Source organism: Henckelia pumila, chromosome 1 (assembly GCF_033568475.1).
Source record: "Henckelia pumila isolate YLH828 chromosome 1, ASM3356847v2, whole genome shotgun sequence".
NCBI lineage: Eukaryota > Viridiplantae > Streptophyta > Magnoliopsida > Lamiales > Gesneriaceae > Henckelia > Henckelia pumila.
This window is the reverse complement of record NC_133120.1, coordinates 81,308,155-81,380,243: the sequence shown is the minus strand read 5'-3', so window position 1 is coordinate 81,380,243 and position 72,089 is coordinate 81,308,155. Positions and strand designations below refer to the sequence as shown.

At 34.7% G+C, this 72,089-nt stretch overlaps 4 protein-coding genes across 5 annotated transcripts; 1 reads left to right on the top strand and 3 right to left on the bottom strand.

Moving 5' to 3' along the window:
• Window positions 1–36,942: 36,942 nt before the first annotated feature.
• LOC140875163 (ubiquitin-fold modifier 1) lies at window positions 36,943–38,859 on the bottom strand. Its single transcript, XM_073278729.1, has 4 exons — window positions 38,711–38,859; window positions 38,539–38,636; window positions 38,146–38,178; window positions 36,943–37,188 (listed from the first exon to the last, which is right to left on the bottom strand). Exons 1-4 carry the CDS (start codon window positions 38,791–38,793, stop codon window positions 37,124–37,126), a joined length of 279 nt encoding a protein of 92 aa, XP_073134830.1. The 5' UTR covers window positions 38,794–38,859; the 3' UTR covers window positions 36,943–37,123.
• A 1,574-nt stretch (window positions 38,860–40,433) lies between these two features.
• Window positions 40,434–56,446, bottom strand: LOC140861472 (protein PIR). Of its 2 annotated transcripts, XM_073264518.1 has the most exons (30): window positions 56,195–56,446; window positions 56,046–56,118; window positions 54,149–54,213; window positions 53,950–54,027; window positions 53,590–53,709; window positions 53,435–53,505; window positions 52,779–52,871; window positions 51,625–51,694; window positions 51,442–51,506; window positions 50,993–51,188; window positions 50,714–50,865; window positions 50,433–50,526; window positions 49,917–50,132; window positions 49,472–49,683; window positions 49,073–49,220; window positions 48,266–48,434; window positions 47,317–47,393; window positions 46,953–47,123; window positions 46,597–46,673; window positions 46,401–46,503; window positions 45,775–45,894; window positions 45,557–45,700; window positions 44,853–45,002; window positions 44,081–44,224; window positions 42,603–42,690; window positions 42,097–42,227; window positions 41,600–41,807; window positions 41,275–41,447; window positions 40,940–41,146; window positions 40,434–40,796 (listed from the first exon to the last, which is right to left on the bottom strand). In XM_073264518.1, exons 1-30 carry the CDS (start codon window positions 56,246–56,248, stop codon window positions 40,602–40,604), a joined length of 3,864 nt encoding a protein of 1,287 aa, XP_073120619.1. In that variant the 5' UTR covers window positions 56,249–56,446; the 3' UTR covers window positions 40,434–40,601. The 2 variants fall into 2 exon arrangements, with proteins under 2 accessions (XP_073120619.1, XP_073120664.1); XM_073264563.1 differs by lacking the exons at window positions 51,442–51,506; window positions 51,625–51,694; window positions 52,779–52,871; ... (4 more) ...; window positions 56,046–56,118; window positions 56,195–56,446 and adding an exon at window positions 51,326–51,358 and having other exon boundaries at window positions 50,993–51,214.
• Window positions 56,447–57,554: 1,108 nt separating this feature from the next.
• LOC140876936 (chaperone protein dnaJ A6, chloroplastic-like) lies at window positions 57,555–63,809 on the top strand. Its single transcript, XM_073280527.1, has 8 exons — window positions 57,555–57,664; window positions 58,273–58,379; window positions 59,003–59,126; window positions 59,684–59,741; window positions 60,917–60,959; window positions 62,360–62,408; window positions 62,509–62,589; window positions 62,774–63,809. The coding sequence occupies exons 2-8, from the start codon at window positions 58,273–58,275 to the stop codon at window positions 63,614–63,616; spliced, it is 1,305 nt and encodes a 434-aa protein (XP_073136628.1). The 5' UTR covers window positions 57,555–57,664; the 3' UTR covers window positions 63,617–63,809.
• Window positions 63,692–64,939, bottom strand: LOC140876952 (pathogenesis-related thaumatin-like protein 3.5). The gene is made up of 3 exons (XM_073280530.1): window positions 64,865–64,939; window positions 64,088–64,751; window positions 63,692–64,001 (listed from the first exon to the last, which is right to left on the bottom strand). The coding sequence occupies exons 1-3, from the start codon at window positions 64,929–64,931 to the stop codon at window positions 63,866–63,868; spliced, it is 867 nt and encodes a 288-aa protein (XP_073136631.1). The 5' UTR covers window positions 64,932–64,939; the 3' UTR covers window positions 63,692–63,865.
• Between the last annotated feature and the right edge of the window lie 7,150 nt (window positions 64,940–72,089).

Here is a 72,089-nt window from a genome sequence, read left to right as displayed (position 1 = left end):
CAGTTTAGAACATACAGTGACTATAAGATGTATTTCATGATAGACATCCCCATGTTCTACCACATCTTACATACACTATAGTATATTCAAGGTCTTTATCAAAACAACAATAGTATATCATAATATAACAATATGAAGAAAGATAAAGTCATTGCCATTAATAAAATGTAAATTATATTAAACAAAAGATCGTTTGTACAAAGAGTCATCAAAGCCCATAGCCACAAGTTGGCTCACTGGGCACCCACTCTTTCAATGTCGAGAAGCATAGGCAATAACATGTCCATGCTGTGTCAACACACATCCCAACCCCTGACCAGAGGCATCAGTATAGACAACATAACCTCCTGATCCAGAAGGTAGAGCTAACACAGGTGCAGTAGTAAGACGTCTACGCAGCTCGTGAAATGACTCCTCACAATCCGAGGACCAAATGAAGGCAACATCTTTCCGTGTAAGCTGAGCCAAAGGCCTTGCCAACTGTGAAAAATTCTCGATGAACCGACGGTAATATCCAGCTAGACCCAAGAAACTACGAATCTCAGCAACCGTCGTCGGACGAGACCAGTTCAACACTGCCTCTATCTTACTAGGATCAACAGATATCCCTTCATTAGAAATCACATGACCGAGAAATACTACCCGATCAAGCCAGAATTCACACTTGCTTAATTTCGCATACAGCTGCTTTTCTCGTAACGTCTGTAGAACAATTCTCAAATGTTGTGCATGCTCATCCTTGTCATGAGAATAGACAAGAATATCATCTATGAAGACGATGACAAATCTATCCAGATAATCTCGAAATACCTGATTCATCAGATTCATAAAGACTGCCGGTGCATTCGTCAAACCGAATGGCATCACCAGAAACTCATAATGCCCGTATCTGGTCCTGAAAGCAGTCGTAGATATATCTGAGTCTCGTACCCGCATCTGATGGTATCCAGATCTCAGATCTATCTTCGAATAAACAGAAGTACCCTGTAGTTGATCGAACAGATCATCAATCCGCGGCAAAGGATACTTATTCTTGATGGTGACACGATTCAACTGCCTGTAATCAATACATAATCGCATCGATCCATCCTTCTTCTTGACAAACAAAACAGGTGCTCCCCACGGAGAAACACTCGGACGAATATATCCCTTATCAAGCAGATCTTGCAACTGCTGTTTCAATTCCCTCATCTCTGACGGTGCCAGACGATAAGGTGCTCGGGATATAGGCGTAGTTCCTAGTACTAGATCAATACCAAATTCAACCTCTCGAACCGGAGGAAAACCAGGAATCTCATCAGGGAATACGTCAGGAAACTCGTTGACAACCGGTAGCTGATCAATACCCGTACTACTCATGGACATATCAACTGCATAGATGAGGTAGCCCTCCCCACCTGACTCCAAGACATGACATGCCTTCAGAGCCGAAACAAGTGGCATCGGAGGTCGCGCACCCTCACCATAAAAGTACCAACTATCACCCTCAATGGGATGAAACTGTACCAGACGCTGATAACAATCCACAGTAGCGTGATACAAAGTCAGCATATCTATTCCCAAAATACAATCAAAATCCGTCATCGCTAATATCATCAAATTAGCCGATAACACATTACCCTCAAATTCCAGAAGGCAACCCATCACTAGACGCTTAGTTACTACTTCCTGCTCCAACGGAGTAGATACAACTAAATCCATATCTAATGATACATATGGTAATCTATGTCTCTTAACGAAGCGACTAGAAATAAAGGAATGCGATGCTCCAGTATCAATTAATACAAGTGCAGGAATACCACATAACAAGAAGTTACCTGCCAACATGCGATCGCTTTCCTCAGTAGCCTGCTCCTGAGACAGAGCAAACACTTGCCCTTGAGTCTGGGGACGATAACCAGAAGAACTCTGTGGTGCTGGCTGTTGACGTGGAAAAATAGAAGCTTGAGATCCAACCTGGGATCCCGATCCACTAGCAGAACCCATACGCTGAGGACAATCTCTCCGCAGATGTCCCTGCTGACCACAAATATAACACGCCCCAGTAGCTCTCCGACATGAAGCTGCAGGATGCTTCCCTCCACAATGGCTACAAAACTCCTCCTTCTTCTTCTTCTTCCCAAAGCGGAAAGTACCTTGCGAACCACGAGAACCAGACGAAGTAGTAGGAGTAGAAGAAGACGTAGGTACAGATGGCACAACAGATTGAGCTCGAGGCTCAACAAATCCACTAGGCTGTGCTGGCATCATCAACTGTCCACGCCTGTTGCTGGTCTCCACAAGACGGCAACGGTTCACCAAAGTCTCATAAGACACCGGGTCATCACAGACGACAACCTGAGAGTAGATATCTTGGTTCAGGCCTTGCAGAAAGATATCATACTTTGACGCATCACTCACATTGATATGAGGACTGAAAGGTAGCAGATCAAGAAATCGCTGCTGATACTGATCAATAGTCATTGATCCTTGCCTCAAAGTAAGCAACTCCATAGATCGTGCTTGGCGAACAGCCGGAGGAAAATATAATTTCTGAAACTCCCGACAGAAATCCCCCCAAGTCACCTGTCCTCTCTCAGTACGTGCCTGAGCAACCTTGGCATCCCACCAAAAACGTGCTCTATCCTCTAGAACGAATTCTAGAACTTCCAGTTTCTGCTCCTCAGTACACTCGAAAGCTCGGAACGTGCTCTCAAGTTTAGACATCCAGCTTCTAGCTTGTTCAGGATTCTCGCCTCCCACTAAGGGTTTCGGTCCTACCTGCATGAACTTATTGATAGAGTAGCGACGTCTACCCTCATGATGACGATGTTGATCATCATGATGGCGGTGACGATGATGATGACCACCTCCCTGGCCAACACTACCGTGACTCTCGTCAGCTATATCCTGAAAAGAATTGCACATTAAAATCCCAAATGCGCAAGAATTACTCAAGACTAAACTAAATCCCAAGTACTAATCCCAAAATCTATGCATGCTCTGATACCAAAAATGTAGTGACCCTGCATGGAAGCACCTACTAACTGGCAACTAATAGCATGCATTAAACTTAATACATCAAAATACTTAACAGAGTAACAACGTGCGGAAACTTAACCATAAATTATATATTAGTTTAGTAATATAATTCAGGCTTAATACTGTAATGATACAACCAAATCGAAATCTTAAACAGTAAACATTATACAGCTATATCGAATCCTGCTGTATAATAAAATCCTCAAGGCTCCTGCTCCCTAGTCCTGCCTTGAACTACCAGCTCCGTCCATCCTGCGACCTGCCCCATGGAATAGGGTGTCCAAGATAACAACTAGGACGTGAGCGCTACGCCCAGTACATAGACATGAGTAAACATATGTATATAATGCATGCAACATGATGACTGGTACAGGGTCATCTGAAAAGTCATGCTCAGAACCGGCGCCATATGAGTGCTGCCACCGCACGGATCAATCTCTGGGTGCAACCACACTCGTCCAGTACACCAGAGTAGACAGACATAAATGCCCCCGCCGTCGCGGTACTCTCAGTGACAGACTATCGAGTATAGAGCTGAGCGGCTCTATAATCAGGTATAACAAGGTATAGGCTCAACGTGTATATGCACATGACATATGGATATAGAAAGTGGTAAATCATATATCATGCCATATAATAATGCCAAATAAATGCAACATATAAACATGTATACTCGCTGGCAATCTCAGTCAATGTGTACGTACCTCTAGGCTAGTTCAAGTATAATAGATCCTAGGTTCCAAGCCTATATTCAAAAGTTCACCGTATCACTACATAAATTCTATAAGCCTTAACTAAGCTAATAAGTACTCCCAAAACTTAAATAGATTCCCGGACCATACCTTCGTCCGTAGTTAGCCCTTTGGAGTCGCTAGTCCCGGATGACTATAACCACACCTTGGTTATTCCAGAACCTCTATTATAACCGATAGGGCCCTCAAGTGTATAACTCACACTATATAACTGAAGAAGGAAACTCGGGAATTCGTATTTCAAAACTGAAGCAAATGAGCCCTATTTATAGTCAAAATCTCGGCAATGATCGGAACCACCGATCTCGGGATCGGAGCTTCCGATTCCAGCTCATTCTGTGCATGTCCGACACGTCGGGATCGGAACCACCGTTCCGGGATCGGAACTTCCGATCGAACCCCCGATCAACACTTGTCAAAACTCACGGCTGAGTCATCGAGTATTGCTGGCTGGCTGAGATCGGAACCTCCGTTCCTGATCGGAACGTCCGATCCCCGTGCATCCGATCTGCTTCCGAAGTGGTCAGGATCGGAGCTTCCGATCTGGCCCAAAGTCAAAAGCCCAAATTCCTCTTCCGAAGTCCAATAACACTCCAAAATAGATCAATTACCAACCCTTAATCATGTTTAACATATTATTATCTTAAAATGAGTTCCGGGTTACTACATTCTCCCCACCTTTAGATATTTCGTCCGCGAAATAACATCTAAAGACAATAAAGATAACAATATGAAACATCAAACCATGTCTTATTACAACAACGGTAATTACATCTTACATGGTAATCAAAAATACAAAGCAAACAACTCAGGATATTCTGCTCGCATACGACTCTCAGTTTCCCAAGTTGCTTCTTCAACGCCTCGGCGCTGCCACTGTACCATCACAAGTGGTATAGTCTTGTTCCGAAGAACTTTCTCCTTCCTGTCTAGGATACGAATTGGTCGTTCAACAAAAGACAGATCTGGCTCTAGCTGAATATCAGTAGACTGAATCACATGAGATTCATCAGCTATGTACTGTCGAAGCAACGACACATGAAAAACATTGTGTATACTGGAAAGAGATGGCGATAAAGCCAAACGATAAGCAACATCTCCGATTTTCTCCAGTATCTGGAAAGGCCCAATGTAACGAGGAGACAACTTGCCTTTCACACCAAATCTCATCACCTTCCTGAAAGGTGATACTCGCAGAAAAACATATTCACCAGGCTCAAACTGAAGTGGCCTGCGGCGAATATTCGCATAACTGGCTTGTCTATCTTGAGCAACTTTGATCCTATGCTTGATCAAATCCACCTTGTCTACAATCTGCTGCACCAATTCAGGACCCTCGACTTGCCGTTCCCCGACTTCATCCCAGAATAACGGAGTACGACACCGTCGACCATACAATGCCTCGAAAGGTGCCATATCAATACTACGATGATAACTGTTATTGTAGGCAAATTCAATCAAAGGTAACTGATCCTGCCAAGATAAACCAAAATCCATGACAGAAGAACGTAGCATATCCTCCAGCGTACGAATAGTGCGCTCTGACTGCCCGTCAGTCTCCGGATGATACGCCGTGCTCAAACTCAGAGTGGTACCCAACGCTTCCTGAAAACTACCCCAAAAACGGGAGGTAAATCGCGGATCTCTATCACTGACAATGCTTACAGGAATCCCATGTAATCGCACTATCTCCTGGATGTATAAGCGTGCCATGCGATCATAAGAATACTCCCGGTTATAAGGAATAAAGTGTGCTGATTTCGTCAAACGGTCAACAACGACCCAGATAGCATCACACTGACGTGAAGTCATAGGCAAGTGGGTGACAAAATCCATAGTCACGTGCTCCCACTTCCATTCGGGAATCTCAAGATTCTGCAGTAATCCACCTGGTCGTCGATGTTCAGCCTTGACCTGTTGACAAACCAAACATCTCAAAACAAACTGATAAACACTTCGCTTCATTCCCTTCCACCAGAATCTAGTTCGCAAGTCCTTATACATTTTCATACTTCCAGGATGAACTGATAATCGACTCCTGTGAGCTTGAGATAGAATATCATTCCTGAGCTCCGCAACATTAGGTACAACCACTCTATTGGATAGGCACAATAAACCATCTGCCTGAAAATGGAATCCAGATGTATTAACTCCATTGGCTAGACGTGCCAATCGCTGAGTCTTAACATCAGATATCTGAGCATCTCTGATCCGAGAATACAATGCTGGCTCAGATAGAATAGTATACAAACGAATCCCATTCCTCCCTTTCTTGTGCTTGAGCGTAAAACTCAATGAACAGCACTCTTGAATCATATGAGATATTTCATTAGTCTGAAGTGCAGACAGTCTCACCTGCCGACTCAAGGCATCAGCAGTAAGATTAGCAGAACCTGGATGATATTTGATTTCACAATCATAATCCTTTAGGAGATCCATCCAACGTCTCTGTCGCATATTCAACTCTGCCTGAGTGAATAAATACTTCAAACTCTTGTGATCCGTAAATATCTCAAATTTCTCGCCATAAAGATAATGTCTCCAAATCTTGAGCGCAAATACAATGGCGGCTAACTCGAGATCATGCACTGGATAGTTATTCTCATGCGTCTTCAACTGTCGAGAAGCATAGGCAATAACATGTCCATGCTGTGTCAACACACATCCCAACCCCTGACCAGAGGCATCAGTATAGACAACATAACCTCCTGATCCAGAAGGTAGAGCTAACACAGGTGCAGTAGTAAGACGTCTACGCAGCTCGTGAAATGACTCCTCACAATCCGAGGACCAAATGAAGGCAACATCTTTCCGTGTAAGCTGAGCCAAAGGCCTTGCCAACTGTGAAAAATTCTCGATGAACCGACGGTAATATCCAGCTAGACCCAAGAAACTACGAATCTCAGCAACCGTCGTCGGACGAGACCAGTTCAACACTGCCTCTATCTTACTAGGATCAACAGATATCCCTTCATTAGAAATCACATGACCGAGAAATACTACCCGATCAAGCCAGAATTCACACTTGCTTAATTTCGCATACAGCTGCTTTTCTCGTAACGTCTGTAGAACAATTCTCAAATGTTGTGCATGCTCATCCTTGTCATGAGAATAGACAAGAATATCATCTATGAAGACGATGACAAATCTATCCAGATAATCTCGAAATACCTGATTCATCAGATTCATAAAGACTGCCGGTGCATTCGTCAAACCGAATGGCATCACCAGAAACTCATAATGCCCGTATCTGGTCCTGAAAGCAGTCGTAGATATATCTGAGTCTCGTACCCGCATCTGATGGTATCCAGATCTCAGATCTATCTTCGAATAAACAGAAGTACCCTGTAGTTGATCGAACAGATCATCAATCCGCGGCAAAGGATACTTATTCTTGATGGTGACACGATTCAACTGCCTGTAATCAATACATAATCGCATCGATCCATCCTTCTTCTTGACAAACAAAACAGGTGCTCCCCACGGAAAAACACTCGGACGAATATATCCCTTATCAAGCAGATCTTGCAACTGCTGTTTCAATTCCCTCATCTCTGACGGTGCCAGACGATAAGGTGCTCGGGATATAGGCGTAGTTCTTGGTACTAGATCAATACCAAATTCAACCTCTCGAACCGGAGGAAAACCAGGAATCTCATCAGGGAATACGTCAGGAAACTCGCTGACAACCGGTAGCTGATCAATACCCGTACTACTCATGGACATATCAACTGCATAGATGAGGTAGCCCTCCCCACCTGACTCCAAGACATGACATGCCTTCAGAGCCGAAACAAGTGGCATCGGAGGTCGCGCACCCTCACCATAAAAGTACCAACTATCACCCTCAATGGGATGAAACTGTACCAGACGCTGATAACAATCCACAGTAGCGTGATACAAAGTCAGCATATCTATTCCCAAAATACAATCAAAATCCGTCATCGCTAATATCATCAAATTAGCCGATAACACATTACCCTCAAATTCCAGAAGGCAACCCATCACTAGACGCTTAGTTACTACTTCCTGCTCCAACGGAGTAGATACAACTAAATCCATATCTAATGATACATATGGTAATCTATGTCTCTTAACGAAGCGACTAGAAATAAAGGAATGCGATGCTCCAGTATCAATTAATACAAGTGCAGGAATACCACATAACAAGAAGTTACCTGCCAACATGCGATCGCTTTCCTCAGTAGCCTGCTCCTGAGACAGAGCAAACACTTGCCCTTGAGTCTGGGGACGATAACCAGAAGAACTCTGTGGTGCTGGCTGCTGACGTGGAAAAATAGAAGCTTGAGATCCAACCTGGGATCCCGATCCACTAGCAGAACCCATACGCTGAGGACAATCTCTCCGCAGATGTCCCTGCTGACCACAAATATAACACGCCCCAGTAGCTCTCCGACATGAAGCTGCAGGATGCTTCCCTCCACAATGGCTACAAAAATCCTCCTTCTTCTTCTTCTTCCCAAAGAGGAAAGTACCTTGCGAACCACGAGAACCAGACGAAGTAGTAGGAGTAGAAGAAGACGTAGGTACAGATGGCACAACAGATTGAGCTCGAGGCTCAACAAATCCACTAGGCTGTGCTGGCATCATCAACTGTCCACGCCTGTTGCTGGTCTCCACAAGACGGCAACGGTTCACCAAAGTCTCATAAGACACCGGGTCATCACAGACGACAACCTGAGAGTAGATATCTTGGTTCAGGCCTTGCAGAAAGATATCATACTTTGACGCATCACTCACATTGATATGAGGACTGAAAGGTAGCAGATCAAGAAATCGCTGCTGATACTGATCAATAGTCATTGATCCTTGCCTCAAAGTAAGCAACTCCATAGATCGTGCTTGGCGAACAGCCGGAGGAAAATATAATTTCTGAAACTCCCGACAGAAATCCCCCCAAGTCACCTGTCCTCTCTCAGTACGTGCCTGAGCAACCTTGGCATCCCACCAAAAACGTGCTCTATCCTCTAGAACGAATTCTAGAACTTCCAGTTTCTGCTCCTCAGTACACTCGAAAGCTCGGAACGTGCTCTCAAGTTTAGACGTCCAGCTTCTAGCTTGTTCAGGATTCTCGCCTCCCACTAAGGGTTTCGGTCCTACCTGCATGAACTTATTGATAGAGTAGCGACATCTACCCTCATGATGACGATGTTGATCATCATGATGGCGGTGACGATGATGATGACCACCTCCCTGGCCAACACTACCGTGACTCTCGTCAGCTATATCCTGAAAAGAATTGCACATTAAAATCCCAAATGCGCAAGAATTACTCAAGACTAAACTAAATCCCAAGTACTAATCCCAAAATCTATGCATGCTCTGATACCAAAAATGTAGTGACCCTGCATGGAAGCACCTACTAACTGGCAACTAATAGCATGCATTAAACTTAATACATCAAAATACTTAACAGAGTAACAACGTGCGGAAACTTAACCATAAATTATATATTAGTTTAGTAATATAATTCAGGCTTAATACTGTAATGATACAACCAAATCGAAATCTTAAACAGTAAACATTATACAGCTATATCGAATCCTGCTGTATAATAAAATCCTCAAGGCTCCTGCTCCCTAGTCCTGCCTTGAACTACCAGCTCCGTCCATCCTGCGACCTGCCCCATGGAATAGGGTGTCCAAGATAACAACTAGGACGTGAGCGCTACGCCCAGTACATAGACATGAGTAAACATATGTATATAATGCATGCAACATGATGACTGGTACAGGGTCATCTGAAAAGTCATGCTCAGAACCGGCGCCATATGAGTGCTGCCACCGCACGGATCAACCTCTGGGTGCAACCACACTCGTCCAGTACACCAGAGTAGACAGACATAAATGCCCCCGCCGTCGCGGTACTTTCAGTGACAGACTATCGAGTATAGAGCTGAGCGGCTCTATAATCAGGTATAACAAGGTATAGGCTCAACGTGTATATGCACATGACATATGGATATAGAAAGCGGTAAATCATATATCATGCCATATAATAATGCCAAATAAATGCAACATATAAACATGTATACTCGCTGGCAATCTCAGTCAATGTGTACGTACCTCTAGGCTAGTTCAAGTATAATAGATCCTAGGTTCCAAGCCTATATTCAAAAGTTCACCGTATCACTACATAAATTCTATAAGCCTTAACTAAGCTAATAAGTACTCCCAAAACTTAAATAGATTCCCGGACCATACCTTCGTCCGTAGTTAGCCCTTTGGAGTCGCTAGTCCCGGATGACTATAACCACACCTTGGTTATTCCAGAACCTCTATTATAACCGATAGGGCCCTCAAGTGTATAACTCACACTATATAACTGAAGAAGGAAACTCGGGAATTCGTATTTCAAAACTGAAGCAAATGAGCCCTATTTATAGCCAAAATCTCGGCAACGATCGGAACCACCGATCTCGGGATCGGAGCTTCCGATTCCAGCTCATTCTGTGCATGTCCGACACGTCGGGATCGGAACCACCGTTCCAGGATCGGAACTTCCGATCGAACCCCCGATCAACACTTGTCGAAACTCACGGCTGAGTCATCGAGTATTGCTGGCTGGCTGAGATCGGAACCTCCGTTCCTGATCGGAACGTCCGATCCCCGTGCATCCGATCTGCTTCCGAAGTGGTCAGGATCGGAGCTTCCGAACTGGGATCGGAGCTTCCGAACTGGCCCAAAGTCAAAAGCCCAAATTCCTCTTCCGAAGTCCAATAACACTCCAAAATAGATCAATTACCAACCCTTAATCATGTTTAACATATTATTATCTTAAAATAAGTTCCGGGTTACTACATATATATATTAGAAAATGTATACGTGCGTTGCACGTGGAGAACATACGATACGATGAAGTAATTAAAATTCAAAACAAAACTAAAACAAAAACTCCAATAAGACATTTTCACGAGTCAACTTTGTGAGATTGATTCCTTATTTAGGTCACTCATGAAAAAATATTAATTTTTATGTCAAAAGTATTATTTTTATTTGTAAATATGAGCAATCCATGAGATCGTCTCACTAGAGATCTACGCTAAAATTAATTAACTCAACAAAATATAACTAAAATTCAACAATTCATGTTAATTACTCATATTAACCAAAAAAAATATGTCCTTTTTATAATTTTTTAAAGATTTGAATTACTACATTCTTTCAAATATCTGTTTTTATTTTATCATTTTTTTTTGTCATATTCTTATCGTAATGATATTTTATCATGTTTTATTAAGATAATTTATAAATGTAAATCACAAAAAAACATTGGTTGAAAAAAATGATTACAAATTAGAAAATTAGAAACTCTAAACAATCATATCAAATCGATATTTTATTGTGTTTTATTTACGTAATTTAAAGAAGAAAATCACAACAAAATGTTTGTTGCAAATTTTTTTTATTTAAACACATAAGTTAAAATAGACATGAGATTCTCATGCATAAGTACATACAACAGAGTATCCTGAGTTATCCAGTCTATATTTGAGTGTTTCTAGCCATATTATTGAGGGCTAGCAAGGAGTACGTAGTGTGCTACTGAGATCATATTAAAATTGTGCTCAATTGCAGGGCTCTCGAATTCTACGGATTAACGACATATGAAAGATAATCTCGAATACTTAATAGTTATTGGGAGTATATATTGACTGAGACATCCAACTGAGTATGCATTTTATATGTTGTAGTATTATATGTCATATTATGCATGATTATCATGTAATGTATATATGAACATGTACTAATAACGTTTTTCCTGATATCAGTTGAGATAGTCAGTTGAGTAGGGTCGCTCAGCTCTTGTTTTTCCCTTTTTCGATTGGTTTTCTTTCATCTTTCTTTGGATTTGGACATTCTGCTATGAAATGTCCAATTTTTTCACAGCTAAAACATGTTCTTGGTTCCTCAGCTGATAAACATGTTCTTGGTTCCTCAGCTGATTCCATTTTTTGGAAATTTCTTCTATAAAACCCTTCATGGTTTTTCCTCATAAACTTTCCAAATTTTCTTACAAATAGTGACATAGCATCACTACTCAACTGTTCAGCTGTTTTTTTTTTGTTGTTGAAATTGGAGATTCCACTTTGACTGCTGCTAAATTGGTCAGCTGAGATGTAGACTGGCCTTCTTCCCTTGTTAATTTTTAGCTCAAACTCATATGCTTTGAGATTAGCAAATAAGTCGTGAAGTTTGAGTTTGTTCAAGTGTTTAGATTCTCTCATAGTCATGGTATTACATCCCATTCTTTTGGGAGGCCTCGAATAAATTTCAATATGATTTCATGATTTGGGTAGGTTTTTTCCAGAGCATTTAGTTCAATCACAATATTGCTGACTCTCTCGTCAAATTCTGACATGGATTGACCTTGCTTCATTTTAATGTTATCAAACTTCTGTGTTGCTACAGATAGTTTGTTTTTCTTTGTCTACTCATTTCGAGGTTTCTACACTCTAAGCATGAGTTTTAATATTTTTAATATCGGTTGACCAAAGTGGAAAAGTAGTCATGCTTTATGCATTGCTCCATTCAAATCCTTGCTTATATCATGGACACCACATTTGGTGGTGCAACTTGCAAGTTGTTCAGGAGATGAATCAATGTTCAATTAATTATCAGGACCTAGGAGCATAGGACATCGTTTGTTTTAATTAAATATATTTCTATTTTTTATTTTACTTCGATTGAGTTGTATAATTAATTCTCAAGTTTTTTGCTATATTCAGCTATTTATATTTTAATATTTAATTAAGTTCATTACTTCTTTATCGAGTGATTATTAGTGGATCCCGGACGTGAGGAACATACGTTTGAGTAATTAAAATTTGAAAGAAAATTAAAAACAACTCCTGTAAGACGATCTGACAAGTCAATTTTATGAGATCTATTTCTTATTTAGGACACATGAAAAATTATTAATTTTTATGTCAAAATTATTATTTTATTTGTCAATATGAACATGGTTGACTCGTCTTAAGAATAAAAATCTGTGAGACAATTTCACAAAATACCTACCCAAAAATTAATTAACTCAACAGAAGATAATGAAATAGTATTAAATTTCAAAAATTAATTCATGTTAATTACTCATATGTGACTAAATTGAAAAAAAAACTTAAAAAAAATTAAAAAATTGGAATAATCAATTTTTTCTCATATCTGATTTTATCGTATAAATTTTTGTCATATTTTTATCGCAATGATCTTTTACCATGTTTTATTAAAATAATTTATAAATGTAATCCACAAAAAAACGTTGTTTGGAAAAAAATATTTCAATTTATAAAATTAGAAATTCTAAAAAAACATATCAAAATGATATTTTATTTTTTTTTATTTATGTAATTTATAAATAAAAATCACAAAAAATTTTAGCTGCAAAAAACTTTAATTTAAACACATAAGTTTAAATAGACGCGAGATTCTCATTCCTAAGTGCAAGTCAGTTTAAATTTAAGTATTTCTAACCATACTATCGAGGGCTAGCAAGGAGCAATGTGCTACCGAGGTCGTAGCAAAAATGTGATTATGAGTTGAGGTGCTCTCGACTTCTGCGGACTAACGATAGATGAAATTATTTTCTCGAATCCTTAATAGTTATTTGTAGTATCTATTGGATTAGAAGATACTTCTAGGTACCGTTTGGTGCACCATATTATTGATTCATGTATAAGTTATCTCTCGCCATATTATTTATCAATATATTAATTATTAATTTTACATCAATCAAACCATTGAATTTAAATTACTTTATTACCCCTTATAAATAATATTATTTATATTTTATTTAATGTTAAAAACAAAATGGTCATTTAGCTTTTTTATATAAAATTTAATCTACCAAATCAAATAAATTATAATCTATCCATCAATCCAATATTATATTAACTATCATTTCTTATTTATTTTTTTATTATATTATATTACTTATCTATATATTATTTATCTCATCTCTCAACCAAACGGTACCCTAGATTAAAAAAATATTGATATGATGTTCACTTATCTTTAGGTTGAGACTTTAGACTTTGTGATCGTAAACCAATTTTTTAGAGGTACATAGGTATTGACATATATATCTAGCTAAGTATGCATGTTTATGTATTGCATATTATCTATCATATGATGTATTTTTATCCTGTCATGTTATGTATGAACATGTGATAATCACGTTGAGTTTGATATCCCTTGACATAGACAGTTTTGTTGAGTCGCTCAGCTCTTGTTTCTTGTAATCATGTGACAACCACTGGCCGGATCAATAAAACAACGTGTGCGGTTACTCCGAACAATGTTTGTCCAAGATCATTATCACTATTTGAGGACATCACATTCGAATGGGCAACTTACAAGTTGTTCAGGAGGTGAATCATTGTTTAGTTAGTTATTTCAGTATTTGAGGACACCACATTCGAAGGGAAAACTTACAAGTTGTTCAGGATGTGAATCATTGTTTAGTTAGTTATCAGGTTCTAGGATCATAGACCAGAGGGTACTGTTGGTTTTAATTTAAGAAAATTTCTATCCTTTATTATAATTCGAATATGTTATATAATTAATTCTCAAGTTTTCTGTTATCTTCAGTTATTTATGAGTTAATGTTGTAATTAAGTTAATTATATGGTTATCAAATTATTGGTAGTGAATCTCGATAGGGTAACAAGTAGAAATAATTTAGAAATTAAAAATTTAAACAAAAAAATATCACATTAATTTTTTTAACCATATTTTATTTAATTAGTTTCAAAATACAAACCTTAAAATAAAAAAATAAATTAGATATCAAAAATCAAGCAACATGATATAGTTGATATTATCATTTAAATATATAATTTATTGATATAATTTGATTATTGACCACATATAAAATAAAAATCAGCGTTAAAAATTTAAAACTGTGAAAAAAAATACATATAACTTTTATATTTGCACATATAATTTTGGGCTAATTGCTACAAGTAAAATCAAGAGATTATAGAATTATAAAATAAAAAAAAATTGTATCACAATGATATTTTATCATATTTTATTAAGTAAATGATAAATATAATTAAAATATTTTTGTTGCATAGTTTTTTTTTTTATAAAAAAAACATATTAGTTGTAGTCAACGCCACAAAGTAATGGTTGCAACGAAATTAATTTAAGCACATGAGTTCTAACTTTATTTTTAAAATAATCAATGGACATAAAGATAAAGTGTGATAAAAAAACCAAACAAACAATGACAAAAAAAATAATTAATGAGAAAATGAAAACAAAAAAATTAATTCTAGCCTTATTTTAAAAATAATCAATAGACTTGTTAAAGATAAAATATTATTAAAAATAAATAAATAAACAATGCACAAAACAATTAATGAGGAAATAAAAAACAATTAAATTAATTTGTAAATTTAAACTAAAAAATATTGGTTTCAAAAAATTTTTTATTTGAAAATAAGTTCTATCTAACAACCACAGCTAAAGAGATAAAAAAGAGAAAACTGTTATTTCGATCCTTTGTTTTTGTCACTTTGCGATTTCGGTCCTCTACGTTTTCATATTTCAGTTAGTCCTACATATTCCGTTTTTTTTGCAATTACAATATTTTTTTCTTAAAAAATGCTTACGTGGCACTATATTATTTTGTAATATTAGTAGATAAACAATGTGTAAAAAACATAGACATTTAAGTATGTAGTACATTATACAATTTTTTATTTAAATATTCATATAATATATTGTAAAATTTATAGAAAAATAGTGCATGAAAAATAAAAATATTTAATTAAACTCATAATTAGAACTCAAACGGTGATTAAAAAAAGAATATATAAATTGATTATATTTCGTAATAGTAATTAATATATAATTGATAATAACTAATATATTAAAAGAAAAAATAATGTGTAAAAAATAAATTACATTGTGTACATTTTTATATTTTAAGTATATATCCATATGTTCTTATTATTATTATTATTATTATTATTATTATTATTATTATTATTATTATTATTATTATTATTATTATTATTATTATTATTATTATTATTATTATTATTATTATTATTATTATTATTGTAAGATTAATAGAAAAATAATTTGCATTAAATAAGTTAAATATATTTGTAGGACTATGTAACTTTTTTTTTTTTTTTTTTTTTGTTTTAAGTACTCATATACTATCTTGTAAGATTAATAGGAAAATAGTTTAGATTAAATAAATTAAATATATTTTGAAAGAAAAACTCAAATAATAAAATGAGAAAATAATAAATAGTATATACACAAAATATGAAAGTGGAAAAAATAAAATATTGTGTAAAAAATATTTAAGTTAATTCATAATTGTTATTTATATATTTATAATCGTAATAGAATAGACCATCGACAGATTAATAGAAAAAATAAATTAAATTTTATATGTTAAGTATTCATAAAATATCTTGTAAGATCTAGAAAAATAGTGTGAATTAAATAAGTTAAATACATTTTGTAGGAAAAACTCAAATTAGAAAATGAACCAATAATAAATAGTAGATGTATAAAATATAAAAGTGAACTTCAAAAAATTAGTGTGTAAAAAAATATTTAAGTTAATCATAATTCTTACTCTCCTATACTCATAATAGTAATAGAATAGATAAAAGATAAATTAATATGAAAAATAAAGTACGATATGTATTTTTTATTTAAGTATATATATAATATCTTGTAAGATACCAAAATTTATTATTATTATTAGTATTTCATGTGTTGGTTCATCTGTAAAGTAAATAATCGAATACGATAAATTAGAAATTAAAGTAAAATATTTTTTTAAAAACTTTTATTTGAAAGAGTACATAGTGTAATTTTTAAACAAATAATTTAATTGAAAAGTCACATGAATAAATAATTGAGAAAAAAAATTTCATTAGGTAATAAGAAAAACGGTAGTCACGTAAATTCACAATGAAAATCACATATTCATAATAAAAAAATATTTTAAAAATATTAATTGCATTTTAATTTTTTTATTTGAAAGAGTTTATATCATAATGCTTAAATAAATAATTTAATTGAAGAGTCAAGTGTTAAACTCACATATTTATATATATATTTTTAAAAATACTAACAGTATTTTAATTTTTTATTTGAAAGAGTTCATAGTATAATTTTTAAGTAAATAAGTTAATTGAAGAGTCACACGAATAAATAAATGAAGAAAAAACATATTAATCTTATATAATAATGAAAAGATAACCAGGAAAATTCACAATGAAACTCACATATTTATAATAGTAACTCAAATAAGAAAATGAGCAAATAATAAATAGTATATACAAAAAATATGAAAGTGGAAAAAATTAAATAGTGTGTAAAAAAATATTTAAGTTAATTCATAATTGTTATTTATATATTTATTATCGTAATAGAATAGACCATCGACAGATTTATAGAAAAAATAAAATACACGATGTAAATTTTCTATTTTAAGTATTCATAAAATATCTTGTAAGTTGTAAGATCTGGAAAAATAGTGTGAATTAAATAAGTTAAATACATTTTGTAAGAAAAACTCAAATAAGAAAATGAGCAAATAATAAATAGTAGATGTATAAAATATAAAAGTGAACTTCAAAAATTAGTGTTTAAAAAAATATTTAAGTTAATCATAATTCTTAATCTCCTATAAGAAAATGAGCAAATAATAAATAGTAGATGTATAAAATATAAAAGTGAACTTCAGAAAATTAGTGTTTAAAAAAATATTTAAGTTAATCATAATTCTTACTCTCCTATACTCATAATAGTAATAAAATAGATAAAAGATAGATTAATATGAAAAATAAAGTACGATATTGATTTTTTTTTATTTAAGTATACATATAATATCTTGTAAGATACCAAAATTTATTATTATTATTAGTATTTCATGTGTTAGTTCATCTGTGAAGTAAAATATTTTTAAAAAAATTTATTTGAAAGAGTACATAGTATAATTTTTAAACAAATAATTTAATTGAAGAGCCACATGAATAAATAATTGAGAAAAAAAATATTCATTAGATAATAAGAAAAACGATAATCACGTAAATTCACAATGAAAATCACATATTCATATTGAAAAAAATATTTTAAAAATATTAATTGCATTTTAATTTTTTTATTTGAAAGAGTTTTGTTGAATCCGACATTTTGGTGATAACAAACAACAACTCATTGTATAGGAATGTGCTGCCAATCTTTTGTATTTCAGGAATCTACTACAACTTCTACCGCAACCGTCTAAACCCTTCAAGTTATCTACCGGAAGCTTGTCAACCGCCTTTGTCTCTCGACCGGTTGCAGTCACAAGCCTATCGACTGGTTATTCAAACCAGCAGAGGATAAATCTATCTACCGGTAGAATGTCAACTGCTTATCAAGATATCTCAAGACAAATACTTGAGACAAGGCGTTCATTGCAAGATCTTTTATCAAAAGAAGAACCGGCGTATCAGAAGATCTGTTGACTCTTGCATCGAGACAACAGGTTGCACTAAAATGGCAAAAACGCAGAATGGCTACAGATAAAGCATTCGACCGTTTATACCAGTTTTGGACCCTGGAAGTTGTCTGCATTTAAAGAAGTGTACGATCTTCATGCAGAATCATCAATGCATTTATGAAGCATTAAATGTGCATTCAATGCAGCATCAGAACGTTCAAAATAAAGACGTTGATGATTGACCTATATAAAGGAAAGATTGCTCAAGAAGTGAGAAGAAGACAAGCAACACGAAAAATCTCAATCAACTCAATCACTTGAATACTATCAGAAGTCCTCATCTGATATACTGAAGCAATACTTGAGCACACTTACAAGATCATTCACTTGCTGCTCAAATAAACCCTCGCCTACAGTTTACATATCTGATCTTCAAGGATCATCCTAGGGTTTCCAAGCCTCTCGACCGCTCTGCAGTTTGAGAAGCTCAACCAGACTGTATTCATTATTGAAGAGACTTGAAGCTACTCTGAAAGCTTCCACCAGTCTGATAAGAACTGAGAATCTTATCCGTGTAAATCTAGGAGTTTCGGATTAGGCATTGGATAAGTCCTAAGTCTGAAGTGGGTGTATTGCAAGACGTTGTAATAACCAAAGTCTTCTAGTGAATTCCTTCCTAAGTGGAAGAAGGGGAGACGTAGAAGGATTAAGCCTTCGAACTTCCATAAATCGTGCCTTAGTCTTTACTGCATATTTATCTTATATATTGCTCATACATCGTGTTATAACTTGCCTTTGCATCACTAAAACCTCTGAACTATTTCCGCACTATTTAAGTTGTTCAAACCGTTTTAGAAGTTGAGAAAACAGATTAAGTGAACTAAACTTCACTTGATCATTTTGAAAAGAAAAAAAATAAGTTTCAGAGTGTATTCACCCCCCCTCTACCCTCTGAACCGATCCCAACAAGTGGTATCAAAGCGTGTTCCTTTCTCAACTGCTGATCTTAAGTTTTAAAATCATGACTTCTTTCAACAAAATTCCTATGTTTTCTAAAGAAGATTATGATGACTGGAAAATTCGCATGCAGGCACATCTTGCAGCACAGGACGATGACATGCTATATGTCATAACAGACGGTCCTATCAAAATCATGAAGGTCAACCCAGCTCTAACCGTTGGTGCATGACAAATGATTGAGAAACCAAGAGCTGAGTGGACTACTGAGGACAAAAAGAAGGCCAATCTTGACAATGTGGCCCGGGACATCCTATACAAAACACTGGACAAGAACATGTTCAGCAAAATCAAGTCATGCTCCACAACAAAGGAGATTTGGGAGAAGCTCACTCAGCTGTGTGAAGGAAATGACCAGACCAAGGAAAACAAGCTCACCATGGCCATTCAAAAATATGATAATGCCAAAATGAAGCCAGGGGAAACCATGGCTGAATTTGATGAACAGTTCAGTAGTATCATTTGTGATCTTATTGCTTTAGGAAAAACTTATACTAACCGTGAAATTGCTGTGAAGGTTATGAGAGCTTTGCCCAAAGAATGGGAGATCAAGACAGTGGCCATGAGGGAGTCAAAAGACTTAAGCAAGGTTGAACTGCATGATCTCTTTGCAGATCTCAAAGCCTACGAGTTCGAGCTCAACATGAGGACAGAAGATGAACCATCTACCTCTCAACCAACCAAGGCCTTAACCTCAACGGTGATGCGTCCACCGGTCGAGGAAGCTCCAAAGAGATCAGCTGAGCAAATCAGCAACGAAGCCATGACACTTTTTGTCAAGAAATTTGGTAGATTTATGCGTAAAAACAATTCTAAATTTAAAAATTATCATAAATCGGACCATACAGACGACGGCCCTACTTGTTTTAACTGTGGCAAGCCAGACCACTTCATTGCAGATTGCACCAAGCCTAAGAGCAATGATCAGAAGCAATTCTTCGAAAGAAGAAGGGGCAAGGAGGACAAGAGGACATTTAGAAAAGGAAGAGACCAAAGGGTTCTAGTAGCAGACGAAAGCAAAAACAAGTGGGCTGAGTCTGACTCTGACAACCCCAATACCGGAAGCTCTTCAGATGACAGCGATGATGAAAAGGTGGAATGCCTTATGGCTGACATCGAAGAAGAAGCTGAGGAGGTATTTGACTTTGGTTCACCTGAATTTACTCACAGTGATCTAGTTACTGCTTTACACGAAATGTCTAATGAATACAAAGCATTATCCAAGGAATTCGAGGAGGTAAAGGCAGAAAGAGCTGACCTAAAAGATAAGTCAAGCGAATCAAGCTGCATGCAGCGAAAAGAGCTTGATGGTCTTAAGGTCAAGCTAAGTCTGCTGGCTACTGAGAATGACACCTTGAAAAGAGTATTCCAAGCAACCTTGACTGAGAACAAAAAACTACTTGAAACAATTAAGGCTTGGAATCAATCTTCTGTAACCATTGACAAGATTCAAGAAATCCAAAGACCGGCACATGACAAAACCGGTCTAGGGTTTGGAACAAATGAACAGTCTATGGAATCTTGTATTTAGTCAAGCCTGGACAAAGGCAATCTTAACAAAATAAGATTTGTCAGGTCCAGCACGATATATGAACATGATGAGTGCAGCTTTGACAAAAATCAGAAAGTATCTAACGAACGAAGCTCTAAGCATAGAGGGCTGGGATATGTGGATCCCCAGATCTCTAATCAAAGAGGAACTTGGATTAAACCAAAACCTAATGAAAGAAGAAAGGGAAACCAATCTAATTTTAAAAGGCCATGGAATGAGTCTAACTACTCTAAGAGAAGATGGTCAAAGGAGAAGCCTTACCAGTACTTTAATTGCAGGCCAGTTCAAAAGAGGTACAGGCTAACTGATAAAGATCAAAAAGGCAAGCAGCACACAGCAACCTCACAAGCACACACATTTACTGCTTATCGACCGCACAGATTTCTGGACACACACACGGGCAAACCTGTAAGGGTGTTCCAGATGTGGGTCCCGAAAGGGCTAATCCGACCTGGACCCTACTAGATATGGGTACCAAAAGTTCTTCACTTTTTGCAGGTACTAAAAGTCCAAACGGGCGAGAAGACCACTTCTATCAAGGACACTACCTGGTACTTAGATAGTGGTTGCTCACGGCACATGACAGGGAATCCAGAACTTCTAACAGAAGTTGTGCTGTGCAAAGGACCAAAGATCAGCTTTGGAGACAACTCCAAAGGTAAAACCGTGGGTAAGGGTAAGATTATCCATGGTAACATCATTATTAAAGATGTGTTGCTTGTTGACAAACTGTGCTATAATTTGATAAGTATTAGTCAACTATGTGACAATGATCATTCGGTCGAGTTTCACAAACACACTTGCATCATCAAAAATGACAAAGGTGAGACTCTTATGACCGGTGTAAGAGACCTAAACACCTACAAGGTAAACTGGTCTTGCTCACATATTTCTTCACCTACTTGTCTTACTGCTCATCATGATAAACATTGGTTGTGGCATAAGCGGTTAAATCATCTAAATTTTAAGTCCATTTCTAACTTGAGGAAGCATGATTTGGTTTCTGGTATGCCTGAAGGAGATTTTATAAAAGACAAAGTTTGTCCTGCTTGTCAACTAGGAAAGCAGGTGAGAGCAACCTTTAAAAATAAAGGGTGTATGTCTTCTTCCAAATGCTTAGATTTACTTCACATGGACCTATTTGGTCCTATACCAGTAAGAAGCATAGGGGGAATGAGATATGCTCTTGTTGTTATAGATGAATTTTCTCGATTTACTTGGGTCATCTTTCTCTCTTCAAAAGATCAAACTGCACCTCACCTGATTAAGCTTTTTAAACGCTTGCAAAATGAACAATCTACTGTGATAGATAGAATCAGGAGTGATAGAGGGACTGAATTTTTAAACACCACTCTTATGACCTATCTAGATGATCAGGGAATCAAGCATGAGTTGTCAGCTGCTAGATCCCCACAACAAAATGGGGTGGCTGAAAGAAGGAACCGTACTTTAAAAGAAGCAGCCAGAACTATGATTGCTGATTCAAATGTTTCTCAAAGGCTTTGGGCAGAAGCAGTTAACACAGCTTGCTATACTCAAAACAGATCTATGATTAATAAACGATTTAACAAAACTCCATATAAGATCTGGAATGGCACAAAACCTGATATTTCATACTTCAAAATTTTTGGGTGCAAATGCTTTATCCACAACAATGGCAAAAATCATTTGAAAGCCTTCGATGCCAAAGCAGACGAAGGAACTTTTATTGGTTACTCAGCCGTTAGCAGAGCTTATCGAGTGTTCAATCAAAGATCACTAACGGTCGAGGAAACCATTCATGTTGTTTTTGATGAATCTACTCTTTGTACAGAACAAACTCAAGGGAGCATAAATGATCTGAGTCATAGACTGGAAAACACAAATCTACAGGAAGAGAGTGACAGTGATCCATATCCTCCAAAGAAGGATGATCCAGTTCCCTCTACCGTGTGTGATCAAACAAGGCCAGAAAAGGATCCACCGGTTGATAACGATCCTCCTGCCAATGATGATCCAGTAAATGAGGACGTTCGTCAACCAATTGATGACAACCCTTTAGGGAATTATTTTAGGTGGAACAAAGATCATCCACCTGGGTTGGTCATAGGTGACCCTTCTGCTCCTCGAAAAACACGTGGTCAAATGATTAATGAATTCTTGCATGCAGCTTTCATATCTCAGGTAGAGCCCAAGAAGATAGATGAAGCTCTATCAGATGCCAGCTGGATTGAAGCTATGCAAGAAGAGTTGAATCAATTCACCCGCAACAATGTTTGGCATCTAGTTCCTCGATCGGAAAATCAAAATGTGATTGGAACTAGATGGGTGTTTCGTAACAAGCTCGATGAACATGGCACTGTTGTGCGTAACAAAGCTCGGCTTGTTGCACAAGGATTCAGACAAGAAGAAGGCATAGACTTTGAGGAATCCTTCGCGCCAGTTGCAAGACTAGAAGAAATCCGCATATTTCTTGCCTATGCAGCTTTCAAGGACTTTAAAGTTTATCAAATGGATGTCAAGTCTGCATTCCTCAATGGTCTACTTTAAGAAGAGGTGTACGTTGAACAACCACCAGGTTTTGTCAATCCTACTCATCCTCAATATATCTATAAACTTGACAAAGCCCTCTATGGATTAAAACAAGCACCGCGTGCATGGTATGATATATTACTAAAATTTTTACTGGAACATGATTTCCAAATTGGAACGGTCGATAAGACCTTGTTTAAATTTGTAAAAGGTGATCATGTGTTACTAGTACAAATTTATGTTGATGACATTATATTTGGGTCAACTAACCCCAAGTTGTGCTCAAAGTTCTCTAAGATGATGCAGGAGAAATTTGAAATGAGCATGATGGGCGAGCTAAATTTCTTTCTTGGATTGCAAGTGAAGCAACTTGAAACTGGAATATTTATCAATCAATCCAAGTATGCCAAGGAATTGGTAAAGAAGTTTGGAATGGAACAATGCTCAACTGTATCTACCCCCATGAGTGCATCAATCAAGCTTGATAAAGATGAAGGGGGAATCCCGGTCGAGGTAACAATGTATCAAGGCCTTATTGGCTCATTGCTTTATTTGACTGCCAGTCGACCGGATATCATGTATTCAGTTTGTTTATGTGCTAGATTTCAAGCAGCACCTAAGCAATCTAATTTCATTGCCGCCAAACGAATAATTAAATATATTAAAGGAACTACTAATGTGGGTCTTTGGTATCCCAAAGATTCAAATCTTAATCTTATTGGCTATTCAGATGCAGATTATGCAGGTTGTAGAATTGATCGCAAAAGTACAAGTGGCACATGTCAACTCCTTGGAGATAGACTAATTTCGTGGTCAATTAAGAAGCAGACATCAATTGCTACCTCGACCGCCGAAGCAGAATACCTTGCTGCTGGCAGCTGTTGTGCTCAAATACTCTGGATTCAACAGCAGCTTAATGATTATGGAATCCGGTCGAGTGAAACTCCAATCTACTGTGACAATACAAGTGCCATAGCCATCACTCACAATCCAGTGATGCACTCTAGGACAAAGCACATTGATGTCAGGCATCACTTTATCCGAGATCATGTCTTAAAGAAGGAAATCAGGCTGGAATACATCTCTACCGATCAGCAAGCAGCAAACATATTCACCAAGCCTTTACCGGATGCTAAGTTTTCATATTTTCGAAATATTCTTGGCTTAGTAGATCTAAGTTAGTATGCATGCTTTTAGGGGGAATGATTGCTAGTATGACTTTAATAGCTTAGCTGTTACATTGCCATAAATGTTGGCATATCATCCGCCTTTAGCTAGTCTCTGACAGGCTCCGTACTAGCAGCTTTGTGCTTTGAACCAAATGACATTGATTGGATGCGGTGATTATACTCTTCAAAACTTTTTGAATTTCAAAAATACTTTTCATGACATCACCATATGGCCCATAGGTTCCTATATATACTTCTTTACACTCAACTCACTGAGATCGTCCTTCGACTCAACCAAGGTGATGCCAAAAAGGGGAAAGAAGAGCAACGAAGAGTAGCAGAGGCAAGAAGACGTGAAGAAGAATCCAGAAGAAAGGAAGAAGCCGACAGAAGAAGAAGAGAAGGCAATAGGTCAGGAGGAGCCAGTTGGTTCAAAAGATGAACAACTTGTCTCTTCTTTACTTATCGCAGCTGTATCTCATTTTGTTTTTCTTCAATAGGTGTAATAAGAATGCTTATTGTAATTAATGAAATTCATTCTCTCAATGAAGTTCATTTTAATGCTTTCATATTTTTTTCGGAGCACTTAAGTTTTGTCATCACCAAAAAAGGGGAAATTGTTGAATCCGACATTTTGGTGATAACAAACAACAACTCATTGTATAGGAATGTGCTGCCAATCTTTTGTATTTCAGGAATCTACTACAACTTCTACCGCAACCGTCTAAACCCTTCAAGTTATCTACCGAAAGCTTGTCAACCGCCTTTGTCTCTCGACCGGTTGCAGTCACAAGCCTATCGACTGGTTATTCAAACCAGCAGAGGATAAATCTATCTACCGGTAGAATGCCAACTGCTTATCAAGATATCTCAAGACAAATACTTGAGACAAGACGTTCATTGCAAGATCTTTTATCAAAAGAAGAACCGGCATATCAGAAGATCTGTTGACTCTTGCATCGAGACAACAGGTTGCACTAAAATGGCAAAAACGCAGAATGGCTACAGATAAAGCATTCGACCGTTTATACCAGTTTTGGACCCTGGAAGTTGTCTGCATTTAAAGAAGTGTACGATCTTCATGCAGAATCATCAATGCATTTATGAAGCATTAAATGTGCATTCAATGCAGCATCAGAACGTTCAAAATAAAAACGTTGATGATTGACCTATATAAAGGGAAGATTGCTCAAGAAGTGAGAAGAAGACAAGCAACACGAAAAATCTCAATCAACTCAATCACTTGAATACTATCAGAAGTCCTCATCTGATATACTGAAGCAATACTTGAGCACACTTACAAGATCATTCACTTGCTGCTCAAATAAACCCTCGCCTACAGTTTACATATCTGATCTTCAAGGATCATCCTAGGGTTTCCAAGCCTCTCGACCGCTCTGCAGTTTGAGAAGCTCAACCGGACTGTATTCATTATTGAAGAGACTTGAAGCTACTCTGAAAGCTTCCACCAGTCTGATAAGAACTGAGAATCTTATCTGTGTAAATCTAGGAGTTTCGGATTAGGCATTGGATAAGTCCTAAGTCTGAAGTGGGTGTATTGCAAGACGTTGTAATAACCAAAGTCTTCTAGTGAATTCCTTCCTAAGTGGAAGAAGGGAAGACGTAGAAGGATTAAGCCTTCGAACTTTCATAAATCGTGCCTTAGTCTTTACTGCATATTTATCTTATATATTGCTCATACATCGTGTTATAACTTGCCTTTGCATCACTAAAACCTCTGAACTATTTCCGCACTATTTAAGTTGTTCAAACCGTTTTAGAAGTTGAGAAAACAGATTAAGTGAACTAAACTTCACTTGATCATTTTGAAAAGAAAGAAAATAAGTTTCAGAGTGTATTCACCCCCCCTCTACCCTCTGAACCGATCCCAACAAGTTTATATCATAATGCTTAAATAAATAATTTAATTGAAGAGTCAAGTGTTAAACTCACATATTTATATATATATTTTTAAAAATACTAACAATATTTTAATTTTTTATTTGAAAGAGTTCATAGTATAATTTTTAAGTAAATAAGTTAATTGAAGATTCACACGAATGAATAAATAAAGAAAAAACATATTAATCTTATATAATAATGAAAGAATAACCAGGAAAATTCACAATGAAACTCACATATTTATAATAGTAACTCAAATAAGAAAATGAGCAAATAATAAATAGTATATACACAAAATATGAAAGTGGAAAAAATAAAATAGTGTGTACAAAAATATTTAAGCTAATTCATAATTGTTATTTATATATTTATAATCGTAATAGAATAGACCATTGACAGATTAATAGAAAAAATAAATTACACGATGTAAATTTCTATTTTAAGAATTCATAAAATATCTTGTAAGATCTAGAAAAATAGTGTGAATTAAATAAGTTAAATACATTTTGTAGGAAAAACTCAAATAAAAAAATGAGCAAATAATAAATAGTAGATGTATAAAATATAAAAGTGAACTTCAGAAAATCAGTGTGTAAAAAAATATTTAAATTAATCATAATTCTTATTCTCATATACTCATAATAGTAATAGAATAGATAAAAGATATATTAATATGAAAAATAAAATACGATATGGATTTTTTTATTTAAGTATACATATAATATCTTGTAAGATACCAAAATTTATTATTATTATTAGTATTCCATGTGTTGGTTCATCTGTGAAGTTAATAATCAAATACGATAAATTAAAAATCAAAGTAAAATATTTTTTTAAAAAAATTTATTTGAAAGAGTACATAGTATAATTTTTAAACAAATAATTTAATTGAAGAGTCACATGAATAAATAATTGAGAAAAAATATTCATTAGGTAATAAGAAAAACGGTAGTCACGTAAATTCACAATGAAAATCACATATTCATAGTGAAAAAAATATTTTAAAAATATTAATTGCATTTTAATTTTTTATTTGAAAGAGTTTATAGCATAATGCTTAAATAAATAATTTAACTGAAGAGTCATGTGTTAAACTCACATATTTATATGTATTTTTAAAAATACTAACAATATTTTAATTTTTTATTTGAAATAGTTCATAGTATAATTTTTAAGTAAATAAGTTAATTGAAGAGTCACACGAATAAATAAATAAAGAAAAAACACATTAATCTTATATAATAATGAAATGGTAACCATGTAGATTCACAATGAAACACACATATTTATAATAGTAATAGATTTTTTATTTGAAATAGTTTATAGCATAATGCTTAAATAAATAATTTAATTGAAGAGTCAAGTGTTAAACTCACATATTTATATATATTTTTAAAAATACTAACAGTATTTTAATTTTTTATTTGAAAGAGTTCATAGTATAATTTTTAAGTAAATAAGTTAATTGAAGAGTCACACGAATAAATAAATGAAGAAAAAAACACATTAATCTTATATATTAATAAAAGGGTAACCATGTTAATTCATAATGAAACTCACATATTTATAATAGTAATAGATAATAGATATATATATATTCAGTTTATATAATTAATTTCCACTGAAAAACTTGGTATTACATTACAGATATATTTATATAGCATGAAGAAGCTAGCTAGGCGGATGGGATGGTGTAATAATAGTCGGAATTAAGTGTACTGTTTGTACAGATCATGAAAAAAGTTTTTATGTCAACTATTATAGCATTATAAATTCTCTTCTAGCTAGCTTCGATTCATTGGATGGTTTTTATATCAACAGTAGTCTCTTAGTTCAAACTTTTATCCGTTTAACTCGTAATTTTGTGTTTTGTTCAACTAAGTTTTCAAAAGTTTGTTTTGGTATACAAACTTTTAATTTTCGACTATTTTGATCTAATTGGTGACGTAACACCTGACAATTATGTTATTAGAATGTACTCCGAATTCTGAAAAATTTGTACAACAACAGCAACAAAAGCAACAACTAGTTATGGCGAGAGAATCTCTCTATCCGCAATAAATAGAAATAAACAATAAATAATGGGATACTATATTATTATTTATTATAAAACAAAATTTTTCATGTGAAAAAAAAATCATTTAAACCACAAAACTTTACTTTTTTAAAAAAAAAATATTTTTCATGAAAAAACAAAACATTAATAATATCGACTTTACAAAAGTACATAAAGTTATTTCCTACAGCATAGATTAAATACTCAGCAACTAAAATAATTCAAGATAACATAAAATGTTGTCTTTAATCTCAAATAATAAATTTTTTTGACTAGTAATTTTCATAAAACGATGGTTAATTCCAATTTTGAAAGACGATGATATCTTCTTAAAATGCACAAAACCAAAATTTGTGATCCCGAATTAAAGAAAATCATTCCATAAAATCGAATATCTCACTTTGGGAAAAAAAAATTAAACCCTAATCTATATCTATATAAAACAGTAACAAAAATGAACACGTACGACACAATCGATATATCCCTAGCTAGCTAGCACGAATATTACATATAATGAAGAAGATTTGGATCCTGTATGTGTTTGTAATTGTATTTGCATCAGTCGAGGGCAGAACAAAAACGACGACGCGTGGCCCCGGCAAGTGTACGTTTATGTTTCCGAGTCCCTGCGAGAAACATGGAATGAAAATATGCATACCTGAATGCTTGAGAATAGCTGGGCCAGATCTCTATGGTGTTCGTTGTGACACAACTACATTGATTTCACGATGCGCTTGTTACTTTAATAATTGTAGTCCCTAGCTACCTTCATATATAAATTAACTTTCATATATATATATATATATATATATATATATTTGATTGTGATCATGAGATTGTATGGATTATTAATGTCCATACGAGATTTTCTTATTGGATAATTAAACGATGTACTTATGGAATTATTAATAATGAAGTATACATGTTCTTTTTAATTTTATTTTTTTAATAATAATTTTCAATATTGCAAAAGGTAGGATGATTGTTATATATAAATTCTCGATGATCGATATTGTTTACAGTAGATTAAAATTTTAAATTTAGATGATTGTAAATGTATTGGGTTAGCTAGCTCACCCTTCTATGGGTTCGAAAGTGAAAAGCCACTGCTAGGACTTACAAATCCGCATGTGCTGCTACTCTACTGATTGCTCATGGAACCATGCTTTTCCAATGGGTCTAAAGAAGTTATATCTACATGGTGTCCCTTTTCCTTGGGAAAATATGAACATAATCGGGTCGCTCCCGGATCTTCAAGTGCTCCACATGACGGCTATTAGAATCAATAAAGCTTCCGAATGGAGATCAACAGAGGAAGGCCAATTTCTTCAACTCAAATATTTCCATTTTTCCTTGAATCATGTGGTGAAGTGGGAAATGGAAAAAGAGCACTTCCCATCCCTCGAAAGCTTGATACTCGATGGTGCCGTTCGTTTGGATAAGTTTCCTAGTGGCGTGGAAGAAATAGATTCGCTTCAATACATGGAGTTGAGGAAATGTAATAAATCATTGGCGGACTCAGCCAAGCAAATTCAAAAGCATCAACATGAAAATGGGAACTATGCTTTTCGTGTTCGTGTCACTGATCGCAAAAAGGAGAAGATGTTTTGTTTTGAACGATTGTTATGCCAGTATTTGAAATAGATTATTGTAAGAATTAATTTGTGTTTGTTTCAACGAAAGATTAATTTTCTATCTTGTCTCGATTCAAACAGCAACATTACTGGTTCATTTTACTAATCACTGGTTCAAATATTATGATTCCATATAAATTAATGTTTACTGATGTTACATTATAATAGGATTGGATTAATATAAATAATTTAAAATTACATTATAAAATAAAATTATTTTAAAATAATTAAATCTTACATGCATATAAATATATCAATTCCAAGTTCATTTACTTCTTTATATATTATTAGTATCAATTTCATTTAAGTTAGTAATTAATGTCTCTCTATTTACTTTAAATTAATTAATGTCCCTATACTATTTTTCACGTGCAATGCACGTGTGACCGACAATTTCAGTTGACAATTCTAACAAGTACTAGATCAAATGATAGTAAATGGATAATGAGTACAAGTATTGATTTCACATAAACTAGTATCTAAATACTAGGATATAAGTTATTTAATTTAATGTAGGCTAAATCAAAGAAGAAATTTTTGTGAATAATTAAACTAATTAAAATAAACTAAATCTATTATAAATCTAAGAACACAATAAAATTAAAATGATGGACTAAGCTCGACAAATTCGAATTTCAAAAATATGACCAGGAACACACAACGGTCCGAACATCAATTATTATCACGTATCAAATTTAATCAAACAAGAATTATTTAAAGTCACGATGAAATTTCATATGTCTAATTATTTTTAATTGAATTGAATTAAACAAAAAGCGCATTCAACAACTATGAAATTTTAATTTTTTTTTGCCTAAACTCGCACACGCATGGAACCGAATATTGTTGATCAATATTTTTGAATGCTAACTATGTGTTGATCAATATTTTTGAACCTATTTTCAATCTATTATATTTCGAGTCAAGATCAAATAACAAACATGTAATTGATTGACCAGATTAAATGCAAGAGATCTACGCAAATATCAATCAAATACATAAAATAATTCAAAACATTAATCAATCCGATAAGCAAATAAATATCAAAAGTTTGGCCATATCGTAGTTCCAATCAAAAGATCATAAAAACAAAACTAGACAAAAATCTAATGTTTGAGTACATCATGATTTCTATCTTAATTGATCATTTACATCTCTCGAATATATAATCGTAATGATCATCAATTTTCGACGGTTTTAGCCATCTCTTTTGGTCATGTACGATCACCCCGACGACCAAGCCTAGGGGTTGGGAGACTTTGGATGAAAATGGCCAACCGAAGTATGTAAAGTCAACTCAACCGGCTAATATATCATTCATACTAGTACACTAAACACATGTAATTCTATGTGCACATAATATAATTTTATAAAAATAATAATTAAAAATTAAGATAGTAGGATAGTGTGTATAAGATGTGGAAGTTTTTTTAATTTTAAATTACATTTTTTACATTTTAATCATTGAATATATTTGAAAAAATTATATGGATAAATTTGGAAATCTATTAAAATGACCAAAGTTAGTTACTCTAATGGGTTTATCAATTATAGTAAAGATATAGCCTTCTATATATATGAATATATCTAATGTCAAGCTTTATTTAATTAATAAATTTCACATTGATTGCAACAATTCCCATCTAATTAATATTATTTTATATGTATATAGTTTACTTTTGGCTTGCTTGACTTACAAGCTATAACATGCAATATTGATCAGAACGATTTTCTTGGAATAATAATTCTTCTGCCGGCCTTCAATTAATTCTTCACATACACAAAAGAAAACAAGAAAATCAAACTCATGAATATTCTTGATTAATTCCTCATGATAACATGTTTAAAAAACTCCCTGGATTCAGTATATATGCACAGAAACTCAAAAATAATAACTCATTAAAACAGTACCGGCATTAATTAATTTCTCACATGCATGCAGAAGCAAATATTTACAGGTTCCCCCACAATTTTAATTTCTTTTTTACTTTCCTAGCTAGCTCTCTTGGAATATTACTGAGAAATGGAACACATGCACAAAAAAAACATGAATTATATAAAAGTCAACCAAGACTTGCAAGACTTTCAGCCAAAAGCAATTCGTCGAGCATCACCTTGTCTCCGAACCTGCAAGAAAACCTGATCCCACCCTGGGAATTAACGCACCCTTTCTGCACGGGGAGGTTGAGGATGCAGCTCCCACCCAGAGGCTTGGAGAACTCGAAAAGCTCTTTCATGGGAGTGTGTATTTCCCCGACGTATCTGTCTCCCAGCTTCCTGTGGCAGTAGAGCTTGATGACGAGCATGGTGTTGTAGTGCTGTATCATGGATTCACGTATGGTGTACTTCATGCTGAAGTTCCACGTCGGGTTCGTCTCCCCGTGCCGGTCCGTTGGGGTCCGTTTCTCCGCATCCGGGTTGCTCGACCCGATGGAAACCCGGGCGTGGACCTTCATCTTCCCCAGTATGCGCACGTTTTCCAGGTCATGTGCTGATATTAAAGTTATCTCGAATTTCCTGCACTCCATTGGATATATATATATATATAGATATTTAATTAATCTTTGTGTGAGGTATTATATAGAGATATATATATATATATATATGTATATATATATATATATGCATGCCAAGAATCAAGATTTATATGTCTGTGTGTAATAAATAGTTGGCAAGTGGAGAAGAAGAAGAAGAAGAAGACTGGAAGGAGTGGGTTTTTTTGTAAACATGTAAAATTTCATCGAAGCTGCCAAGCGGAGGAAACGTAACTATATATATTTGCAAGATTCAACTTGTGACTTTTTTAAACAATGCAAATTATATTGGTCGTTAACAAATTTTGTTTATAATATATATATATATGTAATTTAATATTATTCAAATAATTTAAGCATTTAGATTTTAAAATTAAACAAAGGGGAAGGTACGTAGTGAGTGAGAGGACAAAAGTACTAAATAAAATAAACATGAATTAATTTGGCTGAATCATGAGTTGAGCATGACATCGGAAAACTCCCTTGCAATTTCGTCATTAATTGATTAAGTAGGGCCGCAATCAAAGACTTGTCAATTTTTTTTAAAAATATTTTTGGATCCGAAAATATATCAACTCACTTTAATTCATGACTCCTTATTCTAATTAATTTTGATAAAGGATAAATTAATTTCATTTTTATTTTTGAAGGAAGATATATACATTTCATTTTTACTGGCGAAGATTATTTCATCCATTAAAAGTTTTGAATAATGCTAAAGGTACAACCAATATATCGTACAACAACGATATATACAACAATTACGTCGTGATATTTTGCTATTATCTCGTGAGATTTTGATATGATATCGTGAGATTTTGCATTCAATGTATAGTGAGATTTGATAAATTAAATTTTGTATTGATTTTTTTGTGGTGTAAAAATTGTTGTACAAATTTGGTTGTACTTGTAGCATTGCTCGAAAGTTTTTTTTTGGATAAGAATCAGTACTTAATGTACTTAATTCATGCATGATACGTGCATATATATAAATTTTTTTGTGCTAATTAATTTTCATGATTTACATGATTAATTAACATTTAAAAGTATAAATTATGATAAAATAATATTTATTAATTACAAAATTTAAAAACGAATAAGATATAATCATTATAGATAAATTACAAATAATTTATTTGTTCTATATTTTTTTAAAAATTGTATAGAGGCTTAACCAAAATAATTGAAAATTAGTGAGTATATGGTGCATATATAAAGATGATGATTTTGGAGGTTTATGTGGTTATATATATATCCTAATTCGAGATTAAAAGTGAATCAAATTAAAATTGATTTTGATTTAATATATATATGTTTGACGTTTTACGATTTTTATTACCTATGTTGTCAATTTTCAATCTTAGAGACTATGTGACACTAGTGCAATGTTAATATGGATGTCTGTCACATCATTATTTTTGATGAAAAATAACTAAAATTGTCAAAAACCGGAAGATAGATGCATGATGACCACCAGCCAAAACTCAAAATTCGATAGAATAGAAAATAAAAAAATCGCAAAAGAAGCAAATATAGATGACTTAAAATACAATTTTCCCTTTCTAATATTTGTCTTAAGAAATGCTTAATGACACAACCCTATGTCCCTGTCCACTTAATTTAACGCAGCCTACAACTTCTCTTTACTAATATTATCAATCGAGTATCTTCTATGCGTTATTTGTATTTGTGAAATGTTTCGATACAATTAATACATGGAGTGAAAAATAAATATTTTTACATGAAAAATATATTTTTCATTCAAGTAATCATATGTTGCATAATATGTTTTTAACATAAAAAAATAATATTTCTAACTCAAATCAACATATATTATACAATAATAATTCACAACATAAAAAAACAAAAAAATATACATTTGCAGCGAAAAATTAAGACTTTGAACATTAAAATAATAATTTTCATAGTTCGGATTTAGTCGAAAATCTGTTTCACAAGTTTGCACTAACACGATCGTCTCACATAAATGTTTTTTGTTATGTTATGAATCGTGGGATCAGAATTTCTATGGTTGATCATAAATTTCTTAATTGTCTTCAAAGATTTAATGTAATAATTATATGATTGTGTACGAACAATATAGAAATCTGCGATAAGGATAATATGCCAGTTAGTATGACGTAGCAGTAGGAATCTTAATTCCTTTCGTCTTCTTTGGATTTTCACACAGATTAAGAAAAATGTGTTGGGAAAGCAAATTTTATATAAATTTCCTATTATCCCTATTTAATGTATTAAAAAATGATTGCACAATTTTCAAAGTGTAGTTAATAGGAGTATATTAGTAAATAAGTGTAAAAAAAATTACTAAATATGGTATATGACTATATATTTGGGACAAATAAAAAAAGAAACATGAACAATATAATTGGGACGAAGGAAATAATAATTAATAAACAGAATAATCTCGGGCAAGCAAACTACCTCGTTGTATTTTTATTAATAGTTGGTCAAAATTGGACAGCCTGTCTCGTCTCCAATTGCTACAGCCAGGCATATCTACAAACATAATTAATTATCAGACCCACGTCAATTTTAATTTTTCATAGACGACTTTGACCATAAAATTATATCAACTTTTTCCGATCAAAAAAAAATTATATCAACTTTTATTTTTATTTTTTCACCTTGAATAAATATCCACTCACTAATCATGATGCAATGTGCATAAGCTGCAAGTTTTTGAAGTGTTTGGTGGAGCTTATGAACATTATAAAAAAGTTTATAAATTGTTTTGTAGCTTATAAGGGATCAAAATTTATTTAGTAATTTTTTCCCAAATAGTTTATGTTGTCAAAATTAGTTGTTTTACAGTTTATAAACTGTTTTTAAAAAGTAAATGAGACCTTACTATTAAAAAAACTATATCTTATTTTAACATTTAGTTTTTTCAAATATCTTTGCTCGTTTTCATAAATTTTCATCATATTCTTCGTCAATTAAATATTAAATATTATTTTAACAAAATTTTCAAATGAAATAAAATTTTCTAAATTAAAATATAAAATTATTTTATTTCTTAATATAGATTTATTCTATTTTCGTATATATATAACTTGTTATATTACTTTTATATCATTATACTCTTTTTGATAATTTTTAAACTAAAAGATCTTATAATATCGTACATATCAACATTTTAACTTAAACTTTAAAATCTTATAAACTATTTTTAATAAGAAATAAAAATAGCCAATCACCCTCGTAATCTTTTGTTGCTTTTGGACTCGAGTATCTAAATTTGAAGGGTATTTAAATGAAAGATTTGAAATACATTATCCAATAAATTTTCTGAAATATTGTCGCATTATATTATATATTAATAACATCGACTCAGCATTATCACTTATTAAAAAAACATGAGCACATGTACAAACAGTACAAGTCATTAGAAGCTAATATTATTTGTGCCCAACGCCTCCCTGACATTCAAATATTATATTTTGATACAAAATATAATGTGAGTAGAAAATTTTAAAATATTAATTTTGAGTTTTAATTTTATTATAATATATATTTTAACAATCACTTTAGTCAATCATCATTAGTCAATCATCATTAGCGTTAGTATGAGGGTTTAGCATGAGGATTTAGCTAGAGCACACCGAAAGATAGCGACTGCGGATTTTTACGTCAATAAAAATAAATAAATTGGATACATACATTTCCAACAAATGAGACGAAGCAATGATTTAAATGGAAAATTCCATGCGGACACACAGAGATTACTTGAAATCTTGAATGCAGCAATGTTTTAAAAAAGGTACCGCCTATACGATTTTTTTTATTTTTAGTTTAAATATCTAATTCATCTAGATAGTTTTTAACCTAAATATTTAATTAACCTTAGACGATTTTTTATTTTTAGACTAAATATCTAATTCTTTTTGTTCATCTTAATATCTCCCCAATAATTCATCTTTATCAAATTCGAACTTAAAATTCATTGCATATTCCTTATCTTCATATGATATAAAGTGATGAAAAATTTGTCAAATAATATCTTTTAAAAGTTTAAAATTTTAAAAATAAAATAAATATTATAAATTAATCTAGGCGGTCAACTAAGTGGATTTGAGCTGCCTAAGCTGCAATTATGCGGTCGATTAATGAAATAACACCTAGAGACATCAACTGTTTAAAAATCGGGACGATGAACAACTTAGACGTCATCTTTTAGAACGTACGCATGCAGTCAATATAAAACGCTGTGAAATTGTGGTGCAAATTTCGGAATGTAGACCAAAGCAAAGAAAAAACTTAAGAAGAATTAAAACAAAAAACGATGATGATGAATCAAAATACATTTAACATAATTCTTGGAAAAAAGTCGCTCCCCATGGTCTACGATTATTAATTTCAGCATAGGTACAAAAGTAAGACCGGAATATAACTATCCAAACCCAAGGATTATATTGCATGTATAAACGGAAGTCAACCATGTGAAACTTGAGATTAATTAGCTGACAAAAACTAGGCGCCGACCCTGTCGCGAGGAATCAAGCGCAATTCCGAGCCATGTTTAAGAAATACATTTCCTGGGAAATCGATCAAAATTATGTGAATTGCAGTGGAGTAAAATCTTCAGGACATGAATATACAAAATGCAGCATTCCAACTTCAAGAATGCAGCCAAATAGGAAATACTAAATAAAGTGGCAAACCAACAAATCCGTGTAAAATTCTCAACACGGTTTTCATATGGTTTGAGTTAGAGGTTTTGCACGGAAGTGGAGCACACCCCAATCTCAATTTGTTCTAGTCATGTCCAAAATCAGACAACCGAGTTGAAGGAAAGCCAGCAAGGTGGCAGAGATTAAGGTCCAATTACAGCTGCTAATTATGTCAAAAAACTGCTAACAGAGCAAGAGTTTGGACATTCTGTGTCCAAAGGAAGTTAAAACAGTGGTTCGATTCAATAAGCTACTGAGACAAAAAACTAGGAAGAGTATCTAGCAAGCATACAGAAGATAGCAAGGCAAAGCAAGAACACTGCACTTTGCATGCCATAAAAGCTAAAAAAAGGTTCACAAAGTTTACCTAATACCTATTCAACTTTTTTTTGGTCAATCTTGTTTACCTGTTCATCATTCTTAAAAACTCTAACTGTCCACAAAATCTTGTCCAAATTGAATTTTAAAAGTTTGAATATTTCAAGAGAAGTCCACGCCACAGTCATCACACAAACAAATCATGATGTCGAAAAAGGAGAGAAAAAGAACATGTCATCAAATTACAGGGTGTAACATCTATAACATCTATAATATCCAATCGAGCACCATGACCTCAACAGCCAAGCCCAATACGGGAAGACCAAAAAACTCCAGATATTGTTTATTACCAACCATAAACTGATGCACATATCAATTGAAAAGAAAGCTGCAAATGTAAATAAATAAGCAAGCAAGCAGCAGACCATATCATGTTTTTTTATCATCTGCTCAATCTCAAAAAAGAATATTTTTCAAACAAAATAAAATTAAAACCTCGGATACCTGCACTTTGTTGAGGATTGATTCCCACTCCATCTGCAAAAGGGGAAAAATCATGAAACACATTGAAAACAGAAAAAGCTTAGCCTTTACCCACATTTGATAGATGGTAAGCATAAACACAAAAAGAGAGGAAATTTGACTTTGTAATTCCTGCTAAATCAGTAACCTTCGTTGAAACGAACTAAAATTCAAAAGAAGTTCGAATTATTTAAAAAGGCTCACATGTACAAAAACAACACGGAGATTCAAACTTCAAATTCACCACAAGAAAGAGTGATCCCAAAGTAATCCCATTTACAATTTTAGTCCAGAATCCATCAAACAATCGAAATCAAAACAATGGAAAGACAAGGATCAATAAAACCGTCTCGGCATATTCATAAAAAAAACTACCGTTTGTGATGATGGCACTTGTTTGAGGAGGCACCTTGAATTCCTCAGCAGCAAATTTCAGAACGGCGGTGAATGGGGCTCCCTCCGGTACGCTGAATCTGTTATCAATTTTTTTTTAATTTTTTTTTTTTGAAAACAGCTGAAATTATAAGTACATAAAAAGAGCACTTACACTTTGAAAGGAAGTTTGGGATCGGAAGTAAGAGTGACTTTGAATGAGACCTTCCCGCCGGCGGCGGCGCCTCCGCTCGCCATGTTTTCCGATTTGATTTCTTCTTCTTTTTTATTTAGTTCAGTATTTTAAAAAGAATAATTAAAATACATGGGAGCATTTCTACATTCATGAGTTGCTTAACACGTACGCAGAATTTGTTGCTACAAACCAATTAGAAACAGCCACGTGGCATAGCTGACCTATATATTATTATTATTATTATTATTATTATTAAATTTTTTTAACGAATCTTGTTATCTTTACTATTTTTACTATTTTATAAAAGTTGACCCATCTTTAAAAACTATTTTGATACGTTTTGATGACACCAAAGTATATTTACTAGGGATGATCACGGTACGGTTTGACGGTTTTTCATAAGAAATTCAAATCGAATTGCCAATTGCGGTTCGGTTATATTATATTTTTTTTGTTGCGGTTTTATATGTAAAATCGTTTTCGCGGTTTTCGACGGTTTTAAGCGGTTGCGGTCAGTTCGCGGTTTTTTTAATGATAGGTAAAATAAAAAAAAATAAAGCTATTCAAATTATTAGAATAATGAATGAAAACTATAATAAACTAAATAAAACTAAATAAAATAACAATCAAGCGACAAAATAAAGTTAATCAACTATAATATGTTTAGGCAAGTTGAAGATTAATATTTGTATAGAGAAGTAGTAAATATATTTTGAAAAGGGAAAGAGGGGAAAATTTTTTGAAGAAGAGTTGGGAGAGAAGAGAGTGGAGGCGGCATATGATCGAATCTATTGTGTATAATGTATATACAATGTTCTATAAATATAACTCTAGTTAAATACCACAATACACGGCGGTGCGGTGCGGGACGGTTTGGGCCAAAAATTATAACCGAACCATGGCGGCGGGGCGGTTTTTATTTTTTTTAAAATCGCGGTTATTTCAAAAAATGAAATACGACGGTGCGGGGCGGTGCGGGGTGGTCGGTTCGGGCGGTTTTTGAAAAAATGTGATCACCCCTAATATTTACCATTTAACCCTTGTCTTTATTATTTTATAAAAATTGAGTTTCTTTAAAAACTATTTTGATACATTTTGATGACACCAAATTATATTTATCATTTAACCCTTGATAATTATTTAAAATTATATATATTTACATTAAAAAAGAGTAAAAATAGGTGAAATACAAAAACGAAACAAAAACTATCTTGTATTTTGAGAACTGCATTCTATCACATTGTAATAACTGTACCCACTTCCCCGATGTTGAAGAAAATTGCAATGAATTTGATTTATGTCATATTGACCATAGCGTGCGCATCTTTTGCAAATATTTATAAAATTCTACATAGGTGCATATGGGACCCCCAAAATGGCTTATCCAAAAATTTTCAAGCCAGTTGTTAATGCAAAATCAAAACACAAAAAACAGAGTTAGAAACCAAATGATCACGAGTTTGATTTCTTGAATAACATTTTCTCAGTTGGGTTTGTCGACGAGCAGTTGCCTAATATAATTTACGCGGCTGTCGTTTGTGGATAGAATTTATCCAGTCCATACTCCATACCGTCCATATAGCGGGAAAGTCTATGCTATCCCAAGGGCACTGCCTTTGGAGTGACGTGACAGAGTAAAATTGGTTAAAATCAGTGGGCCCCACGTAAAAAAAAAAAAGTTCAAATTTTAATTGTCCTTGAAGTTGTAAAATTGGAAATGAATTCGTATTGTAGCTAAACACAGGTAACTTTGTGGATTACATTTTCAAGGATTTTCATACAATTATCAGATAGAGAAAAGAATAAGACTCACAGAAAATAAATACATGGGCCGATGAATTAAAATACACAGAAACTCAAGAGACTTTGGTCAGGCACCCTTCTGTGGCAGTGTTTCAAATGCAGAAACTGTATTCTCAAACTTGATTCTGTGCAGAATGGCACCACTCTGTTTGATTGCACAAGCCTGCTTGTCCTCCAACGGGCATCGTGCTTTCAACATCGAAAATACATGGTTATTTAACCTCCTCGCTCTCTTCATGTCTTCGATCAACATATCCAAACCCTTCATGAATAAATATATATTACTCCGAAAGCAGACAAGAAAAAAGCACACGCGCGCGCACACATAGTTGCGGCCTCTTCAAATGAAACTTTTTTGAATTTAATGAATAATATTCACTACCAAAAATACATTAATATTTATACCTGGACAAATTGAGGACTCTTCTGCGCTGATGTGATTGATCCAGCCTCAACCTCGGCGATGTTGAGGACTTGATGCGAAAAGTCAAACAGTTCGAAATGCAACTGTTGCCCCAGCAAGTATATGATAGTACAGCCGCCCCATGCAACTGAATCACCCAACATTCCATGATTGCCAGTTTGTGCTTGAACGACTTCCTCCAGGTACTCCTGCAACATTCGGAGAAAAAAACTTCATTGGATACCCAAATATAGACCACGGCATGGCCTTTAGAGACTAAGTTAAGATTAGGAGTTCAGAGAAAAAAGCGAGGAACAAATCAAGAACAGTCTCATACAATTTGGAGACCGCTGTATATGCGATAAAAGTCCTTGGAAGTTGTAATGTCAACAAACCCTGTCCTAGGAATTATGCTCCATTTACTACAGTATTTATCTAAAGCTGCACTTGTAAAAGCAAGTGCATATTCCAGCACACTTCCGGCATTATTGTTGGACTTGTACAGCAGATCTGAAACAAAATTACGAAGATAATTTGCAGTAACAGAGCAAAAATAAGTTATCCAGGAATTTTCATGGGTTTGAACGATAAGAATACCAAGCTTTCTGATCATTCTATCAATGCTCCCCAATAAGATGATTATATAGATTAGAAATCCATACCAGCAGCTTCCGCCTGTCTAGCCAGGAGTCGGAATGAAGATGGATTTGAGAAGCTAGGATTAGAAACACTTGCTGTCGCTACAGATTTAAAGAGATTTATAATGGGACTATCTTCACCATCCTGGGATTGCACGATTTGTCCATCTGGACCAGGAATCAGACCCAGCCAAGGAGCGGTTAGCATGAATTGGCTCGTGTCTACTTCTCTCTGTTGACGAGGAAAAACAAAAGAACAAGAAGCTATCAGCACAATACACACCATCAAATTAACGTTCACACTTTATCCTTATCAAACACAAAATGGTATTAGAAAAATAGTGAACAAAGAATTTCAATGGGAACTTTGATCTGTATTTACTGTCTCATAATCAAAAGGACAAAATAGAGCCTTGTTGAGAGTTATATTTCATATATCCACATCTCTGATCCACTATACCCAGACTCAAAATAAGTCTTTTAAGAACTTCACAATAAAGCAATGACAATAAGAAACCCACCAAAACGATATCAAGCAGACTTATCCAGTACAAGACACTTCCAATTTCCTTTATCCCGCGAATAGCCCCAATCTTTAGTTCTGGTTTCGACTGCCAGCAATTAAGATGTTCATGAACGTTCCTCATGCAACCTAAACAAAAGATCAGCATATTTAAAAATTAACAAACATGAACTGACAATTTTTTTCAGAAAGCGCGATAAGTTAATCGTGTATGGGAAAAATTCGATCATCTGTGAGTGAAAAAGTGCTGCTCAGGAAGAAAGTGCAAATTGTGACATTCTACCGCAACACCACTCCCATGACTACAGATGAGGAATATATCACTTAATGCTAGTTTAAACAGTGAACAAACTATATACTTACACACATAAAACATAGTGCAGAAAAATTATTGGTACAAACACCAAAACACAAAGATTGGCTAAAATCTATCTCAGAATACTAAAGACAAAACACACAAAATTTGTCAAGCATAACTAAAATGACGCAAAAAACTTTGTTTACCTGCTACACCACCATCAAAAGGAAGCAATCCAATTGATTTAGGCAAAGCCTCTTGCAATCCGGTGATCATTGGTTCAAGGGTCGTTATCTGAAACAGTTATTGCCAAGGAGAATTAGTTTTTAAATATCAGCAGAAGGCATTAATCAGAGGAAAAAAAAGGGAAAATTGCTTTTTTCGTCCTATATATTTGTCAGATTGCGATTTTGGTACTCTATGTGAAAATTTTCTGTTTTAGTCCGCTATATATTTTTTTGTTTGGCAATTTTATTATTTTTTCCGACTTGACGCTGACATGGAACCAAGAAGTGTTGATGCGACGTTGATGTGTATAGTGTCACGTCAGCACTCTTAATGAAAAATGACTAAAATTGTCAAAAAATAAAAATTACATGACTAAAACTGAAATTTGATACTTTAGAGGACAAAAATCGCAAAGTGACAATTACATGACAAAAAATGTAGTTTACAAAATAAATAAATCACACAGAAGATGCGATACTAACTGGGCTTGAGGGTACTAGCGGGTTGGGCCAAGACAACCCAAAGCCATCTATATTGATGGGTTTACACTAGAAGGGCCCAGGAAGGGGAGATAATAGGGAATAAGAGTAACGGAAGGGAAATGAATGAAAAGGCAGAGTCAGTTAATATGGGGGCATTGGATTGGAATCCTTCGATTATTTCCTTTGATGTTATTTTGTTACTGTTCTTATTGTGCTAATGAGATGCTATCTGTATCACAACGCCTTTCACACATTTCACATCATTAAACAACTTTAAAAGAATACAAATTGTGATGAAACAAAGTAGCTACCAAGTTATGATTTTAGAGCCATAGATAAAACATATAAAAAAGTTAGTTACAAAAAAACATACAGGATTCAAAGTTAACACTTTACTACCCGTGTTTAACTTCACACAGCTTATTGTAATCAACTGTTATACCCGTCACTTCACAGTCATCATTCATACTCAAAATACGCTCACTATTCTCAGATAATTCATGAATCACCTCATCATACAAGACAAATAAGTCCACCAAAATACAACAGACCCAAACTTAAGCTGCCGCTGAAGTCCCATCCAACAAACACAAGAAAACGAAGGAAAAAGAACTTTAAAGAAGTTATTCATTGTCACACAGTCAACTCTCTCACACTAGTACTGCTGCTATTGAACAACAAGCCATGATCAGCATACAACCAACCTCATAACCACAAGGAAACCCAACATTGGAAAGAAAAAAGGTGCCCACCATCACAACGGACTATCAAAAAGCAACAATATAATCCCAGTTGATAGCTGTAAGCAGCATTTGCTTTTGCAGATTTAGCAGACTGACATTGAAATCAACAAGCAAACAATGAAAGACTATACATTAAAGAGGTAAATTCAGCAGCAAGCAATAAATACCAGTTCTATGAAACATGTCCATTTGCAAATTCATGAATATAAAATTAGGAGCAGATGAAGATACCTTATTTGACACATGGTCTAACAATGCACGGATGAGCCATGGTAACGATCTTGAGCCGAGAAGTCTCACCATAGAATACATATGAGGCATTCCGAAAAACGCACTATGTAATCTAGCAAAGCTTTGATACGCCGAATTCAGATCCTACCATCAACAGGTGGAGGGAAAGCATAAGGTCATGAATGAAGAAACATATGACAATATAAATCAGTATTAAATGCATTCATTTTGAAAGCATAGATGGTTGAATACATTCCAATCTCTCAAATCAATCTAGTACATCCTCATAAAAGGTAAAACTAAGCATCTTTATTTGAGGGTATCCACATACATAACTTAGTTTTCTCCAGTATGTTCAGGGAAATTTAGGCTCAGATTGTTAGCTATTACACAGGTATTACATTTTTCAAGAGAAGACTAATTTCCTTATGTTATTCCTTAAATCTTGCAAGCTCCATCCTGTTCTACACTAAGTCACTAACACAACTGACTATGGACACTGAGCTTAACCAATCGATCTTGTTTACCCATGTTTAAATTAGATTTCCGCAGACTAATAGAGAAAATTGTGAACCCCTGATTAATCAGGGCCAATTGATGGTGGAATAGTAATTTGAACCAAATACACAAGGTATGGATTTGATTTCTCATTTCATGTATTTCGCAAAGTCGTAATTCAGTATGAAGACTTGTTCAAATATAGAAAAGGTAGTAGATACAATTTACGGGGTAGTTAGACAAAGCACTGCCACCAGATTGATATTTTTCTTACTTGATTACCACAATAAAAATTTGGCTTTGCATAGGGTACTGATGGCTTCTGAACAGGAACTGATGGCATTCTTGATGATCTGACAAAGCGCTGAGTGGTATTACATAATATGAAGTTCGGTAAAAAGTCATTTTGCATCTCCAACCAAATCTGAAAATTTTACACATCATTCAAACAACTATCAGTAACAGAAACTACTCTATGAACATTAAAATGATAAGAGTTTTATTTAATTTTTAATATATTAGTTGTTTTTTATTTATCTTCATATGGAAAGACTTGGAACATGTTTGAACATGAATAATTCCTTTGTAAAATAGATAAGCAAGAATGATTATCAAAATCATTGTACTGCTGTATAAAAAGAAGATATCACAACCATATTTCACAAGGTAAACTAAAACCAATAATCCAAAGGGCTAGGCACAGGGCAAAAAACATAAAGTTGTGGTGAGTATTTACCCTTTACAGGTCATTTACAAAAAACAGGAATTTATATATATACTTTTTTAAAAAAAAACACAGGAATTGAGCACAAACATCCTCCTGTACTTGGAAATAAATGACAACTTTGCATATATTTTTTAAAAAAATCTTATTTAATAACTTGGTAATGAGTCCTTCCACAATAAATGTGTCAGGGAGTACTTTGGTCATCCTTCTCTGAAAAATACCATGTCCAAGAGCACGTAAATTTTACATACCTGAGAAGCAAGCCTGCTGGAATATGAAACAAGTGATAAATTTTCTTGCATCTCGTTCAACATGAGACCAAATGAATCGAGAGTCAGATCTTTTGATAGCAATTCATGAGCTAGTCTCAAGATGCTAATGAGTTTTTCCAGTTCCTGAAATTTAAGTGTTTATTGAGAAAAGCCAACATAAAATTTGAGAGAAGTCAATTGTCAGCATTATCACTCACCACAATTGCACATAGATCCTGAGACTCAAATCGATCCAACAAAAATTCAATGTTATCCCTGCATATTTTGTTCATCCTCTCAGAGATCAAACTTCTCAAGTTAATAGTCCGTCCCAGCAACTATACACCATAAAAATCTGTGTGAGTAAAATTTGACAAAAGGGGTCATATAAAAATCAAGTAGTAAAACAGAAGGGGTACAAACATAAACCCATTATACAAGAGTTATGTATCAAGTGATACAAATTCTCAACCTTTCCCTTCTTGATTTGCCAACATCATCATCTCATCATTGTCATATCAGCAAAGCTTAATTTACAATTACTACAAGAAACTATGTCCACAGTACTATGTCCACAGTGAGGATTTTACATGCATGCAGAGTAAAACATGCCAAAGTTTGAGAAATATCCGTAACGGACTACACCAGCAGTGTACGGGTACATAATTTCACATTAATTTGGGTTGTAAACACCAAGAAAGAAATGGAATCTGTATACAATTTATTCTATAGCATTATTTAGACTTGAAGATAATCAGAATGGCAAGAAAAAAGAGCTGTCTTACGGCGCATTGATAAAAAAGTGGCAGACTACGTTGAGAAAATAAAACATACATGTTCTTACCTTCACTCTTGTCATCTTTAACATTGCAGTGAATCTCATTGGTTGGATCGAAAACTTCTCACCAACATCTATTGCATATAGGAATGATGGATCAAGCAGTTCACTGTAAGTTGGGAAACCAGAGTAGTGTAAAAGATTAGTTTAACTGAATATTTTAAAAAATATGTCGGTAGTGTACATAAAAATTCGCAGATACCTAGCTGCCCAACTCTTGTAGTATGTGAAAATACAGTCGCATAATTTTGCTATAAATATGTCGAAGCAATTATCCACCTGAAAAGAAAAACAAAAACCCAGAGATCAGCTCATTGAAAGCTTAAAAATATTATTTAAAAAATTAGGAGAAAAATGAAGCAATCAAATAGTTTGCAAAATTCTGTCTCTGAACAGCTTGTCTCGCAAATTTAGAATCTTCAGAGATGGTCAAATAGTTTTCAAATAGATGCTACACAAACATCTAAAAGTTTGCACGGAATAGCCACAGGAGACGTAACTTTAACAATTTTGTCAACTATAAAATATAACTCTTCATAATGGTCTATGGTTAATCACCTCAGCTTCAATTTCATCATAAAGGAATCTTTGCTTGAGGACCACCAGTGCATGTTGAGCAGCATCGTTATAGATGTCAAAGGGCATCAACACACTCTCTAGCATACCAGCATCTTGAGACTCAATTACATGATTCACCAGCATCCATGGAAGGGAACATTCGATGGGAAACTGCATGAATAACAGGAGAATTTTTATTATATATAAGAAGATCAAAAGATGAAAGTATAGTCAATTCATAAATGTTTCCGGAATAGTTGACATAGGAGGCAGATTAAGACATAACAGTCTAAATACCATACTCTAGATATTTTGAACACTATTAGAAGTCACAATTAGAAGTTGTAAGATAAAACTCTTATACCTGGATAACGCGAGAAGATTCCAAATAAAATTCTCTGAACCACAGGAAACCAACATCTATCAGATTTGAAACCGAAACTGCGAAAAAGCTTGACAGTGTAAAAGTTCACCTTTAACAAAGAAAACTTCTCGATATTTCAGAAACATAAAGAAAATCTAATTAGAAGAAAACCACAAATAATAGCGAAGATTGATTGGTTACTAATATTACCATTACAATTATAATTGTCTGCAGGTACGCCTGAACCCATCAATTTTTAAATCCATATAAGCTCATTCGGTGTGACAGGTCTATAATTGTATAATTTCGATGATCACTGAAAGAAAGGAAATAATTTCTAACTATAATGTCTCACAGAATAAAAGTTTCTAACAATAACGACTCACATAATTTAAAAGTTGCTGAATTTTTCTGGATATTCTCATATTTTCCTTGTCCTAGAGCAGAAAAATAGCAGGGTAACAACCTTTCTTCGTACTCCAGTATCTCTTGCTTTAGATGTCATTCGATAATTACAACTATATAGATTCACAAATATTCTTTAATAAAATCACATTTACATCTAAATGGTAAAGTATAACAGGTAGATAGAAATGACTATCCATATATATTAGTCTACCAACAAAAATAGCCATCTCTCTGTATTCCTTAATCCACCAAAGTAAGTTGTTAACAACTCACAGCTCAAATTCCAGAAGCCTAACAACACTTGTAAGCTGTAGGAGCGTTTATCCAATGACTCAACAACCAACCTCATTTCATTGACAAATGAGAAAATGATGACGCACAGAATATTTCATTGCACTTATAATAATGAATAAAAGGAAGATGTCTTAATTCTTTCTCTGCTAAATAAGCATGGTATAAAGCATCTATAATATAGCTAAAGAACTTGATGACCACATTTGAAAAAAGAGCATGAATAACCAACGGGATTTCTTTGGCAAACCTGTGTAGTCTAATACGTGCAAGAAAAACCCAAGCTTGTAGAAGAAGGTCTCCAGCTGTTTTAAATCATTGACTGGAATTTCAGATCCGGTATTACCAAAAAGGCCACCAGGTTTCCTCATGTTTCCTCCTGACACTACCTCGTATATCAAGAACTGCAAGCAATGGATCTGGAGAGGTTGCATGTATGTGGGTGTGAGAGAGACAGAGGGACGGGGGGGTTGGGGGGAGGGAGGGAGGAAGGAAGAGAGTTAGTTCGAGGTTATAATACATCTGAAAAGCAAACTAAACACGTACATTCCTTGTGTGATACAATAAATTTCATTGAACATGTGGAAGTTACCAATAAATTGTCAGTTTTCTTGTTTGGTCCCAATGTTTCAAAATAATATTAAACTATATATAAAAGTGGTATTTTGACATGGCAAGAAATCATCCCATGCCCATGATCTTTAGTGTCGAGCTTCCCAACTATCCATGCTCACAAATTAAACAATGGTTTCCGCACAGGAGTAAATTTAAGGATAAGAAAAACTCGATTGCCAAGAAGATGGGCTTAAAAGAAAAATATTAAAATACCTGATTCACCCATATAAGGGGAGTGAATAAGTATTAACTAAAACAAACATGAAAAGATAGAACTAAACGAAAGACAATATTGCATTGCACCCATATCTGTTTCATCATTCAGATAGAACTTAATGCAGCAATACTTCTTTTTTTTTTAGCTGTCAAGAAGATAACATTAAAAGAGAGTAGCAATACACATTTCCTAATTAATACGGCGAGATCACTTAATTAGACCAACCTGTGCAGAAGTGGGTGCCACTGGTCTCGGATAAAAAAAGCTCACTCTACTTTCTTCTCCTCCGTGCTGGAATGTTTGCATATCAGACTCAGGTTTGCTTGTATTTGCCATCCAATCGGCAGAAAGTGTACGCATATCAGAAAGAATCCTATTAATGGAAAATCAAAAGAAGCATGGGTAAAAAGTTTACAGGTAAAATCTTGCATGCAGGATAAGGTTAAGAAAACAGCACATAAAAAGAATAAAGGCACTATAGACATTAGTTGAAGTTACCATATCAAGACAATTCCCCAGAGAGAGAAAAAAAGTTTAAACTCAGATTCAAGATCAAGTATACATGAGTAATCTAATATGGTAGTCTAACATAATACATATTCAAAATAAATAACAATTCCCTACCTGGAAAGGTCTTTCTTCTTACGAAAAGTAGTCCGGAGCATCATGGCTAATGTATTTTGCACAAAATCTTGGACCTCCGCATGGATAGTTTCCCACAAGGCATCGGCAACTAACGTATCTGCCTTCTGCAACAATAACCCAATTCCCTTGATGTAGCTCACGAGTTCAACCATAGCTCTTCTTTCCTCAGCACTATAATTATATCGTACCACCTAAGAGCATTTAAAAAAGGCTAACATTATGTGATCAATTGATGTGGAATAAGTCTACATTCCAAATAGGATGCCGAGAAAGAAAGTTAAACAATTACCGAACCCTGCACCTCAAAATGAGTCATATATCCATGTAGTTGTGAGTTATGACATTGGATGGACGACAATGGACATTGACTTAATGTACAGAGTCCAGATAGGATGTAAAGATGAGATTGAAATTTAATTTATACCTTCTCATAGTCCGAATAAGATGATGCTATCTCATGTGAATCTGAGGAAATGGGATCCTTGCAAGGGCGTGAAAATTTCCATGCACATTGCTCCCATACACGCCCAGTCCATCTACTTAAGAGTTGAAAACCTTCAACAACCATATCATAGACATTCCCTTTAACATCCTTTGCCCACTCCAAGTCGGCACCATCCATTGACCTCAATAACACAAGCTGCAAAATAGGAAAATAAAATCTGTCACAGCACTGTCAAAACCATAAGAAGAGTTGACATAGTGATGCAGAGGAGAAAAACTGAGATTTCTGAAAGAAGTTAGAAAAGGCGTAACCGCTAAGTTGTTTCTATGATGCCAAAACTAAGCTAAGTTGCTAACATGATAAAAATCTTGGAGAATAACACATACCTGATTCTGTATGCTGCTAAAGCATGACATTATACATTCATGGCACATAAATCAACAAAGACACAGAGACAAGGGAATGAGCGAGAGAATTCCAGTTAGGCGAGAATACCTGATTTAAAGAAGCAGCAAAACGTACAGAAAAGTCATCATGTTCAACACGTATTGCTCCAATATGGTTAACGATCAAATACTGACGCTGATAAGTTGGGTAAGTCAAGGCAACAAGCATTCATATTTTGTAAAGATCTCAGTTACTTTATCTGTATTTGGTAGAGACTGAATTTTCATATTGATAGACAATAAATTTCATATACAACCAGAAAATAATTACCAGTACAGAGACACTAAAAAATGGTCATATAGTCTTCATTGTAAATTATTAAAGGATATTCTTGTGCCTCCCGAGGTGGCAGCTCATGGGGCGAAGGAAGAGCAAGCAGACGGGTTTGAGAAGAAAATTTTGGAAAGTACGTGGACAATTCCTTTAGAATCGCTGTAGGAGAAAGATGAAGATCTGGAAATGCAGGGATCACTGGATCATTCTACATAGTAAGAGAAGTGACTTAAGACCATTGTTCGAAATTTAAAAGAACAAGGTATAAAAGGGGGAAGGGAAAATCCATAAACTAGAACAATAGAAAACTCATTCAACACATTGAAGTTATGTACCTTAAAAATATTGATCAGTCTGTTAATTTTCACTCTTTTGTACAGCGACTCGCTATCTTTCTCTGATGATGCTGCCAAGACAACAAGAACAGGCAAGACACGGAGAAGAATGTGGCGCTCCGGGAAGAGAAGCGCAAAATTTAACTCCAGAGACTCGACGGCAAAAACAATGAGAACTTGGAGAATATCATCGACACTATTGCAAGTAAAGGAGTGCATATACTGAAATCAGATATAACCAGTAGCAAGAAAAAGACAGTTTAGAAAAACTTGAAATTCTTGAAACCTTTTCAGAAACAATAAATTTCTGAAAAAAGGTCCTCAATGGAGAACCTTGAATGAGAGTTTCATCCTCCACAGAGATTAAGAAAATGAATAACACTTAGTTAATCTTTGTTATATTTTCAAGCTTGCAGCTTAAAAATATAAACAACTCACACAAAGGATACTTGTTGACCCGGAACATCTCAACATGCAAATTCAATAGAATTGCCCACCTCGTGCTCAAGAAGATCTGCCAAGATGCACATTTATCATGGTCTCGGACTATAAAGTAACTAAATTATAAAAAACACTACACAGGCACAAACGCAGACTGTATTTGGTTTTTAGAAAGATAAAAAAACCCATACCTGTAAATCATCTAGTTCTTCCCTCACTGAATCAGTGTCTTGCCACTGCACACTTACTTGAGTAAATGTCCTAATATATTGAAAATAATAAACATTCAGATTCAACCCCAATAAAATGTATTAAAATGAAAATCACTTTGAAGATAACAATAAAATTACGTTGATAAAACTGCACCACATGTCATGATGTGATAGAAACTCTTATATGGTGTGGACAGGTAAGTAATCTTTCAAGTTTAATAGACCCAGAAGATCAAAGAAGCAAGTGCATATTTATCTGACCACAACAGTAATGCTCAAAATTCTAGGTGAAAACCAGTAGAGAAAATTCAAGGAAACTGACTAGGGCATGAGGAATCAAGAATTTGTGCAGAGAAGATATGTAATGCCCTGAAATTACAAGTGTCGATGGAGAGGAGTCAAGGGTTTGATCTATGCCAGAAATCAGGAATCTAGCGAAGGAGTCAGGAGGTCAATAATGCTGAAAGAAGTCTGGAAATCAACCATCATTGACCAGACGGGAACCCTAATATCTACGAGAAGACTGAAACTTAATGAATTATGAGAAATCGGGAGATCAAACTTTCAAGTGTATTATAAACTCTTCTATTTATTTTCCAAAATACAAGAATCCGCTGCCATGGTTCAGTTGTTCCCGTGATGTTGAGCCCCAGTCACTTCTAAAAAAGTTCTATCACAGAAATTGGTGTTTGTATGGTTTTGTATTAAAGAAATATTAAAATTTCTCAGAACGAAAATACGGCTTATGAGTCTCTGTCTCAGCTTGTCTTTGAAAATAAGAAATACTAAACGACTACTGCTTTTTGGAGAAAAAGAAGAAGAACAAGTTTGTTTCAATTTTGTTGCTATCAATTATCAATTTCCCATCATTCAGAGTAAGTAGACACAAAGTTTGTTATCAAGTATCCAAAATGAAATTTTGAGAACTTAAATTAGAAAGCAAGCAGCAGAATAAAATAGAATAAGTTAAGGTATTACAGATGAATTAGGCAGGAGAATCAACTCGAATAAGCTCATGGTATTGGATATGAATAGAATAATAATTTATGAATACCACTATAAATAAGAAAGGATCGATGATAAACAAAATCAGTAGTACAATGCAAGTAATCCATGTAAAAAATCTAGCATACCTTTTGTACCAAGAGAAGTCATTGGGTATGCTAGCCTTCGCATTCTTTAAATGATCGAGTTGGACCAAAACATCAAGCAACTTCAGCATAGACCTGCAATGAATAATAAAAGTACCGGAATATCTTTTCAAATTAAGGCAACCCTAACAAGCCTTAGAAGAAACAAAATTTTCTAGAACCAAAATGAAAAAGCAACAGAAATCCAAGTACCCAATGGTAGATCACAGATGAACGGACTTCCCTACATCATGGTAATAACACAGTGGTCGGTCTTTTATTTAACGGGTAGACTCACTCATAAGCTGGCATTATTACCAGTCACCGCCAGACTTTTAAGTTCAAACAATACTTTCAAATTATTTGATGCGTGAATATATAAATTTAAGCACTACATGAAAATATGAGATCATGCTGACGTTATTTTAAGTTCTCGTAGAGCAAGCCACTCCTGGTTGGAAAAGAAATCAAGACCAGAAAAGTGGGCCTCATGAAAGACAGATAAACCAGGTAAATGCAAGTTTACAAGTATACATCTTCGACATGTTGACTGCACCACCGATAACTTTATAAGTATCAGCAAGTCATTTTTTAATTCTGAATCACAGTAAATATCTGTGAACTTGATGATATTAGGTAAACTAATGCAATCAACACACCAAAGATGAGTTATGGTAGGACCATTGATGCGTCGCTCAGGCCTTGAAAAACGTTGCATGTCAGCCGCTAGCTGTGTCATAAGAAGATAATTATGCTTAGCAGATACTTGAAAAACTGCACTAAAGATCGGAAACAAAAGGATGAGAAATCAGACTTTTGATGCAGCTGATGCTTGCCAACGCTGAATTTCACGTAGCCGGCTCATCTCCAGGTCTAGAACTTGGTAAGTTTCTAGATACAAGTCAGCCTGATTTTGTTTCATAGAATCTGGTAGCTGCCAAATTATATGCATCTGTTATGTAAGTTATATGAATAAAAGCAATATTAAAGTATCACATGGGAGAGGTATGCATCACATTTTTGAATAACAGTCCCGTATGAAATCATGGTAAAAAGGTTTCTATTTCAAAATTTATAGCTGGCTCAAGTTAATTATTCAACTTGAGCTTCTTCTTCTCGGCCAGTGGTGATATTGAATATGCTTAATCTGCCTATAAATATCAGAATGAAGCACCTGAGGAAGCGCTTTTACACAACTCCGATAAGTATAGAGCACCGAACCCATTTCCTTTCCCTCTCGTATCAGCAAATTCTGCACCCATTTCAGTTCTTTTAATCAGGAAAAAAAATTATAACAGATATCCAATTGAAATTAATCTGAGATTTGAAACAGTGAAAAATAAATGGAGTTTGTAACTGATTGTAGATCATACCAGCTGATTGATCGCTTTTGTGTCCTCAGATAATGATAATCGATAGGCAGAAACATCACTATATTCTGTGTAGAAAATAAGACTTTCTAAGATTATGGGCACATCTTCACACTTAGCTTAGATTGCAAGAAAACAAGTGTGTGTGTGTGTGTGTATAACAGAGTACCAAAACATCACTATATTCTGTGTAGAAAATAAGACTTTCTAAGATTATGGGCACATCTTCACACTTAGCTTAGATTGCAAGAAAACAAGTCTTTCAAATATAAATTATTTTTCTCGTGCCCAATATAAACAAAAAAACATTTTTATTCCCTAAATTTATTACATATTAGTGTAATTGGACCAATATAAAAACATATTTTCTGACTCATACGGGTTGTTCTGATATTAACGAGGAGGATTAGTTTCGGAGTTGACATTCTTGAAGTTCTCATTACCAAGAGAAACAAAATGGGCAATATATGTGTAGTGAATATTTGAAAAAATATATATGGATATTTCTCAAATACTCACATTGCTTATAAAATCATGTTGACTATATTTTTTACAGTTGTAAGTGCAAAACAAAATTTCTCAAATTTAAAGCTCTTCAAAACATTTCCTCAATAAATCATGTCTTAAGAAAAGATTGAATGAATTGGCTATGCTATTAATTGAGAAAAAAAATTCCTGAACAGTTTGATCAATATTGTTAGCTCTAAACTGTTAGACGAGTTGTTTTATAGTAATTATTTTGTACATGTTTGATCTTATTACTCAATTAAAATAGAAATATTTTGACTATTGCAGATTGTTTAAATCGAAAAATTTGTTATTAGTCTAAAAGAATATGAACGCACATTATAATTTAAGGGTCTCTTTTAAAAGTTAGACTCAGGCCCCAAAATTGTTAGGATCAGCCCTGATCAAAGGCGTCGGGGGATGCCCGACGAAAAACCTCCGATGCTCAAGTCAGCGAGCCACTCAAAATATGCACTCATAAAAACTAGAGAGTTTTTAGATCATAAATTGAGATAATGAGAGTGTACCTTCAAATGGATAATGTTCTCTTATTTATAGAATTTTCAAGATGGACCATGGGCTTGAGTGTGTATAACAGAGTACCAAAAATACCAAATCTCTACTGAAATTGCAAAGCCTCACGACCATACAAGAAAGTGGCATTTGCCCATTGGTATGTCTATCGAAAATGATTAATGAGTTTACTAATACCATTGTAGTGTAAAGATCATTTTAAAATCCTAACCCATAACAGAAAACTCAATTTGAATTTTCTAATTTCTATGATAGGGAATGAACTTTGATCATTTTCATATATTTACAGATCTGAATTAATTATCCAAAGAAGTCCATAATCATGATAGGAGAGAATCCAAATCGAACAGCAAAATCTTTGCATCTAATTGTAGTTACTGAACTAACTCAATACTCACATACACTTTCATTGCATCATAGATGATATAAAGACAGTTTATAACAACAATATAATCTTTTGATTATGAGTAATGGTTAATGCAATAGATGCATCAAATGAAAAACATAACTTTCCCTGCCACAACCAGAGAGAATCTGCTCCACACTTGAGCACAAGGAACCATAATCAGGTCTCCCCCGGGTATTAAACTTTTATTGAGTCCACAAACTACTTTGATGCGCTGAAAGGAAGTTACTATGAAACCCATGGCTATACTTTCCAGGGTCACGTTGAGCATCATAACACAACTTACTACTATCATTACTTTTCCATGACAAAACTTGACAATGTCAAAACTATCAACTTTGGAACTTCAAACAACCGTAGCAACCCATGAAATAGCAAAGAACCCACCAAGAAAAAAAATCAAGAAACAGTAAGGACCACACCAATCAAGCAAAACGACAACAAAAAACATACCAATGGGACTAGTAGTTGCACCTCTCTCAGTTGACACCCAAAGCCCAGGTCCCTGAATTTCTGGTTGGTCATCCTATAACAAAACCAATTAATTAAATTACAAAAAAATGTAGAGATCGCTCTAATTTTAGAAATGCACACTTACTTACCTCCAGCGAGAAAGTGGACAGTGCCGCCATGGCTTCCTCTATTGGCACAGCCATGAGAGATCCGACGAGAGGGAAAGATCAAGAACTTTACAGGAGTCAGCCGGAGAGCACTGAAGTTTAACGGAAGAATGTTGCTTAGAATTCACCTGGTTTGCCACTTTCTCCTACTTGAAAAATGCAAAATTTCCTCCAAAAAAGTGAAAAACACAACCACCGAATTTCATGTTGCAATGTACGGGCGAAGGCAGCGTGCCGTATTTTTCGCATATGAAAGTCGCGTTTGCTGAGAATGAAAGTTATGATTACGGTACAACTATTACTTTGCTTGTCTTTAATTCAAAGATATAATTTCGAACACGTTTTTTAAGATTAGTGGAACTCCATGCGAGACTAGACTCCTTGTTACTTATTATTGTTATCAACTTATAGTTCATTTAAATTAGTATTTTGTTACGTTACAACGAATTACCTAAGATACATTATTTGTTACGACAGTCGATAATATAAATAGTGAACATTGCACTTACTTTATCTTTAAAAAAAAAAGAGAAATTGTAGTTGTCTACGACGATTAGATTTTTTTTTGGTTGGATCGAGCAACATATATGAAAAATGAAATCAATATATTCGTAGTTTATTTTTTTACATTTTCTTTTAATTTAACATGAAAACTTGGTCAATAAACATACTTTGTAAAATTTTTAATCTTCTTGGTATTAATATCATAAAAGCTTTTATGAGATTTTCTCGCGATTCAATTTCGTGGAATGAATCTTTAATTTGATCTGACTAATGAAAAAATATTAGTCTTCACTACAAATATGGATCCGATCAAATCGTTTTAGGAAGATAAATTATTTGAACCGTCTCACAAAATAACTCATCTAATATATATATATTTTTTAAAAAAGTGAAGTTTTATATATTATATTACTAATTTTTAAAAACGTAATTTTAGAAATTTATTACTATGTAATAAAGTGAAAGAACGTGATAGTAACTGTCTTTGGTACTTTTAAGTGAATTTTTAAAATTACGCTCCACCTAATAAAACCATTTTTGTGGAGCTAATAAAACCATTTTTTAAAAGCAAACTTGTAGTTCACTAATTTTACTCTTTTGAAAAGTAACTTTCCACCATGTTTTAACTTTTTGAGTTTTTTTTATAAAAAAAATAATAACTATTACGTCTAATAAAACCATTTTAGGCACAATGTAAATTTTTAAATATTTTTATATTTTGTTTATTATTTTTATATAATATAATTTTATTAAAGAAATCGTAGATTTCATTTTGTAATAATTGAGCTTTATTAGTAAATAATAAAGTAAATACATTTATTTAATTTTGTGTACAAGGCAAAGGCGTAAGCGACTCTATCCCCTGGATGCCCTTCAGTTCCTTTTGTTGGCTCCCGTGTCCTCTCCGGCTGTGCTTTTATCCTATTATCAGAGTGCCGAAGTTTGAAGGTATGAAATTATTCAATTACCAGTTCGTATATTTTCGAGTTTTTACTGAGTTTATAACGTTGTTCAGTCACACACAATCGGATGTGGGGCAAGAAAAGAAAAAAAAAATCGCTCAAAGTATGTGTGTTTTTTTTAATGAGTACATTTATTGGTAAGAATCTGAGTTTTTACTGTATTCAACGTATTATTCTGGAGTCAGAGAAAGAAATCCAAGCAAAGTTTGAATCTTTCAGAAATTGTTTTTTGAACTTCTTGTATAGTTGATCAGTGTTTTGTTTTAGTGTTTGATTTCTGAATTTGAGTCGAAAAGGAAATAGTAGAGGTGATTAAATGTTAAACCTTTGTCCCAGAAGATTTTTATACTTAATTGGAAGCTGTATTTTAGACTTTTAGTTGATGAATTTTTTTATTCTTGATTGGCACAATATGGCCTTATGATTTCACTTAGCTGGAGTGACTTACGTTTTCTGTAGCGACAGACTAACAAATCTTAGATAATATATTTATGGGAATATAATTATATCTTTTATGTTATTGTGATTGCACCTTGCCTTAATTTGGCTAAATTGTGCATTCCCGACCTTACTGTTTGAAATTTACTTGTCAAGATGGCTATCATACCTTGCGGAAGCACACAGGTGAACTGGTGGGGAGTTCAGTCTCATGTGGTTCAAAGAAACTCGGTTACAAGTAATTTATCAACGACTTCAGATATGTATGCCTTTTTCCTTTCTATTTTCTTTGCATCGACTTACTTGGTACCATCTTCGGTTTTATTTGGTGATACATATAAGGAGAATGTTGTTCAATGGTCTTCAACCTTTTGTCACTCGCTACTGATGTTATCATGCGCACATCGAATTTTCCAGGATTGTGCTGGACTTTTTAGATGTCAAATTTTTCCAAACATTGGAAATGTTTGGAGTTATGCAATACAATTTCACTTTATTCGCTAAAACTCTTCAAGATGCTATTCACATCTACGATCCTAACTAGGGAGATTCAATGAGATACTTTAATTAAAAAATGGTTTTTCATATCAATGCATGCAAAGTATTCTGAATACTTGTGTATTTTGGCATTTCATGTTTCATGTGTTTGTTCAATTTCTTTTTTCTGTTTTTCATAATATGGATTGGAGTAGGATGGATACACCTCTTTCCCGTTGTTTGATGTGACATTAACACTATCTGCTCTTTTGTTTGTGATTCTTGTTTAATTTGGAAAAACATCAATTATACCATCAGGCTCAGATTTACCTCTTACAGCTTAAAGGTCCTTTAAGATGTTATATCATTGCATGGTCATACATTTATGGTATTGCTTTCTCATGCGCAGGAGGCTGGCATCACAGAGTTCCACATTATTTTCTCAAAAATCATTGAACGCTCTTTTTGGTACAGTGTCATACAACTGTTCGGCTTCAAAAAGGGGAGTGCGTCTCATTGTGAGAGCTGATAGAGTAAGATATCTGAACAATATTTTTTTTATTTTCATGATGACCTTGTTTCATATTTCTGATAAATTATTTACGTGCTGTGCTGTAAACTGCTTAGTTTGAATAATTATATGCTGTCAATCCCATCAAGTTGTTCAAGATTGGTAAAATTTTCCCATTAAAATCAAATTAAATTCAGTAAATTAATAAATTCTAATTTCATTTAATTAACGGGCATAAAGAGTTATTCTAATAATTCAAATGGTGATATTTCAAAGAGATCAAAGTTCTTTTGTTGGTGGCAGTGCACAAAAAGGAGACCGAAAAGCCTTATGTGGGGCCTCTTGCTTGATATATGATACGAATATTTTAATGTTAACATCGGTTTAATAATTGAGTTTAGCACAGGAACATCCAGGCCCAGGAAGAGATTTTGAGTGTGAATAGTGCATCTAACCTTCTATGATAACTTCACTGCATGATGTATTGTCGTAGAGAATAGAGTGGAGAACATTTATTCCTTCCTTTTTTCATGGTTTTCATGTGCAGAAATGTTTATTTAAATAACATCTTATGCACAGGATTACTATTCGGTGCTTGGCGTGTCTAAAAACGCTAGCAAGTCGGAGATCAAAAGTGGTGAGTGTTACCTTCACTCTTTTTTGTTCTCTACTATTCTTTTTTTTCCCTGTTAATTTTAATGTCCTTATTATCAACTAGTTCATGTCTCTGCTGGAGTGGCAAATCTCGTGAATTTCCTTTCGTGTCCCTTCACTTGAATATTTCACTCATATGGCACAACCACCTTTTTCTAAATTTGTCGAGAGATTTCCGCTCTGTCAACAACTCAACATATAAGAAAAGGGTAGGGAGGGGTTCTGATACTGCAACAATATAAAATATAGAAAATATATGAAAATGTATTAATATGGAAATCAAACAAAACTGATCCTCTGATTATAATGAACTTTAGAAGAAGGAAGCCCTCTACCCTGTCCCTTTTTATCAAAGAAATACACAATCTCCTTGTCGTTAGCTCAAGCTAGACTAACATCACAAAAAGCGTGAATGTCCTATCCCCTAACAACGCATTTTCTATTTATTCCTCCCCCAAATCTAGATTCTTTTGGTTAATTCCAAATATAGGAGACTTGGGCCTTTGTTACCCTTTTCGGTCTAGGTCCACTGTAATTGGGTCCGTAACAGGTTCCATTCTTTGTAATAAAATTGATTTTGCCAGTGCATTGTAATAAACTATAACTGGAAGATGTGAAAGTATAGCCATGACATTTGATTTCTATCTCACTAATTTAGATCACACATTGTTCAATTTCACTCTGATAACTGATTTTGAAATCTTTTTCATTGACTAAACTTTTTGTTTTTGTCTTCCCGATTACTCATTTTCGTTTTTCTTTGATTTGTGCTTCTTTATTTTTAACTTTTAAGTTTTATTTGAAAGTTTAGAATAATCAGTTTTGTGATTTTATTCCATGAAGGCTGCTTGTAGATTTTGAATGAGTTCCGTTTTTCTTTGATTTGTGCTTCTTTATTTTTAAGTTTTATTTTGAAAGTTTAGAATAATCAGTTTTACAATTTTATTCCATGGAGGCTGCTTGTAGATTGAATGAGTTCCATGGGCCTTATCCTCTTTTCCTGTTTACATTTGGATTCTGTCCCTTCATTTGCTCAATAGTCCATTGGGATTGGTCATTGGGGACTTCTCTGGGTTTTTAAACATATTCTGTTAGCTTCTTATTTTGCCAAAGGAAAATTTAGAATTAGGTTTCATCAGTCATTCTTTTCTTTTTCAGTGTATAGAAAGCTCGCAAGGAGCTATCATCCAGATGTGAACAAGTAAGCTGTTCTACTGTGATTTTTTATTGGTGTTCGACTATGATATTGGTATTTTCTGGTTACTTTGGTTCTTGGTAAAATTTAACATGAATTTGAAATAAAATTTCAGAAGAAGACAACTCGAAAGTCGTTTCTTTCTGGTTAGAGCCTTAGGGCCTGTTTGGTAAAGGTGATAAGCTTTGCTTGTTTCAATTGTCCTTTGTTTGACTCGTTTATTGGGAGTCTGGATTGATATTTTTTTATCCGGATCTACTGTTTGAACTTGAATACAAGTCCCACGCATCCCCCCTGGATAATGAACAGTAACCAGGGATTGATCATGAGAATTACTTAAATCACCCTCAATCAAAATTATATATATATATATGAAAAAAGCCGACACCTAAAATCCCCTCGATCCTCGGCAAAAGAAAAATGGAAAGAGAAATTGCTCTTGAATCGTTGGCTTCAAATTGAAAGTGGCACCGACGAAAAGCATAATGGAGTGAAAGAAATTTTCAATCGGGAATTTCAAAGGGGCTAAGGGCAAATCTCTTGTATTCTACAGTTGATTTTCCCGGTGTACATATATTCTGCATCTTTAAAAAAAACAGGAAAAAAAATAAAATTTAACCGATGAACAAAGATCAGAACAGAAAAAGACCAACGAAAACATTAATTCCACGGTTGATGATGCTTATTTCTGCTGATGTGCACCAAAGCTTCAGATCACCTCTGTGTGTGATTTTCTACTGTGAAAAGTGACAGGGAGCCATGAAGAAGATGATATTTTGTGGTCAAGTACAGAATGGGCTTTGGATTTCAGGTAACTGAGGTAAGGGTATTTTGGTCCCTAGGTAAATACACAATAATCTATCGTACAAATAAAAATCATACCACACACAATATAATTTATCCTAACATATATATATCCTTCTTTATCAACACCACTTATCAATCAAAATATTAATCATTCAATTATCACATCCTACGAACCAAGCGGACCCTTATACCCTAACGAAAAGGCCAAGATAATCAATCACCTTTCCTGTTGAGACCATTGTATTTAATGAAATTATGGTTAAACCATTATAATTTTTTATCGCATAGCCCTGCAATCCTAGCATATGCCAGGGAGTATCACAGAACATTAGAAGCTGGTGTGTGTAGTACTTAAACAAGTCATCAACGTCCGTGGAAGAAGTTGGCCCACAGATATTACTGCATACATTTTTGTGGACTCTTTCAATGCCAATGTACAAAACTTTATCATTTAGGACGATAAGTGTATTCATTGTATTGGTTTGGAGCACTCCACATCAGCTTCATCATTTTATTGTTTCCCTTGTGATAATTGTCTTTGCATGATAAGACAAGACGGACACAATCTTGTTTATTAAGATTTTGTATTTCAACCGCAGAGAACCGGGAGCTGAACAGAAATTCAAAGAGATTAGTAATGCTTACGAGGTAGCATATTTCATCCGTGTAGTTCATGTTTGATGGTTGTGTAGGCTATGCCTCGGGGGCTTATAGAATCTGAAAAAACATTGGGTAAATTTTTTTACAGGTTTTATCAGATGATGAGAACCGTTCCATTTACGACAGATATGGGGAGGCTGGGCTTAAAGGCGCTGGCCCAGGAATGGGGGTTAGTCTTTTGTTTGTTTGTTTTTTTTTACCCGATAGGAAATTGAAAACCATAGAAGAGGAGCCAAAAATTGCTTGTTTGAAAGGCTGAAGACCTTGAGTTCAAATTCAACAAGAATAATAGCTCCTAGATAGTAGTTTGTTCCGTGTATGAACACTTGAACGTATGTTCCTTTCAATGACAGGATTTCAGCAACCCGTTTGATCTATTCGAGTCATTATTCGGAGGAATGGGTGGCATGGGAATGGGAGGAAGAGGCTCTCAGAACCGAGCAACCGAAGGTGAAGACCAGATGTATAATCTGGTTTTGAATTTCAAAGAAGCTGTATTTGGTGTGGAGAAAGAGATAGACATAACGCGTCTTGATAGCTGCAGCACCTGTGATGGATCAGGGGCGAAACCGGGAACGAAGGCAACCAGGTGTACCACATGTGGTGGCCAAGGGCAAGTCGTAGCATCGGCAAGGACCCCGCTGGGCGTATTCCAACAAGTCATGACATGTTCCTCATGTGGTGGAGCCGGAGAAATCGCTACTCCATGCAACACATGCAATGGTGATGGTCGAGTGAGGAAGTCGAAGCGCATCAGCTTGAAGGTTCCGGCAGGGGTGGATGCTGGAAGTCGTTTGAGGGTTCGCTCAGAAGGGAACGCTGGACAGAGAGGGGGGCCTCCTGGAGATCTTTTCGTGATCATAGATGTTCTTGCTGACTCAGTTCTCAAACGGGACGACACCAACATCCTTTACACTTGCAAGGTTTCATATGTGGATGCCATTTTAGGAACAACAGTGAAGGTACCTACGGTAGATGGGATGGTTGACCTTAAAATCCCATCAGGTACTCAACCAGGAACGACACTTGTTATGGCAAAGAAAGGCGTACCCCTTCTCAACAGAAACAATATGAGGGGTGACCAGTTGGTGAAAGTTCAAGTCGAGATTCCGAAACGTGTAAGCGGTGAAGAAAGGAAGCTCATCGAAGAACTTGCTGAGTTGAGCAAGGCCAAGGCTCCCAACGGTAGGAGGTAAATGGTGGTTTTCTCTACAAAATTCTTTACCCAGAGTTGGAGTTAGAAATTTTGTTAATTAAGGCAGACGAACAAATCTAGCCAATATACTTGTAAGAACTTCAGGACTCCTTCTCAAATGTACACTCTCGGTCGCACCTACGAATTTATCGTGATTCGCACCGAGACTATAAGTCACCATAAATCAAATACTCCACCACAGGGTGAATCCATCAAACTAAGTTTCAAAAACTATTATGTAATCAAGTACTTAGAAAGTTAATATGGCAGTTGCACTTGCTATTATCAGAGCAATAATTGTCATCCCCCATCTGTACTGGGGACTCGATCCCACTGATCCACTGCACACCAATCTCTGGTTGTGATATGTGCACATTGTTTGCCCTCTGCAAAAATTACCCCCATCACCACGGAAGTTCATGCCTAAAGATCAAATGATTTGTCAATACACAAATTGTGGCAAAGTATGTACCTTGAGGAGCAGAATGCAACGACATAGTCGGTCCCGGAACACGTAAAAATACTGGTCGGGTCATCATAAGCATAACTATATGCCTTGGGGCAAGCTTGTTTGAATATTTTCGAATAGTACGTAGGCTGGCATGTAGTCGGATTCCCATACACCCCCCGGCAGCAATACTCGTCTGTGTTGAGCACATCACAGGCACTTCTGCAAGCCACAGTCCTTCCGCCACCTTTCACGGCCAGTTCAGCCGGGCAATTCTGCCTCAAGTCTGAAAAGCAGCCTGCAACACTACAGTTACCCTTCCCATTTATCGGCGTCACGGTCATCGGCAAGTTGAAGCCGTCGACAAGACTGACGTCGTAGAAATCCGTGCCAGCCAACGTGAATTCGGCTAACGAGGCTGGTGGTTTGCCTGATGCGGTGCATTTGAGAGAAGTGCCGCAGCTACCAGTTTGGCAAGGGCCGTTTCCGTTCCGGTCGAAGTTGCAGCCGGTTCGACCCCATATGCGGCCCGACCAACCGACCGGAGCGGTAAGTACCTCTGTCTGGCCAGGCTTGAGGGAGAATCCACCGCCGCCGAAGCTCTCCCCGGGTGTGATGGCTGGCCAGATTGTTTCCTTGCAGTAGTTCACTATGGTGAAGATTCTACCGCATTCCGAAAATGGTAGTCCTGTTCATGCATGCATGCACAAGTTCACCCACAATACATTGCTAATCTTGCAAAAAAACATATATAAACTTGCAATATCCAAAGAGAGAGTAAATTAGTAGTAGTATACGTACCCGTTATCAGAAGTAGCAAAACGGAGAAAATTACTGGTACATGATAAAATCTAGAGGCCGCCGCCATAATTTCTAATTCGGAGCTCTAAAATTAGAAGTAGAAGACATATACAGCATTAAATGGCACCTAAATATTGCATGCATGGACGTAGGAAAGGTATGGAGACCAAGAATACGTGCATACAAGGCAAGTGTAATTTGAATAGTCAATTGTTTTTATTTGTTTCTTTAAAATAAAAAGAGATGATTTATTCTTTTCGTCAACTTTTGCCGCAAGTTATAAGTGGATTCTATTCCATTTTATCTTTCTACAATTAACAATTGGTCACGAACCCGTTACATGAAGTTAAAAGAATTTTATAGATTTTATGGATGAACGGGCCGGGTAGCGTCAAAGATTTAGTTAGTGTTTAGGATAGCTTCTGTGAAGCATTTGTCAGCTTTTCGTCGACAAAATTTCAAAATTTTATTAAGAAAAGATTAAAAAATGCTTTCTAAAAACTCTATCAAACATTACCTAAACTAAATTGGCTAATGGTGTGTATTCGGATCCATCTAATTATCAGTGCGATGAATCTCAAGTTTCCACGAAATAGAGTTACTACAATCCTTCTCCCAAATATTTTTCTCAAATCCAACTCTTTGAATTCAACGACAACCTTAATAATAGACTAGAGCTCTTGTGACAAGGGTTGATCCGATTCATATTTATAGTGAAAAATATTACTTTTGACATAAATTGTAATATTTTTTTATTGGTCGAATCGGTTAATCGTTTCACAAAATTGACCAATTGGATGATCTAAGAGTTTTTACATGTGATTATGATAACTTGTGAGAAAAACAAATATTTTAGGGGAAAAAAAACTAAAAAGAAGAGTTATGTATGAAGTAATACAAATATACAATTATGGGTAAGTTTGCAAGGAAAGAGAATTGATTGCCACAATCAACAAATTGGAACCATTTTCCAATTTTATCGTATTTAAAAATTTGTCACATCAATAAAAATTCGACAATCGGATTGTTAATGAAATCGAAAAGCAGATTTTTTTCCCCCAAATTTGAAGCGGTGTTTCACGAGTAATTTCATCATATATTTACTCGCACCATCTCAGTAATGTAGTTATGGTCATGGATGAAGATTTATAAATATTTATGAGGTCTACTAAAAAAATAATATGACTCACACGTATTGATAAATCTCAATCATTGAATGTATATTGAGATAGTGCCTATACACAAGAACAGGTCCAAAAATTTTATCAAAGAGAGGCAAAAAACCAAAGAATACACAAAGATATATATATGTATAATTAACAAAATATAAATAATATTTTTTTTAATTTCAGATATAACATACAATATTTTTTATGATTTGAAATTTTTTTGAAAATAATTAATAATAACTATATTCGACAAAATACAAAAAAATATATCTATTTTAATATAAGTAATTAAACTAACATTCAAATATATATTTTTTATTTGATTAATTGATGATGACTTGATTGGAGTACATACAAAGGGCAATAGAGATGAATTAAAATAATATGGGCACTCTTCAAACTTGGATTGTTGGTTGATAGAAGAGGGGTTTGAATGATATTTTATTATTTTAATAATAATAATAATTTTTGTTTACAATTTTTAAAAAAACTAAAGGTTGTTGAAAAATATATTATTATTATGTTGAATATTGAATATTGAATGTTGAATGTTGAATATTGAGTTGTAAAATGTGGAAAATTAGTGTGTGATGATGTAGATGATGATGTTTTAATTTTTGGACTAATCTCAAATATGGATCTATAAATAGGTCTTCATTTGTGATGAAAATACAATTGAGTTGAGAGAAAAATTTTATAAAGTGTAGAGTTTGATATATTTTGAGTTTTGGAGTTTTTACTTTTTACCATAAATTTTTACTTTTTCACAACACGTTATCAACACGATCGCTCGAAGGTTCTCTATAATTTTCGACGCTCCAAAATACAAGAAGAAGTCAAAAATATTCAACAAGTAAGAATTTTTATTTTACTGTTTATATATTTTTATTGTGTATATATTAATATATAATATCATGTTATGAAAAAAAAATAAGTTTTTTTCAAAACTTGTTATAAATCATGGGAGGATGTTAAGACGACATCCCACACTCCCGGTAAGAGATACGATAAGTATAAAAGCCTCTAAGGTTCTTAAACAATATAATCATATTTGTATAATCTCATGTTATTATATAAAAGGTTGTCTATGACACCGATCTTATAATAATGTGATATGATATACTATACCTGACTTTATACTAACTATATTGGTATAATTTCACAATATTATATAAAAGGCTGTCTACGACACTGACCTTATAATAATGTGATATGATATACATAATTATTTAATTATGATTATCATTATATGCATTGCATCATTATCACGAATTTTTATTCAACATATACTCGATTTTTTCTTTACTCTCAACGGTCACAAACGGCTAGTTTTTTGCCTATAAATATGTTCACTCAAACTTATTTTCAATCACACCAAAATTCACTCTTTCTCTCAAAATATTTTTACTCGATTTTTCGAAGATGGAGATGATGGCATTTATAAGGCTATTTTTCATAACGATTATGATCATCATGCTCATGAGTCTTGTACTCACCAGCGATTTTTCACCACATACTTTTTATCTATTTGTATACGCACTTGTAATTTTTATTTTTCCATTATTTTGTATTGTCATATTAATGGAAATTAACTAATAAAATGCATTGTTATTTTTCTAGTACCACCATGTCAAACTTGGCAAAGCTTGAATTCGTTGCACTCGATATCACTGGAAAAAATTATATGCCATGGACTCTTGATGTTGAGATGCATCTTGAGTCATTGGGTCTAAGTGATACCATCAAAGAAATTAATATATCAACATCACAAGATAAAGCAAAGACAATGATTTTCTTACGCCGACATCTTGATGAAGGGTTGAAATGTGAGTATCTCACAGAAAAAGACCCAATGATTTTATGGAAAGGGTTGAAAGAAAGATTTGAGCATATAAGGGAAGTGATACTCCCGACCGCCCGTGATGAATGAAATACTTGAAGATTCCAAGACTTTAAAAAAGTCAGTGATTATAATTCTGCGATGTATCGAATAGTCTCGTAATTAAAATTCTGTGGACTTGAAGTCACAGAGATGGAAATGCTTGAGAAAATATTTTTCACTTTTCACGCATCAAATATAACTCTACAGCAACAGTATAGAGTGCGTGGTTTTACGAGATATTCTGAACTCATTGCATGTCTTCTTGTGGCGGAAAAGAACAACGAATTGTTAATAAGAAATCATCAATCCCGACCCACTGGATCAACGGCATTTCCTGAAGCAAATGTCGTAATGAAAAATGAAAATCAAAATCAAAGTCATAGAACAGATTTTGGTCGTGGACAAGGTCGAGGATGTGGGCGTGGACGTGGACGTGGACGTGAACGTAAAAATGATCGCGGTCGTGGTCGCGGTCGTGGATATGAAAATAATCGAGATAGTTACTTCAATAACTCATCTCAAAAGAACGTCACGAACCACCCACCAAAAAGGCAGCATGAAAATACGAGTGAAAATGAAAATCACTCAAAAAGAACATGTTTCAAAATTCAATATAATAAACTAAATAGTTGCGACGGTCACAGGGTCCACTGCTCCGTGAGCTCATAAGTCCTCACCACCGGTAGGAGCTACATAAACGTCATCATGCTCACTTGCACCATATAAGCGTAGTGAGCCTAGGGGCTCAACATGTCTAATCATTTATAACAAGGTTAAAAATAATGCATCACATAATTACTAATACATATACATGTACATGAGCATGCATGAAAATATTTTCATCACATAATAAAACTGCTGAATCATAAACTGAATCATAACCATAATCATAAAAATATTATTTCTTCATCATATATAACATAATTGAGCAATGTTTTTGAAACCTGAAGATGGTCCTATCCATAAGTATGACGCTCATGTGTCGACTGATCAGTCTCCTGAATCAACGTACGATGGCGGTGATAAATCACCTCCTATGGTAGTAAACTACCGAATCATATGATGGATAACCACCCCTATGGTAGTAAAACTACCGAATCATATGGTGGAAAACCATCCATATGTCATACATACTTCAATTTCCACCAAAATATTTTATTGCTCATCATTTACATAATTATATACATAAGAAATTTCATGAATGCATGCACTAAAAATATGTCCGTAATATATATTTAATTAATTTTTCATAATATACTTAAAATAGACTTCATGCATAAAAATAATTAAATATATATTCCGAACTTATTTATTTTTCATGGGTTGGTCCAAACTGCTGATCACTCACTCTAAGCCCATTAAACTTAAATAAAATCCAATAATCATATCTTAGCCCAAATAACTTGATTAACTTAACTGGTCCTAAATAAAAATATTTAAGCCCATTAATTTAATTAAACCCAATAAAATTCTAGACTGGCCCAAAAATCCACTGACTGGCCCAAAAATATTCATGGGCTTCCAAGCCCATAAAAATTATTAGGCTAACTTAAATAAATTATTTAAGGCCCAAATAAAATTATTTGGAGGCCCAAATAATTTTCTAACTAATTATTAAAGCTCAAAATACACTTAAACTATTAAATGCTTAAAAATTAAAATACTCGAGCCCGGCCCACCTAACCCGGACCCGGACCACCTGACCCGACCCACTACACCCCAGAACAGATCTGACCCAGAGCCCAGAGCCGACCCGGAACCCCTCCTGGACCCTAAACCCGTAGCTCCCCCTTCCCAGCTCTCCTTAGCCGTGAGCAGCAGGCTTTGTGGCTTGCTTCCGGCCAACTCTGGCCATCTACCGGATAGAGCTCCACCATCTACACCTAGAGGACTTCAAGACGTTTCCAGAAAGCCAAAAACCAGCCAAAATGGAGTCCTAACGAAGGAGAACGAATCCCTGCAAGTCGCCCCGTCCTCAGCTCACGTGCAAACGCGAGCAGTCCCAGCGTTTTGCTTTGTGCCGACGACTCAGACCACCAAAGGCCACGAAACCACCTCTCAATCTTAGCCAACATCTAAAGCTTTCAAACCCAACAAACCTCACCCAAAATGGTATCCTAAGGAAGGAGAACGAACCTCTTTTCCACAGAAGCCTAAACCTGTGCAAACCATGCACCAGAAGTGATTGCTTCGACTTTGACCCATCCAGCCCCTTTCCAACCACATCACTCGACCATGAGGACCCTAAGACACCCCTTGACCCTCAGCTAACTGCCCTGGACCGAACCTTGATGGATAAAACATGAGCATGAACAAGAAATCACCAAAAGCATGCATCAAACCACAATATTTGCATAAATTCGAACCAAGCAATAATAAATCCTTAAGAAAGATTGCATGCATGATATATAGCTTATATGGTGGCCAAAGAAAAGTTTTAGACATGCCTTGAATTTATTTGACGAGAGTTGATGCATTTACGGGTCTCCGGGATGATGAACGGACCAAAAACCTTCAAAACTAGAGCTTGATCGGCTATGGGGCTTGAAGTTTTCTGCTGAAAGGCGTGGGATGGGGGGTGAGAGTGATGAGTGTCGGCTGATGGGGTTTGGGAATAGATTAGGGAGTGATTTAGGTTTAAATTATTAGTAGATAATTGAATAATAATAGATATTACTCAATAGAAAGATATTATACATTAAACAAAATATTTTAAACTCTCAAATAATAATAACAATCTGATAAAATATCTCAAATCTCGAAATATTAATATAGAGGATTTTTAAAAATTAATAAAAGTCCATAAAATAACTTATTTTGGCTAAAAATCAACCCTTAAATAAATATATAGCTAAATACTAAAATTTTCTTGACAAAATATCTTAAAATATTATTTTAAGGCTCATAAAACTCATAAAATATTTTTGGCTAAGAATATCTCGTCCGTCCAAGGTCCCGTCTACGCGAACAAAACAATTAATTCCTTAAAAATCTAAAAATACCATACTTGCGGGTTAAATGCTAAAATACATTTAAATCATGCATATATTTCACATAATATCACATAAATACATTTAACCCCAAATATAAATTTTAAATAATTATTTTCCTTAATTATGCATGCAAATTTACGTATTAAAATTTTCGGGTGTTACAATTCTCCCCCCCTTAAATTGAATTTCGTCCTCGAAATTAAAGTGCTTACTCGAATAACTCCGGGTAGCGAGTCCTCATGTCTGCCTCGGTCTCCCAAGTGGCTTCCTCCTCGAAATGATTTTGCCGTTGGACTTTGACCATCGGTATGACCCGCGTCCTCAATCTCCGCTCCTCTCTGGCTAAGATCCGAACAGGCCTCTCCTCAAATGCTAGATCTGGTGCTAACTGCAAAGGCTCGTAATCCAACACATGCGTCGGATTAGAGATGTATCTCCGAAGCATGGATACATGGAATACGTTGTGCACTGCTGCAAGCCCTGGCGGTAGTGCTAAACGGTATGCCAAAGTGCCAACTCTCTCCAAGATCTCAAATGGCCCAATATATCTCGGATTCAACTTGCCTCTGCGACCAAATCTCATCACCCCTTTCATAGGTGATACTTTCAAAAACACATGATCACCTACTACAAACCCAAGATCTCATCGTCGAGTATCAGCATAACTCTTCTGACGACTCTGAGCTGTCCTCATACGATCCCGTATCTGTGTCACAATATCGGCAGTCTGCTGTACAATCTCGGGGCCAAGTAAAATCCTCTCGCCAACCTCATCCCAATGCACTGGCGATCTACATCTCCTCCCGTAGAGAGCTGCATAAGGAGCCATACCTATAGACGACTGAAAACTGTTGTTATAGGTAAACTCCACTAATGGCAGTCTAGTCTCCCAAGAGCCCTGAAAATCAATGACACAAGCTCTCAGTAGATCCTCAAGAATCTGGATCACCCTCTCCGACTGACCATCTGTCTGGGGATGGAACGCTGTACTGAATAATAGCCGAGTCCCCAAAGCTGTGTGCAAACTCTTCCAGAATGCAGACGTAAATCTCGGATCTCTGTCCGATACTATCGACACTGGTATGCCATGCAGTCTAACAATCTCCTTGATGTAAAGCTCTGCATACTGCGTCAATGAGTAAGTAGTCCTCACCGGCAAGAAATGAGCTGACTTGGTGAGT

What these genes read in the sequence shown, in the direction of transcription:
- LOC140875163 (XM_073278729.1), bottom strand. Translation starts at nt 38,793, where the DNA reads ATGGCGAGCGGAGGCGCCGCCGCCGGCGGGAAGGTCTCATTCAAAGTC. An exon ending in CCCAAACTTCCTTTCAAAGT is followed by an intron (nt 38,637 to 38,710) that starts GTAAGTGCTCTT and finishes AATTGATAACAG; the next exon opens with ATTCAGCGTACCGGAGGGAG. An exon ending in AAGTGCCATCATCACAAACG is followed by an intron (nt 38,179 to 38,538) that starts GTAGTTTTTTTT and finishes CCCCTTTTGCAG; the next exon opens with ATGGAGTGGGAATCAATCCT.
- LOC140861472 (XM_073264518.1), bottom strand. Translation starts at nt 56,248, where the DNA reads ATGGCTGTGCCAATAGAGGAAGCCATGGCGGCACTGTCCACTTTCTCG. An exon ending in TGGCACCCACTTCTGCACAG is followed by an intron (nt 48,435 to 49,072) that starts GTTGGTCTAATT and finishes CAACCTCTCCAG; the next exon opens with ATCCATTGCTTGCAGTTCTT. An exon ending in TAGACAGGCGGAAGCTGCTG is followed by an intron (nt 41,448 to 41,599) that starts GTATGGATTTCT and finishes ATTTTGTTTCAG; the next exon opens with ATCTGCTGTACAAGTCCAAC.
- LOC140876936 (XM_073280527.1), top strand. Translation starts at nt 58,273, where the DNA reads ATGGCTATCATACCTTGCGGAAGCACACAGGTGAACTGGTGGGGAGTT. An exon ending in TTATCAACGACTTCAGATAT is followed by an intron (nt 58,380 to 59,002) that starts GTATGCCTTTTT and finishes TCTCATGCGCAG; the next exon opens with GAGGCTGGCATCACAGAGTT. An exon ending in TATCATCCAGATGTGAACAA is followed by an intron (nt 60,960 to 62,359) that starts GTAAGCTGTTCT and finishes TTTCAACCGCAG; the next exon opens with AGAACCGGGAGCTGAACAGA.
- LOC140876952 (XM_073280530.1), bottom strand. Translation starts at nt 64,931, where the DNA reads ATGGCGGCGGCCTCTAGATTTTATCATGTACCAGTAATTTTCTCCGTT. An exon ending in TTTGCTACTTCTGATAACGG is followed by an intron (nt 64,752 to 64,864) that starts GTACGTATACTA and finishes ATGCATGAACAG; the next exon opens with GACTACCATTTTCGGAATGC. An exon ending in GTTGCATTCTGCTCCTCAAG is followed by an intron (nt 64,002 to 64,087) that starts GTACATACTTTG and finishes TAATTTTTGCAG; the next exon opens with AGGGCAAACAATGTGCACAT.